The 71,092-nt window shown below is 36.4% G+C and overlaps 5 protein-coding genes across 10 annotated transcripts; 2 read left to right on the top strand and 3 right to left on the bottom strand.

Moving 5' to 3' along the window:
- The first annotated feature begins 1,926 nt into the window (after positions 1-1,926).
- Positions 1,927-7,197, top strand: LOC113305120 (protein RRP6-like 3). Of its 2 annotated transcripts, none has more exons than XM_026554225.1 (12): positions 1,927-2,292; positions 2,390-2,637; positions 2,743-2,841; positions 3,007-3,090; positions 3,232-3,318; positions 3,556-3,676; positions 3,798-3,973; positions 4,061-4,099; positions 4,288-4,796; positions 4,890-5,385; positions 5,576-6,204; positions 6,723-7,197. In XM_026554225.1, the coding sequence occupies exons 1-12, from the start codon at positions 2,067-2,069 to the stop codon at positions 6,766-6,768; spliced, it is 2,760 nt and encodes a 919-aa protein (XP_026410010.1). In that variant the 5' UTR covers positions 1,927-2,066; the 3' UTR covers positions 6,769-7,197. The 2 variants fall into 2 exon arrangements, with proteins under 2 accessions (XP_026410010.1, XP_026410012.1); XM_026554227.1 differs by having other exon boundaries at positions 1,929-2,292; positions 6,696-7,195.
- A 661-nt stretch (positions 7,198-7,858) lies between these two features.
- On the bottom strand, positions 7,859-12,681 carry LOC113305099 (NEDD8-activating enzyme E1 regulatory subunit AXR1-like). Of its 3 annotated transcripts, none has more exons than XM_026554212.1 (15): positions 12,507-12,681; positions 11,969-12,141; positions 11,690-11,853; positions 10,902-11,012; positions 10,437-10,516; positions 10,198-10,348; positions 10,017-10,110; positions 9,765-9,853; positions 9,497-9,570; positions 9,237-9,399; positions 9,040-9,125; positions 8,684-8,767; positions 8,412-8,592; positions 8,258-8,348; positions 7,859-8,178 (listed from the first exon to the last, which is right to left on the bottom strand). In XM_026554212.1, the coding sequence occupies exons 1-14, from the start codon at positions 12,542-12,544 to the stop codon at positions 8,265-8,267; spliced, it is 1,572 nt and encodes a 523-aa protein (XP_026409997.1). In that variant the 5' UTR covers positions 12,545-12,681; the 3' UTR covers positions 7,859-8,178; positions 8,258-8,264. The 3 variants fall into 3 exon arrangements, with proteins under 3 accessions (XP_026409997.1, XP_026409990.1, XP_026410002.1); XM_026554205.1 differs by having other exon boundaries at positions 7,859-8,143; XM_026554217.1 differs by having other exon boundaries at positions 7,859-8,143; positions 8,726-8,767.
- A 31,414-nt stretch (positions 12,682-44,095) lies between these two features.
- Positions 44,096-49,596, top strand: LOC113305073 (heat shock 70 kDa protein 16-like). Of its 3 annotated transcripts, none has more exons than XM_026554187.1 (10): positions 44,096-44,346; positions 44,772-45,943; positions 46,151-46,363; positions 46,670-46,765; positions 46,879-47,040; positions 47,671-47,871; positions 48,176-48,322; positions 48,418-48,546; positions 48,629-48,759; positions 49,224-49,596. In XM_026554187.1, exons 2-10 carry the CDS (start codon positions 44,774-44,776, stop codon positions 49,324-49,326), a joined length of 2,352 nt encoding a protein of 783 aa, XP_026409972.1. In that variant the 5' UTR covers positions 44,096-44,346; positions 44,772-44,773; the 3' UTR covers positions 49,327-49,596. The 3 variants fall into 3 exon arrangements, with proteins under 3 accessions (XP_026409972.1, XP_026409977.1, XP_026409967.1); XM_026554192.1 differs by having other exon boundaries at positions 44,112-44,346; positions 44,636-45,943; positions 48,418-48,543; XM_026554182.1 differs by having other exon boundaries at positions 44,121-44,346; positions 44,636-45,943.
- A 234-nt stretch (positions 49,597-49,830) lies between these two features.
- On the bottom strand, positions 49,831-54,623 carry LOC113305090 (protein DETOXIFICATION 40-like). Its single transcript, XM_026554201.1, has 7 exons — positions 54,131-54,623; positions 53,366-53,997; positions 52,881-52,937; positions 52,538-52,776; positions 52,060-52,178; positions 51,515-51,601; positions 49,831-50,246 (listed from the first exon to the last, which is right to left on the bottom strand). The coding sequence occupies exons 1-7, from the start codon at positions 54,563-54,565 to the stop codon at positions 50,142-50,144; spliced, it is 1,674 nt and encodes a 557-aa protein (XP_026409986.1). The 5' UTR covers positions 54,566-54,623; the 3' UTR covers positions 49,831-50,141.
- An 873-nt stretch (positions 54,624-55,496) lies between these two features.
- On the bottom strand, positions 55,497-58,637 carry LOC113333572. The gene is made up of 5 exons (XM_026580005.1): positions 58,224-58,637; positions 57,011-57,695; positions 56,671-56,917; positions 55,893-55,955; positions 55,497-55,660 (listed from the first exon to the last, which is right to left on the bottom strand). The coding sequence occupies exons 2-5, from the start codon at positions 57,607-57,609 to the stop codon at positions 55,598-55,600; spliced, it is 972 nt and encodes a 323-aa protein (XP_026435790.1). The 5' UTR covers positions 57,610-57,695; positions 58,224-58,637; the 3' UTR covers positions 55,497-55,597.
- Between the last annotated feature and the right edge of the window lie 12,455 nt (positions 58,638-71,092).

Genomic DNA, 71,092 nt, shown 5'->3' with positions numbered 1-71,092 from the left:
CATCGAGCTCATCATATATTTCCAAATTGGTTGATTTAATGTTGAGCTTTAAAAAGTCATCAATGTTGAACAAAAAAATTTACCACCTTTCAACTTTTTAAGGTCTCGTATCTCGGCATCAACAAAACAATAAAAAGCAGTTTTTCATTTTTCATTTGACACCCATTCATTTTGGTTAAATTGCACTACCACTCCCGTAACAATTATTATTCCATAATTGAACCGTAAATCATGGGTAGTAATTCCTATAATAAGTTTTTATCCTTCAATTTACAAAAATATAATGTTCTTCAAATCAATGAAGTTGTAAAATTAAACTTACCAATCTCACAATCTAGGAAATGGAACGTGTGAGTCGCATGTCACCACTTTTCCGACCAAAGGGTCACACAGATGGTGTTGTACTCTTTATGATCTATGAAATAGCATTTATCCCAAGGATATTTATCCACTCTTTTGGTCGGAACCCCTAGGCACTGGTAGACAAGGTGCAATTTTGACAAACCACCTCTCAATCTGTGATATCATGGCAATCGTTCTTGAACATTGGCACATGATGCAGAAGTACATTCGGACCCTGACATTAGCCTAGGATTTTCAAACTCATATGAACGATCTTGTTCAACATTTTGTGTTGCAGGAACCGAAGTTGAATCTCCACCCTTTTGATTTACTTATTCTTTATATACTTATTCCAAGAGTTGTCATGACCATTTTGTAAACTAGATAAAGATTGAATATGGTTTGTGAGAAGAATTTTAGTAGGAAGTGAAGATAGGTGATATGAAATGTTGAAGATGAGTTGAATGGATTTGAAATTATAACAATTGGATTGGACGTTATATGGTGAGGTGCGAGGCTGAACTTTTATCGTTGTGGGACAACGACTGAGTCGCGGGGTGATGTAGGTTAAGTTCCGCATCCCGATATCTACCGTGCGACATAGTTAGGCTAAGTCTTATGGTTGCTAATCTAGCAGCTAGATTAGCAGTCCACGTCAGCTAGGACAACCTCCTAAGTCCTATGGGAGTGCTAATCTAACATATAGATAAGAAGCCCACGTCAGCTGAGACTACCGTCCAGCGTTGTTTGGTTCAGCGCAACCAATTTCAGCAGTCAGATCAAATTTTGTGATTTTTGTGATCCATGTGATTTTTGTGAGCGCTGAACCATTCAGCGTAAAGGTGATTTTTGTGGCGCTGAACAATTCAACGCTTCAATCTCGTTGCTACTTCACCTGCGAGCACATGCTAGGAGAGAGAACTAGTGTTAACAAATAGACCACATTTTTTTTTGAACTGCAACACTTTTCTGCTAATCTAGCAGCTCAATCTACCCCATAGGACTTAGCCTTAGGCTAACCCCTATGGTCTTCTAATCTAGCAGCTAGATTGACAATCCACGTCAGCTAGGGAAACCTCCTAAGTCCTATGAGATGGCTAATCTAGCAGCTAGATTAGCAGTCCACGTCATCTAGGACCATTGTCTAGCGATGTTTGGTTCAGCGCTTTAAATTTCAGCTGTCAGATCAACTTTTGTGATTTTGGTGATCCGTGTGATTTTTGTGATTTTTGCGAGCGCCGAACCATTCAGCGTTTTGGTCACTTTTTGAGTGCCGAACCATTCAGCGCTTCAATCTCGCTGCTAGTTGAACTGCGAGCAAATGGTAGGAGAGAGAACTAACAAGTGCAAGTGTTAACTTTTAAACCACACTTTTTCTTTGATTTGCAACATTTTTTGGCCAATCTAACAGCTCAATCTAGTCCATAGGGATTAGCCTTAGAGTCGATGACCGCCTTTCCCAGGGGCAAAGTCGGTTTGCCCATTCACCGGGCTGTTCAAAAAATTTCAGTTGAACATTCCCATTGGAATCGCCCTAAACCCTTGCAATCGCGGTCAAATAGGTTAAAGACTTCTAGTGCGGTAATACATTGCCGCCCAACTTCTTCAGCCTCCAGTGCAATCTTAATATCCCATTAGACAATCGCAACCAAATCAAAGACACTAGATCAAAATACAAGAAGAAAAAAAACGTTTAAGTTGCCGAAAAAACTTTCCAAATTATAATGGAAAACAGAGAAAAAATCAAGACTATTGTTTTCACCATTGCTTGTTTTTCAGCAATATTAGCTACTTCACATTACTTCTATCAAAAACGTCGAAAACAGAAAAAATCTTCTCAAAAGAATTTATGTTATTTAGTAACAGATAATTCAAAGCCTCAAAATTCATTCAAACATATTTTAGCTGATAACTCTTATACCCAGTTCAAACATTTAAAGCGTAATCAAGGTACATTTCCCTTTCTTTCCCTCTTATTTGCCTGTATATTGTTTGTGTCAAAAACCCTAGCTAATATAATTATTTCAAAATTTTGTGATTTTTATAGATAAATCCGCATCGAATTCACATCCATATGAAGAAGAAATTATGGGTTTGTTACAGAATCTTACTCCTCAAGTGGGGAGGTTTCTTAAAGGAGAAATGGATATGGAGATGAGTAGCTCTTACATCTGGGTTGACACAAAATCACAGTTATATGAACTTGTTAAGGTTTTGAGTAATGAAAGAGTATTTGCTGTTGATACTGAGCACCATAGCTTAAGATCCTTTTTAGGATTTATTGCATTGATGCAGGTGATTTTTTACTCAGAATATGCTTCTTTTTTTTTTTTTAATTTTTCATTATCAGAGTATTTTAATTTGTGGAATGTTCATGATCTTTTGTTTGAATTTTGGCAGATTTCTACTCAGAAGGAAGACTATCTTTTGGATACAATTGCGTTGCATGACGAAATAAGTGTGCTTTCTCCTGTATTTGCGGACCCTAATATCTGCAAGGTATTAGTTTAATCATCAAAATTATTATGGGTGCATTGTTCACTAACAAAACACCAAGACCTTTAGTATTAGGAAGAATTAGCAGGGTTATGAAAAGCTAATGTATATAGTTTCAGTTTAATTTTTATTGTAGTTCAAATCTTGATGAAATCATCTATGTTGTAGGTTTTTCATGGTGCCGATAATGATGTTCTCTGGCTTCAAAGAGGTTTTCATATATATGTTGTTAATTTATTTGACACTGCAAAGGTGAGTACTATAAAGCTGGTGAAGGATTTAATAAAATGATGCACTGTGTTCATCTAGTTTTAACCAAAGCTTATGTATTTCGTAAATTGGTTCGGTTGCTTTCATCTAAATCCAAATTTGTTATTATTTTGTTTTTTGCAGGCGTGTGAGGTGTTGTCAAAACCACAAAAATCCTTGGCTTATTTACTCGAAACATATTGTGGTGTGTTTTCAAACAAAACACTACAGGTAGGTCGTGTTTCAGCAGTTTGTATCAGTTCTGTGCTATCTTGTGCTCATTCTATTGTTAATAGATTTTGCTAATAGTAACAACACATCTTTTCGCATTAGTATTGCACTTGTGAAAATCTGGACCAAGACATGTTCTGCATTAGCTTGACACCTCACTTTTCTTCAAAGACCTTCTACATCCTAGTCTTTTTTTTTTTTTTTTTTTTTTTTTATTTATTTATTTCTGAATTACAGCGGGAAGATTGGAGACTGCGTCCACTATCTGAAGAAATGGTTGAGTATGCTCGTGCAGATGCGCATTATCTACTACACATTGCAGATTGTTTGATAACTGAACTCAAAGCACAAGACATTGGTATTGCTCTGATTTTTTTTTTTTTTAATATGTGCATCTCGGCTTAATTTGGTGTCATGGATCCACATAAATCTTCTTTGTATGACTCAATTTCTAAAGATATAATGTTGCATAAATTCAGCATGTCTTGATGACAAATCCCTCTCTTTTCTCGAGGCAAATCGGCGTTCAAACATGGTGTGCTTGCAACTATATACGAAAGAAATCGAAGCATTTCCTGGAGACTCTGCGGCATCATCGATATTGTCGCGGTATTTGGACGATCAAGGAGGTGTTCCATCTCACTCTGAGACCAAGGTTAACTATTTGACCTGCATCTGAGTTATCGTCTCTAGACCGCTATATCAGAACGTCTAATTCATGTTTTTTATTTTTCCTTTCCAGGATCTTGTAGGGCGATTATGCATGTGGAGAGATTTTATGGTTGGTTTTCATCTACTTGTTGCAGTTTGTGTAATCAAAATATTCTCCGCCTCGCTTCTTGTAAAAGGATGGAACTTTAGTCACCTTAAAAGAAAAAATTTGGTGTTTCTAACTAGTATTTTTTGCCTGAAAAGTGTATTTTCTCAGTCTCAAATGTTGCTGACTCGGTACCGTGTGTTTCTTTTCAGGCTCGTTTGCACGATGAAAGCTTGAGGTTTGTCTTATCAGATCAAGCTCTTGCTGCTCTTGCCTCTAAAGTTTCGAAGACAATAGTAGAAGTATATGATACCATCTCCGAAGCTGATTTAAATTTGGAATCGGCAGTTGGCTCCTCCCTCGTTTCTCCGTCCCCTGTTGTTTGTAGTCATATAGATGACTTGACCCATCTCCTCCAAGGAAAGGTGGAAAGTCATGATGGTATCTTTGGAACTATTCTTCAAAAGCATCTAGGTCCAGATGGAACTTGTCCACTTTCTGTTTATAACTACGCTTTATTAACCAAATTTAATTTGGAGCCAACAAATGGATTCTCGACGAGACAAAATGTGGGTAAAGGCTCCAAAAGAATTGGTCGTGAAGCTTCTCGAAAGTTGTTTGTACAAAAGTTCTCTTGCAAAAATCCAGTTTATCATAATTGTAGAATTTACGCAAATGATGGTCGATTGCTTTGTTATTGTGACCGCAGAAAGATCGATTGGTAAGTGAACAGTCACAATTTCGGGATCGTACCCCACCGCTATCCTCTTTGATACTTAATACAAACAATATTAACTTTTTTATACGTTTACAGGTATCTTCGTCGCGGTCTAGCAAAACTAGTCGAAGAGAACCCACCTGCTATAATGCTTCTTTTTGAGCCCAAGGGTCGTCCAGAAGATGAAGGAAATGAGTTTTATATTCAAAGTAAGAAGAATATATGTGTTGGTTGTGGTGAAGGGAAGCATTATTTACGATACCGAATAATTCCATCCTGCTATAGAGTGCACTTTCCTGAACATCTGAAAAGCCATAGGTCTCATGATATTGTCTTGGTTTGTGTGGACTGCCATGAAATTGCTCATTCTGCTGCAGAGAAGCACAAGAAAAAAATAGCTGCAGAATATGGAATTCCACTCTTTGTTAAAAACGTTGTTGATTCAGGGGAAAAAGAAGTTTCCACGGCATCCGGTTCCATGGAGAATCATGAGCAAGCCGGTGTGTCTCCATTGCAACTGCGAACTGCAGCGATGGCTCTTCTACGGTATGAATCTACGATGCCATCTAGTCGACGTGATGAGCTAACTCAGGTAAGGATGTATAGTCTCACAGTGTGTTTACATTTTCCCATATCCATATTACTTTAGATTGCAGTAACTTCCTTCTAAATTATTCTAAATTGAATATGTGACGGAACCTTCATTTATAAAGTTTGGTTTAATTGTTGGATCTGCTTGTTTAAGGATCCAATTGAGCTGTTTTACTGTTACACTTTTGCAGGTTGTAATGAAATATTTTGGGGGGAGGGATGTATCGAAGGCAGACCTTGAAAAAGCTTTATTAGTTGGTATGAGTCCTTATGAGAGAAAAAAGCTTCAGAAGAAAAAAGGGATCTCCTTGCAACGTATTTCAGAGGCTATCATCCCTGACAAGTCCAAGGAGAGTATGGCTGACAACACTAATAATGGTGAGCAAACTCTTGAAGAAGTGGAAAGTTGTCAAGAAAAAAATCATCCTACTACTCAAATGGACACTGGGGAAAAAGGTTCCAATCTAGGCATTAGTGAAGGGGCTCCCATTACTAAAAGTGCAGGTAGAAATTTTGATGAAAGCTGCCTTACTGAAAAGGAAAATTTGCATGCTCTGGATACCGATGAAGACTTAGAAAGTAAAAAGCCATCAGATGACAACAGTAATCCTAATTATTCTTATGGTACTGATGCTCCTCCAAACCACAATCATAAGTTGTCATTATTAGGACATGGACCACATGGAAAACAAGTTGTGGATCACCTACTAAAAGAATTTGGGGAAGATGGAGTTCGAGAATTTTGCCAAAGATGGAGGCAAGTGTTTGTGGAAGCTGTTCATCCTCGTTTTTTGCCTGGTGGTTGGGATGTAAAACATAGGTATGCTTCTTCTGTTCACCAAGTATTTTATTCATCTCGTTATATCCGTAAAACTAATAGAGAACAAAACATTAAAAGAGACTAGAGTATTACTAGGTCAGAGAAAATAGCTTACAAGATAGTAGTTTAAAAAGGTCATGTGGATGGCACTCATAAGCAAGCAGACAGAGAGGGCCGCCTCATAATTCTCAATTCAGTTCGCATTTTTGCTATCTTCTTAATTCTAGATAAAAAGACTGCTGGCAGCACTATCAGTTATGAGGTTACCTCACAATTCTCAATCTGGTTTGCATTTTTGCTATCTTATTCTAGATTAGAAGACTGCTGACAGCACTATCTGACTGTGTTGCTGATGTTAAAAAGCCATACTTATATGGTGAACACGATTGCATCCCATAGAGAAGACGCTCAAGATTATATACTTACATGGATGATTAGTACTGAATGTTGTTTACTTTGTGCCAAGGATTTGACTTTAATTTTATTGCCAGCGGAGTACGCTAATTTGGTGCTTACAGCGTGTACAATCCTGAAAAGAACGCGTCGGATACTTCCAAGGCTTAGATGGGGGTCTGCATATCTGAATGTACCGTAGGAAAGAGCTGACCTCGGTTAAGCCAGCTAAGCAATTTCCCGGCGTCTCGGCTTTTTTCCTTCTTATGTTTCATCTTAATACATGCACTGTGCATGCACAACAGCTGTGAGGAACTAACAGTCAGATTTTTGATCATGCGTCTCATCCGTGACAGACCATTATGTTACGTTTGTGAAGAAAGATTTTGGTTGTAACTAGTCCCGACTTCCCCACCAGTTGGGGCAAGAAAATTATGTTGATTAATTGGAGAGTTCTACAATGAGCACAGGAGTGTTCTGTTGTCTAAATATTTATCTCTGTGAGTCATTCTCTCAGTATACTCAGTATCAGTTTCCATTTCAATTATATAATTCTGCTGAGGATAAATGTTGAAAGGACGATAACTCTCTGTTTGTATTGCATCCATGATAAATGTTGCAGGGTTAGTTTCTTTGCTCAATATGAGGTACTATGTTGCCAAAGGGAAGCAATTTGCTCTAGTATTTGCCTAGGGTGGACGAGTCGCAACACCAAATTTCCTCGGGGTAAATCGTTGGCGCATGGATACTACAAAGAGTTGATCAGTTCAAGTAGTTTTTTCTAGATTCTTTCTCTGTTCAACTTTAAACCCTTTCAAGTAGCTTGGTTGCTTAGTGTTTACTCGTTTGAGTCAGAACAAGAGGAAGAGATTGAGTGTGCAAAAAATGGACCGTTTTTTTATTGAAGATCAAACAGACCCAAATAAACGAATTTTGCGGAGAAAAAACCCTAATCATGCTCAACAGAAAATTACATCTAATTCCCTCCCCAGAGAAATTTCTCTCTACTTATGGAGAGGATCAATGAATGACTCTGATGATTCACCATCTAATTGGCATCTTCACTAATTTCAAGACTCTGGAGGGCACCTATGTGCAATTTGTTGCCTTAGGCGCAAGTATCCAAATCAGGCCAGGCGCCTCTTGGATCATAAAACATAGATGTGTAATGTTAAATTCTCAGTACTATAGATACCAAGGATACTTCTGTACTTGCTGCCCAGCTTAAATTCATACCGAGGATTATACCATATATACAGTATACTGCATAAATACTCGCACCTTTTTTCTATTTCAGATTAAAGAACAGCAGAAAAGAAATTAACATCTAAATTACAGAAAGAAGACAAAATTTGCTACAATGTAAATTTTCTTTATACAAAACCTCGTTAATAGTTGGTGCCAAAAATGTCTTCTCCCTTGGTTCTTACAAATTTTAGGGACCAATCCCAGTATGAACTATATAAAGTCTTTGTTTCCAGAAACAAGGAAATAGACCATAGAGTTGTATTCAGAAGGAACAATGAGGTCAATCTCCAAGCATAATCTGCAAGTTACACAAGAACTGAACTGTAAACGAACCTGCAAGTTACACGAGAACTGAACTGTAAACAAACAATTGAAAGAGGAAAGTAGCTCTTTTGGAAGATGGAGAACCTACCAGTTTACTACAATCCCAACAGTTGAGACTTGTGATCAATGGCGTTAAAGATAAATGTCCCAGACATGGGAATAAACTGCTTCGTGATGAGCTGTAAATAACAAGGAATTAGCAGACACACACACACACACAGAGAGAGAGAGAGAGAGAGGACCTTAATAACTTCTTGTGAAGCAATTCCTCCTATCACGGCAGCTACAGTATGGAGCTCCGCACCACCAAATCGATGCATTTCATTGATCAAGTCGTCGGTCAAGGTCGATCCGTTGCAACCCAAGTCACTTAGTATGCCAACAGCTATAGTCTTCAGTCGAGATATATCCTCATCCACAGCACTGTAGCATTCATCACAATAGGATTAGAGGTATCTCTTGTCATCATTAAAAAAAACCACATATTGTGGTTGGAAACACTACAAGGAATTACCCATCAAAAAGACCAGGAAATCTGTTGTAGTTAGTAGCAAACCGGTCAACAGCTCGGAGCAGAATGTAGAACCCAACGGCAATACTGCAACACACGAAACCAATGATAAAAATATATTAAGATACCTCCAACAGAGTGAACCCAAAAAAATGCTTGCATAGCAAAAGGAAGAAAGTTTCTTCCAAAGCCCAGTTAATTTTACATTTTAAATGTATATTTATACATCAAGAAGATGGAATGTTAATGGATACAGATACTGAAAAACAATTACATGCAGAAGTGATAGAATTTATTTAGAGATAAATATCCTAGGCTTAGCTACGACCTACGAGTACCGGTAAGGAAGAAGAACACACCTGTAGTCTTCATCAGTCAAATACTTCTGCAACTCTGACAAGGTAGGAGAATTGAACTCATCTTCAATAGAACGATATCTGCATACCTGCAACATAAGATCATTCATTGTCAATCATGAGTGATATCAGTAGGACACTACAAAATTATATAACCAAGTAACAGAAAATAAAATCTGTATTAGAATGAAGGACGTAACCATAAGCTTTCTTGCGTTTCGACAGAAACTTTTGATGTTTCCTTTGGAAATGGAAGCGGGATCTCTGCCAACTCTTTTTAGAATATCTCGCACCCTTCTCTCAACTGCAAGAAAATCTTCCTCGGCTTTGGCCTGGTAGATCTTCTGCAAATTCACGTAGAATCTGCAAGATCATTGAGATAACAGTCTATCAGTAAAAATAGGCATAACTTCCTTGATATTTTAATTATTAAGTTTCATGAATGAATCCTGTCACTAACTCTGTTGAAGACGTCATATCTGGTATAGCTCCCTCAAGAGGTGCTTCACCATCACCTTCATTAAGAATGAATTCCTACAAGACATGAAATTAAATCATTGACCCATAAGATTTCTCCAAAGTGTCGATGCTGAAATAAATTAAAGGGAATAGACTACAGAATCAGTTCTGCCAAATATTCTTCTTTTTTGTATGTGTCAACGTTGGCACCTAAAGTTGGAACCATGGTCTCCAATGGTTATGAAATGTTAACTAAAACAAAACCCCACCTTCAGAGCTGCCACCATAACCCAGAAGTCTGATGATGCAGAATCAACTTCAGCTGAGCTGTCATCAATTATTTTACGCAAATTGGAACCTGGTGAATACATACAAGAACTTGGTAAACTTGGTAAATACAGTAGTCATACACATCATCCACCCTTTCTTGCTCAATAGTAAGAAAAAAGGGTCCTCCTAGTTGAACTTTGCACCACAAACAATAAAAGCAATAGTATGCTCGTGGGAACTCTAATACTTACTAATGCCTCGAGAAGCCGAAATTTTGAACGAGGCATCAATAGCTTCTTTGTAGTTATCCTCATCTAATGCAATCTTCTTGGATTTCAGCAGATCCTGAATTGTTACGAAAGTTAATCAAGTTATTGTACTGAAATGATTAAAGAGGATTCACGAACTGAAACAGAGTTTTAATGTGTTAACCTTAAACTCTCTTTTCTCCTCTCTGGTTGAAGGCAGAGAACCATTATGTGCATTTGCCCACTCTTCTGCCATCTTAACAAGAATAATAACATACGGAATGTGCTTATGGACAACAGGATCAGTGGTACTTAAGTCGATGCTTTCAGCAAACCTATTACAGTTGTATGTGAAATTAATTGTCAAATAGAATTAAAGAGTTTGGTCGAGCAATTATAGGAGATGGCGTGAAGAGATTGTACCGCTTGAGTTCAGGCCATGGATTATTTAATCGCAGATCATCCAAGAAATGATCAGGCTTCGATTCAATCACTGTGTGTTCCTGCCATACACACACGCACACAAGGAGTTAGCATTTGCCTTTTGTATCGTTCGTGTCATGCTAAGTTGCTAACTTAAACATAATTTGTGTCTGTGGTCAGACCAAACCAGGGAGAAGAATATAAGTTAAGAGAGGACAGTCAAATACATAGTTAAGACGTAGACATTGGCCATGGAAAATGGGAGGAGCAATTACAACAACACAGCTGCAAGTTGTGATCAATATGAAAATGACATTGAGACCAGGAGACTACAGGGTGAAATTCCTGTGTACTCTCTTGGGGCATGCAACAAAAAGCCTAAAAATTATTGATTTCATACTGTACTACCACTGAAAATCTCAGCTCATCGTGAACTTTGCCATCTATATGCTTACATGACATTACCTTCAAACTGATCCGCACAAGGCCAGTCAGACCATAAGAGCGTGCAACCACCAACATAACATCAGCCTGCCTACAGATTTTATCCAGCTTTAGCATGGACGGTTCCTTCAGCTGATAAAGCAGCATACCAACTTCGTTAACACTTTCACACATCGGAAATAAAGACAAATGCCGTTAAGAAGATTCTCCAGATAGAGAACATTAACCAAGGGCTTCAAAGTTCAAATAAAAAATTAATTTGATAAATGTGAACAAAAAAGCCAAACATAACCAACTCCAATGGCACAATTTTGTGTACAAATTTTGCTTTTATTTCCGCCAATAAAAGTGTATGTAAAAGGCAAGACAACCTGAGAAAAGAAAACATAGGTGACCTTAATTGGGAATCTACATTATATCAAACTCATGTAAGCCCTTGTGTATGTAAACTTGCTGTCAATTGATTGCTTTAGTAAGACAGAGTGTATCTTATGAAGGAAACTAAGGTGAACCAAATGTAAGTTTTGGCTGAGTCAGCAGACTAACATTCCTGGTTCACAGGCATCTATCATTCTTTTGCAGTGTTTTCTCCACCTTTTCTCCACCTCAAAAGGTTATAATACTGAAGGCTTGCAATTATCCTTTTGGAAATTTGGGCGAAGAAATATATTTTATGGAAGTATTCAAAGAATGAACTTAGTGAGGCTTGGTTTTGGTTTTTTACTGACAACTGTTTTTTTCTTTGATACACACTATCTTCAAATCAAAAATATCAGGAATTTCCTAAATTCGATCAGCTAAATTGATACCTGAGTGGCTATAACCAATGTGAACTGTGAAAAAAACGATGGATTCATCTCTATTAGTGCCTCCGGAGACTCCTCTACAAACTTGGCTTTCACAGCATCATTTAGCTCTTGCAAAAATGCGCAGACACATTTAGCCTTGGACTGCCCAATGCTTGACTCATCCACTGCTCAAACAACACGAAAGTGTAAGTACAAGATCATCTTGAGTAAGCTTTTGCAAATCAATACGAAACTTTTTGCAAAAGAACAAAAAACAAAACGATGGAGATATCAACATACCCATGAAGTTGTTGCCAAGGTCCCCTTCTTCAACTTTAGATCCATCAATGATAGTTATACTACCAACTCCACCAAGAACAAGATTCTTCAACGCTTCAGAACCAGTAGGGCCACAGTTGAGCAAGCAAATACTAGCTTTCTCAAGAGCTGTCTGTCCTTGTTCACCCCATATCCTACAATTGAAACCCAGAGACATTCAACACATCTTAGAAGTGGTAACCATAATTGCAAAGGCTGCCCTAATATTATAGCATAAATTGCTTAGTGGTTCTCAAATACATATCTAAACTCCTGATGTAAGCACCAATCTAATCAGTTTAACCAGTAAAATTCACAGATATTAGGTTTTCAAAGGTTACAAGCAAGAGTTAACAGTAATAAAATTTAAAGAGCACACTCCCGAACCATTGAAGTGAAATACCATACAATATACTTTATTCCTCTGTAGGTTATTGAAAAGCAAGGTTAATCGGTCGAAAAACAACCGTTTCCTGGCTAGGGCAACATGTTATTCGGTGAGAGAGGAAAGTAAATATACCTGATTTGACGATCGTATTTGGTTTTGGTCTCCGCCATAGTTACCTTAACCTAAGAAGCAAAACGAGGAAAACGAAAAGCTTAGGCAGCGAGGGTTTTAACTCTTTAATGGAGGAAATCGTGCTGCTTGTAGTACCAGTAGCTTGGTAACAACGCAAATACGGAAGAGATGGAGAGAGACTTTCAACAGCATAGGAAAGTATAAAATCTAGCGGTAAGGCCAATTTTGTAATTACGCGATGTGCTTATTCGCAGTTTTACTCCGGTAATTTTTATTTTCTTTCCGTTTGGCAGCTCATCATGTACCCTAGAATGAGTTCATTCCTTATGAATAGCTAAACGTACTTGGGGAAGATATCGTGGCCTATTACAAGGCTGCAAAAGGTATTGTGGCCTATGAATAGTTAAACGTATTTTCAATCTGCAGCCGAATGAATATATTGTGGCCTATTACAAGGCTGCAAAAGGTCGGAGCAAGATGATTATGGACATGTGGTTCGTTGCAAATCTTGCAATCACCACAGAATTATGGAAGATGCGTGATAAAGCTTTCTTTGAAGGTGCAACTATTAATTGGCTTGGATTTAAATGCAGAATTTATCAGGTATTTCGTGATAACTCTATTAGAATGAAGGGCCATATGCATAATACTCTTGATGATATACGTATTCTGAATTATTTCAAGATGTGATATAGATCGTCTAGGAATTCCACGCCTGTTGAGATTTGCTGGTCTCCTCCAGAACAGGGTGAAATTATGATTTGTTGTGATGGTGCCGCTCTTGGTAATCCAGGCCAAGCTGGTGCCGGTGTTAGTTTAAGATGCCAACTCTAGAGTACTTGGTGCTTTATGTGTTGGCTTTGGCTGGCAAACTATTTTTTACGTGGAAGTCTGTGCTATTATATGTGGCTTGATGCTGGCCAAGAGGTGGAATATTAAGAGGATTTCTGTAAGATCTGATTCGATGAGTTGCATTCAAGCTTTACAAAAGGGGGAGCTGTCGTGGCAACTAACTCAGAAGCGGAAGATGGCCTGTGATTTTTATAGTCAGATTCGCTATGTTCATGGTTATAGAGAGGCTAATTTTACTGCAGATGCCTTGGCCAAACAAGCATGTTCGTAGGCTGAGGATTCTTATAAATTTCATAAAGGTAGGCCATTGTTCATTCTAGTTAAGGAGTGGTCTGGTGAAGTTTATTATCGTTTCAAATAAGATGTGTTAGTCTAGATAGCCATTTTAGCTAGTTAGATTGGCAAAGCCTTAGCCTTTGTACATATTTTTGCTTTTTAATGAATATTTATTGATCGAGTAAAAACAAATCTTATGAATAGCTAGGAATGAACTAATCTATCAAGAGTTTCTTGGGGCCAAGGAAACCACACCTCCCGTGTTTCCTACAACCAGGAAACCCTGTCTCTAGTCCCCCTATAATTCATATTATATTGCACAATTAGCGCACCTAATACTTAGTATTTAGTTCACTAAGTCAAACATATTTCTAAAATTTTGTTTTAGCCCTCTTGGTATTAATCTCTAGCTCCGCCAGTACAGAAAATCCAACAAACAACACATGATCAACAACACCATCTCACTAGGTTGGATCAAACCTAACCAGGATTTGATAAAGATCAATACAAATGAGCAGCGAGAGGTCACCAGGGAGTAACTGGTGCATGATTCATATGCAGGAACTCAGAGGCAAGAGCTTCGATAGCAGTGGCACAAGCCTTTAGGTATCATCGCCGAGCTAACAGCTGAGACTTAGGCCATGTTGATAACGTCAAGAACAGCATAATTGAATTGGCCGAAAGTGCAATTCGAAATGGACTCAAAAAATCTTCTTTCGTTGCTAGAAACTAATTTAGAATCATATTGGTACATTTCATAAATGATTTCTGAAATCAAACAGATAATGCGCAAAATTCCGACATGCGCCATCCAACACAATCACATGGAAGGAAATCGGACGGAAGATGGTCTAGCAAACTACGCAGCGGATAGTCTTAACAACATTCTGGGACCATTCAGTCCCTTCTTTCTTTAACCAAATTGTAACCAATGACTCAGTATGTATGACATATAACTTCGTGTAATCATTCTCCAATTTCTTAATATATCATTTATGCTTCAAAAAAAATAAAATAAGTGTGAATGTGAAAAGCTTATTGGACGTTGGGAGTCTTGAGCACTTTTTTGACTTTGCCTTTAATTTTCCAATAATAATAACTTTTCCTACTAAACTTTTGTTCTCGACTACAAGGCAAAGAAACATTTGTCTCAGCGATAAAATAAATAAATAAAATCTCTATCAGCTTTGCAAAGTGAAGTTATTTTTCTTTAATTTTTTTTACAAAACTTCTTCATTTTCATTCATAGCTCTAAATCGATTACATTATGGTTGAGAACATCAAGATTGAGATTACAAATAATAAAAACTAATTTAAATATTTTGAAGGGAAAGGAAATGGAATACCGATAAAAAAAAGTTTAAATACATGTAGAGATCCGATTAAATCTTAAGGATATGGTTATTGAAGTAAAATCCCACCATTTGATAATAATCATTCTTGAGAAGAGATGACTCAGAAAACAGGAGAATGTGATGCTCATATTGGGTTCTCTACCTTCTTATCTATCTATCTCGAAGAAGTATTCACTTGCGGATCAATATCCATTACAGTAAATCATATTATGTACATGGGATCAAATTGAGTCTAGGTGTTAGTAGGTGTGACCTTGACCGTTAATTAAGTCAAAGTCTCTAAAGAACCAAGACATAACTTGGTACTAAAAAAATTCATGTTGGTTCCAAAATCAGTTCAGATTGATTCCGAAAATTAGATGTTAAGTTTTTTTCAACACACTTGTCAGATAACGGTCTTGGTTCTAGAACTAAAGTTCTTTTTGTTCTTAAACCTTACAAGAAAAGCCACGACCTAATGTATCTTAGGCATGATTCTCTAATTTTCATTTTTCAATTTAAGTCTTAGTTATGTGCATGTTTCTAAATCCTAATTAGAGTTAATTTGCCTGTGATAAATAAGTGTTTACTTGCTCACTAAGGCATGATCATTCTAATTTAAGCAACTACTAAGAAACTATAACTTCCGAAAGTAGATAGCTTAAAAATCAAGTTAAATGTGCAACGTTCCAGGCCAGGCTGCCCGACCCATTTTTTCAGGGCGGGCAAGCCAGGCCTGACCCTAAGGTGCTCATAAAGTTTATTGGGCATGGGAGACCAGGTAATGCTATTTATTTTGGACCCATTACATACCCAAGGTCCATCAAAATATTAGAGCATGACAGGCTAGCAGGTCATGCTAGGCCGGTCAGGCCACGAGCTTTGGATGTTTTTATTGGTCATTAATATTAATACATGAAAATCTAAATAATTATCTTCACCTTGAAATACCAATTAGTTAATAATGTTATTTGTATTTGTATCTTATAAGTAATAAAAAAATACATGTAAAAACATGATATTGTGTTTGAAAAAACTATAAACAAACTTAAATATGATATGGCGCAGGTCGGGCACTAGAATTTAAATACAATTTTGTCTCCGCCCACCTAAAATAATCGGGCAGGCCGGGCAACCCATGACAGACCATCGGACGCCCATGGGCTCCTTCGTGTCCAGGCGGCACATAGCTTACCTTGATAATAAAAGTAGTTGTTATCTTTAGAAGTGACTTAGCTTGAAATCTAAGCAGACCCTAGTCTCTACATCAATATCTAAGAAGGATTCCATGCAACTCTATAATACATTATTTACCTTTTGCTAGTAGATACGTTAATGTCGAGTTCGTCTTACCTAGTTCAGTTTGAACTGGTGTGAGGAAGAAATGCTTCTTTTGGGGATCGAGAAACACAAGTATTAATTGAAAATTAGTAAAAACTTACCTCAGGGAACGCCAATAATTTGATTGAACCTGAAGATGAAAAAGCTCTAAGGTAATTCTAGTTCACTAATGAGCCCTGAAGTGGTTATTGAGATTGCCATTATTGGGAAATTTGTGGTCACGATGACATCCGAGTTGAGCGAATGTACGTTTGGAGGCCAGAAACATCCTGGTCGAGTGAAAAGTCCAGTGGTAACTAAGTCTTCTCGATGGACAGGGGAACAACTTAATATGGATTCAAGTGGATTGGCTCACTTATCTAATCACTTTCAGAAACCAATATTTTGTTGATTCGAAACTGTTAATGGAGTTGCGTATTTAACAATTCTCTCGTATAACCTTGGATACTGTAATTGCATATTTGTCATTTTTCTATGCAACATATATTATCATTCTAACTGAGTGATTAAATCCATGCACAAACTAAAAGTATACCTTAGATCACCTTAAGTATATATCATTAAGATCCTTTGCCACCATTGATATAGTTTGGTGACGAGTGATGGTATTTTGGTAATAGTGTCTGGTCTTCTTCATTCTTTAATCCTGATTTGTAGTTGACTTAGTTCTTCGTATGTGTCTATCGCTTGTTCTTCAGTTTCATGTCTTACCACTTCGCATTATTATCTCACCAAAGACACCATATAAACTGAAAAAGCGGGGGTCTAACAACCTCACTTAATATTTCGTTTAGGCAATTTGTATGGACAAACTCCAATATAATTCCAAGAGAATCGACTAGACAGTCAGACTCAATCAATGGAAATATATCCAAGAATTGTATCTCTGTTTCACAATGTAATCAAAAAATCTAACATATAGAAATCCGCGAGCCTGATTATTATGTGAAACAACTTGAACGGTACCAAAGACCAATGTTCAAGTGTCAATCAATTTATATCAACAACCAAAGGTTGGATTATCTAATTGATTGAACTGCGCACAACCTGTGATATTTCAATTATATATATAAATATAATGCGGAAAATAAATAACACAGACACCATAAAAAAATTAACGAGGAAACAGTAAATGCAGAAAAACCCCGGGACCTAGTCCAGATTTGAACACCACACTGTATTAAGCCGCTACAGACACTAGCCTACTGCAAGTTAACTTCAGACTGGAATGTAGTTGAGCCTAAACCAATCTCATACTGATCAAGGTATACTCGCGTTCCTTACGCCTCTGAATCCCAGCATGACTTTGCGCACTTGGTTCCCTTAGCTGATCTCACCCACAACTAAGAGTTGCTACGATCCAAAGTCGAAGACTTGATAAACCAATCTGTCTCACACAGAAAAGTCTATTGAATAGATAAATTTGTCTCCCACATAAATACCTAGAAATTTTGTTCTGTCTTTTGATAAATCAAGGTGAACAAGAACCAATTGATACACTGGACCTATATTCCCAAAGAACAACATAGTAATATCAATCACCTCACAAATTTTGTTGTGGAATCACAAACGATGAGACGAAGATGTCTGTGACTACTTTTTATCTTGCCTACCGGAGGTTAAATCTCGATTAGATCTTAGAAAAGATAGTACTCAATCATGATAGAAAATAGCAAGATCATAACACGCAACTAAAAAGAAATAGTTAGGTCTAGCTTCACAATCCTAATGAAGTCTTCAAGTCGTTAACCTACAGGGTTTTCGAAAAACCTAAAGTTAAAGGAGAATCGACTCTAGTCGCAACTAGTATCACACATGAGGTGTGGGGATTAGGTTTTTCAGTAGCTAGATTTCTCCCTTATATAGTCTTCAAATTAGGGTTTGCAATCAATGTTACCTTGGTAACAAAGCATTCAATATTCACCGTTAGATGAAAACCTGATTAGACTCAAGCTAATATCTTTCAACCGTTAGATCGAACTTAGCTTGTTACACACAAATGAAAAGTGACTTCATTTAGATATGAGTAACTGTACCTAAACGTGTACACCTTGTTGGCTCAACAATAGGTAACCGAAGTTAGCCATATGAATACTTTCATATCAACCTTATTCATCTTAACCATAACTAGTTCAAATGACTCAAATGAAACTAGTTATAGAGTTGTTCAATTGTTTATATTCTCATAGAAGTATACAAGACACAATTATAGCAAAATCGATTTTAATTCACTCGAATCGATTCATGAACATTATAGCCGCGGTTTGCAAAAGGTTGCATTCCTTAATATATAAATGTATTAGTTCGTGAACAAACCGATTTTAGAACATAACATACCCAAGTATGCAAACAAATACGCATACCTAAGTGGCCGAACTAAGTTTGGGTTCGCCAGTATGCGAGCGGGTACGCATACCTTCCAAACTCAATTGAAATTTTCGGACATGAACTTTACGCCAGTACGCATACGGGTATGCGTACTAAGTTCCCGGACTTTCATTAAACCAACCAGTACGCATACGGGTATGCATACCATGGTTCCCATACTTGGAATAACTTGCAACAGTTAGCATACAAGTACATGTATTGTGTTATTTCCAATCATGGTTAATAGTTTTAAACTCCCATTTCAATCATTGAAACATTCTCGGAAGACGACAATAGTTTTCTAACACAAACTATTAGCTTCAAAGCAATTTTCAAGTGATCGAATGATCAATACGAAATATTCTGAGTCTACATCAAATGATTGTCTCACACAAATCATGTAAGATGTTACCAAGTGATTTTCACATGATCATCTTTTGACTTTCGTCAAGAATATAAGATGAATTTGGTTAAAGCGAAAGTTTACCAACACATATTTCGAGAAATATGTAAGCGAGTTAAACTCAGCTCGAAATATCAAATGTGTATAATCGAATTTTATATAGCTATACGACTTTTGTCTCAAATATGTGATAGAGTAGATAGACTTTTGAGTGATAGATGAGTTCAATTCTCCACATACCTTTTGTTCATGAAGTTCCACAAGCTCCCTTTAGTAGTTTTTCGTCTTCAATTGATGAACGTCGTGAAGTTTAATGCTCAACTACACTTTCTATCATAATCTGAGACTTAGCTATAAGTAGACTGGAAATCAAGACTTGTAGTTTTGACAACTAAATTTGACAAACAAGCTTGAGATAGCAACGCTTGCGAGTTCGACCGAGCAGTGCTCTAACAATCTCCTCATTGTCAATTTTAGCGACAAAACTATCAATACATATGGATTACAAAATACATAAACTTTGTAGCTTCTCATCCAAATGCTTGATTTCCTTGGTTCTTCAACATTACTCAAAATCTTCGTCACTTTCAAGTACTCCAGTGATTCTGAACGCGTTCAACTCAGCATCATAGTTGTTGAAGATCCGTAGCTATAACAATGAGAAAACAATAGCTCTTAATCATTGTTATACAGTGTCATAGTTTTATTACACAACATCAAAGTCCCAAAGTTGTAAAATTTGCTTATAAACATAAAGAAACAGAGCTGACCTCTCCTGTACCAAGGAATACGAATTTACGGTTAGGTAAACGCTGCAACGACCCCATAAAGAACCACAGATGTAGTCTCCTGCAACATTTCAACAAATGATTTCTGAATTACTCCATTACCTGCCGCCCTTCACTGTCTACTACACCAGCACAACTGAAATGCAAAATTAGAGATGGTAAGTGCCATTTAATACTTGAAATCTTTAACATTTAGTACAAAAAATAAAGTCAAATTAGCAACCATATGCAAGTGGAAGATGAAAACTTACGTGATTTTCATGTCTGCGGTTTCACCAAATCCCATCAATTTATAAAAATGGAAACCACTTCGTGCTTGAGCTGATTTTTGCCATAAGTTGAGGTCTTCCTTCCTGTTTAAATCACAAACATAAAAAATGGGTAAGCAGATGTCCATAAAAATCATAGAGAGTATGGAAATTCTGACCAATTTGACGACATTTTAGTAAAAGAAACTACAACTTACCAACTCTATTATCATTTGAAAACCACTAGACGCTTAGATGCTGAGACAATACGTGAAATAGATGGAAGGTTGTGTCATGATGCAGAAACGAACTGGAGCACTTATCCAGTGCGAGGCACTATGGACCTGGAATGAGTTGCTTTACATGAAGTTTAAAAATTGTGTTAGATTGAATAATGATTCAACAAAGGTAACTCGCTAAAAAAGCTTGAGTTTTAAAATAAACACAATTCCCAACAAAAGAAATGTTTCTATCAATTTGAAGCAATCTTTACAACTATGAAAAGAAAATACTTACCACACCATACAAGCAGTGACGGGTATTCGGATCGTAAAAGTTTCTTTGCAGATGAACATAAGACATAATTTTATGTTCCCCTTCTCATACCAAAAACAAGTTAATACCTTCTCACACATAACCATTACAACCTCCTAATTTTAGATAAGGAGGTTCAACAAAGCTTGGGGTTTTAAGAAAACACAGAGCTGACTTAGATCCGATCTTCTAAATTTTCTTTTAGAGAAAGTATAAAAAAAAAAAAACAGAGCTCAAAAACTAGTGATACAGGAAATTAAAGAAGGAACAAAATAAAAGTAGAAAATACTGAGAAAAAAACTTATCTCTTCTTCTAGATCGAGAGGGTTAAACACTGAATCAAGTGAAAACCCCATAAAACTAAGCAAATTATAGATTCACAAAGCATAAATCAAGCAATATCTCAACAATTAGGTTTCCGCAGTAGTAAAAAATCAACCAAATTTAGAAAAATAAACCTAACACGGACGAAAGTACATCATACGAACACAAATCCACCAAACCCCCAATCTAAATAGAACCCTAGATTCATGAGACAAGAATTACACAACAAATCATACAAATTACAAAATATGATTGCAAAACGAACTACCAGATTACAGAGACATGAATCAATGCCTTTAATTTCACCAAATATCAACAAATTTACAAGAAGAGAAAATCTGAAGATGAAACAAAAAATTTAATATTTAACGAATTAATCCACATGAAATTGTTACTTGTAACTTGATTTCAAGTAGAACGACAACACGAACTAGGATGTTTTACCCTAGCATTTCTTCACATCTGTGTGTAATCTCAGACCAAGAGAAAAAGAGAGAGTGATGGAGAGGCGGAGAAGCAGATGGATTTAGGTTTATTCTGATTTTTCTCTCTCTTATTCTTTATATAAGACATTTTTTTATAATGCATTTGAGCTGGACAACTATAGTACAACACCCTCCGTAACTGTTGTTTGGATTCAACAATGTTTTTTTAGAGTAAGTGTTGTGAAAACCTCACTTCTAGACAACGTTTCGTGAACCATTGTCGTATGTCCGTTGTCAATGGTGATTTTTCTTGTAGTAACAACAATACTATGGTGATATGTATCACTCACACTTAGTCAATACTTCATCTCACAATGAGAATCACTCCCCCTTACATAATGATCCGTAAACCATATGTATTTGTAGTGTGAACTACACATTAATTTTCCCTCTTTTTGTCAATATAAATTGGCAAAGGTACGAAAACTAGTTGGATCATAATAAAATTCTCATAGAGATACTTCATTACTAAAAGAGAACATATCAACTTTGTTTCGATGATTTCACATAGTCGAAACTTAATGTATTCATCAAGGAGTTTACAAAGATACAAGAAAACTCCTACAATATTGCACATCCGCACTCCCCACAAAGATTTGGCAATTAAGTACAAGTTTAATTAAGAACTCTCCCCCATATAATGTCATTCCCGAGAGAACAACAAGAGCGACCTTACTTTTGCAAGAAAAGAAGGATTTATTTGGACATTAACAAAATACATGAAACATGAATTTGTATCCAGAAAACTCAATTAAATTAACAACAAAAGAACCCATGATTAATTTAATCGGAAATGCTCAACATAAGAGAATTTACGGAACCGCACAATACTTTCACATAGAAGTGGATCAGGGAAAGATTAATACTGCGGAATATCCAAAGATTCATTTTATATTCATCAATGTATTTGCATAATGATATCATAGATTTAATCTTTGTTATCAAAAGTTCATTCTATTTTCCATGAATATTTGCATAAAGACATGTAATAGACTTAACTTTTGACATACATGGGACAATCATGGTTCACGGACGCAAACATACATACCCCATAACAATTTTTGCAATATATAAAACCAATAAAGATTAATACTGCAAAATCATCTTCCAAATAAACTTTAAAATTTAAATAAATAAATCTAAAAACATTGCAAGATGAAAATCGTTGGCAATAGCCATGTGTACTCACAATAATTGTTATTACAAACCCTAGTTATACTTCTTAAAACACAAGAATAAATTATAATAAGAAGTTTCCTAGATATTAAGACCTTTGAAGAATTCTTTATCGTCCCCGAACTCCTTGTCGTCAACAGCCATCGGAATATAAGGTTCATGAAGATAGGAGTCAATTCCAACAAACCTTCTTGACTGATGCCGAACCAGGGCCTTCTGAATTCAAAGAGTCCTAAAAACAATAGCCTTTATTTGTTGAATCACCTTTTTTTTTTCCTTCAACTCTTCAAGACACCAGAAAACTTCTGAAAATTTGAAGGGACAACCCTTGGTTTTCTCACATTCCTCCTTTTTCTTTTCAAGGAAGAGGGTACTGGAGATTTATCTTTTTCCTTCATGATTGATGGCTTAACAATCATATTAACCTCTTTTCCATTAGAAGTCATGATGCTTGGAGTCTCCATACTCGTATGGGTTTGTGAGAGAATTTCACAAAGCAAGCTCTACAAGCAAACTTGTGATAAAAAGAGTTTTTCAAGGAAGGAAAAAGGAATGTAGGGTTACAGAACCTTTATGCAAAGTAAGAAGATTCACGTACGCACAACTCACAACCCTAAAGAAGGCAGAATTATCGACTTTACCCCTCTTTTAATGAACAAACATGGAAACCTCTTTTCAATACCAATGTAGGATATGAAAAGATAAACCGAAACCAAAACAAAAAGAAACTAAAAAAAATTCTTTTTTTTCTTAATACCTGTAAGTGTTTTAACTCTTGTCTTTTTGGGAACGGGCACTTGAGACAAGATGCACAGCCAACACAACTAAATTGTGTTGGGGTACACAATAATTTGTCCACCATGAAATGTTTGAAAAGAGTTCCTAAGATCCTCTTTTACGGAATGTATAGACCGTGTTCTTTTCTGAAGTGGTCTAAATTTTTCTTTAGAAATTAACTTATTTGGAGAAGAGTTGAGTTTACATACCTCGGACGACTTCTGAACAAGTTTAAGCTTGTTTGCTAATCGATTTGCTATTCGTTGAAGTTTATTGACATATCTTATTTTATGTGTGTACTTGTAACACTTAGAGAGTTCATGACCCGTAAAAGTACAATAAGAACATGTCAATGTGGAGGATGGTTCAGACACCATAGCGGAGCAAGCTGCTAGACAAAGTGAGGTACCTGAAATATTAGAAACAAAATTTCCAGTAGACATAGAAAAATCCATTTTATCCTCCAAATTAGTTGAAGAAGTTTCTCCAGGAAAAATATCAAGATTGATGTGAGTATTGCTACAATTATCAAAATAAATATTTTCAGCAAAAAGCGCAACACTTGATTTTTCATCTTCATTTGAATCATAGTGATCATACATTTCATCAAGAGTTGCAGCAAGACCTTTGTTCCCAGTGTATTTTCTACGATTTGGACACTCATTGGCAAAATAACCAAAACCTTTACACTTGAAGCACTGAGGCATATCCTCATCATCATTATCGACTGTATCCATGTTTTTAGGAGGAACACGGTCATGAGGTTTAACTGATTATCTAGGATTATCTCTGATAAACCGTTTACTTCTCTTCAAAAGAAAATCTCTAAATTGTCTTTTGATCAGAAAAACTGAGTTATCAAGATCTTCATCTGATAAATCAGTCTCACTAGGATCATCCACAGAGTTTCCAACACATTTACTTTTGTCAAGTAATTTTGTGTTCTTTTATGCTTTGAAAGCAATATCCTTTCCAGATTTGGATGTATGCTCATGATCAAATATCTTTAACTTCCCAACCAGAGTATTTCTGGATAAAGTATTAAGGTTATTTCCTTCAACGATGGCATGTTTCTTAGGATCGTGTTTGGCTGGCAACGATCTGAGAATTTTCATCACAATGTCCTTTTCAGGAATAGTCTTACCCAATGCAAAAGATGCATTAACATTTTCAGACACTTTGTGATTAAACTCATTAAACGAATCTTTATCAGCTGTACGAAGTTTTTCCCAATCAGAATTTAGGTTTTGAAGCCTAGCTTCCTTTTCAGAGGTATTCCCTTCGAGTACAGTTTTTAAGATATCCCACGCATCTTTAGACCGAGTGCACGTAGTCTTATGGTGCTGAAGATCTGGGGTAATGGCATGAATAATAGCATTTAAACCGTCAGAATTTTGCTTTGCAGCTAGAATCTCGTTAGGTTCATATCTACCAATATCCCTTGCAATAGAAACACCGTCTACTGTAACCATTGGAGGATCATAGCTATTAACAACATAAACCCATGATTGAAAATCACGCGCTTGAAGAAAGGCATGCATATAAATTTTCCACCATAAGTAATTTGAGGTATCGAAGACTCGTGGTATGTTTATTGAGATAGCACTTCTGTCCCGAGAGTCGGATCGCTACAAACACAGACTTATAAGGTCTTAAATGTGTTTGCCTGCTCTGATACCAATTGAAAAAGCGGGGGTCTAACAACCTCACCCAATATTTCGTTTAGGAAATTTGTATGGACAAACTCCAATATAATTCCAAGAGAATCAACTAGACAGCCAGACTCAATCAATGGTAATATATCCAAAAGTTGTATCTCTGTTTCACAATGTAATCAACAAATCAAACAGATAGAAATCCGCGAGCTTGATTATTATATGAAACAACTTGAACGGTATCAAAGATCAATGTTCAAGTATCAATCAATTTATATCAACAACCAAAGGTTGGATTATCTAATTGATTGAACTACGCACAACCTGTGATATTTCAATTATATAAACAATATAATGTGGAAAAGAAATAACACAGACACCGAAAATTTTGTTAACGAGGAAACCGCAAATGTAGAAAAACCCCGGGACCTAATCCAGATTTGAACACCGCACTGTATTAAGCCGCTACAGACACTAGCCTACTGCAAGTTAACTTCGGACTGGAATGTAGTTGAGCCCTAACCAATCTCACACTGATCAAGGTACAGTCGCGTTCCTTACGCCTCTGAATCCCAACAGGACTCTGCGCACTTGATTCCCTTAGCTGATCTCACCCACAACTAAGAGTTGCTACGACCCAAAGTCGAAGACTTGATAAACCAATTTGTCTCACACAAAAAAGTCTATTGAATAGATAAATATGTCTCCCACATAAATACCTAGAAGTTTTGTTCCGTATTTTGATAATCAAGGTGAAAAGGAACCAATTGATACACCTGACTTATATTCCCGAAGAATAACCTAGTAATATCAATCACCTCACAATAATCTTAATCATATAGTAGCGAAACAAGATATTATGGAATAATAAACGATGAGACAAAGATGTTTGTGACTACTTTTTATCTTGCCTATCGGAGATTAAATCTCGAGCAAATCTTAGAGAAGATAGTACTCAATCACGATATAGAAAATAACAAGATCAGAACACGCAACTTCAGAGAAATAGTTGGGCCTGGCTTCACAATCCCAATGAAGTCTTCAAGTCGTTAACCTACAGGGTTTTGGAAAAACCTAAGGTTAAAGGAGAATCGACTCTAGTCGCAACTAGTATCACACATGAGGTGTGAGGATTAGGTTTCCCAGTTGCTAGAGTTCTCCCTTATATAGTCTTCAAATCAGGGTTTGCAATCAATGTTACCTTGGTAACAAAGCATTCAATATTCACCGCTAGATGAAAACATGATTAGACTCAAGCTAATATCTTTCAACCGTTAAATAGAACTTAGCTTGTTACACACAAATGAAAAGTGACTTCATTTAGATATGAGTAACCGTATCTAAACGTGTAAACCTTGTTGGCTCAACAATAGTTAACCGAAGTTAACCATATGAACACTTTCATATCAACCTTATTCATCTTAACCATAACTAGTTCAAATGACTCAAATGAAACTAGTTATAAAGTTGTTCAATTGTTTATATTCTTATATAAGTATACAAGACACAATTGAAGCAAAATTGATTTTGATTCACTCGAATCGATTCATAAACATTATAGCCACGGTTTTCATAAGATTGCATTCCTTAATATATAAATGTATTAGTTCATGAACAAACCGATTTTAAAACATAACCTACTCAAGTATGCAAACGGGTACCCATACCTAAGTGGTCGGACTAAGTTTGGGTTCGCCAGTATGCGAATGGGTACGCATACCTTCCAAACTCAGTTGAAATTTTCGGACATGAACTTTACGCCAGTACGCATACGGGTATGCATACTAAGTTCCCGGACTTTCATTAAACCAACCAGTACGCATACAGGTATGTGTACCATGGTTTCCCAGACTTGGAATAACTTGCAACAGTTAGTATACAAGTACGCATAATGTGATATATCCAATCATGGTTAATAGTTCTAAACTCCCATTTCAATCATTGAAACATTCTCGGAAGACGACAATAGCTGTCTCACACAAACTATTAGCTTCAAAGCAATTTTCAAGTGATCAAATGATCAATACGAAACATTCCGAGTCTACATCAAATGACTGTCTCACACAAATCATGTAAGATGTTACCAGACAATTTTTACATGATCATCTTTTGACTTTCGTCAAGAATATAAGATGAACTTGGTTAAAGCGAAAGCTTACCAACACATATTTCGAGAAATATGTAAGCGAGTTAAACTCAGCTCGAAATATCAAATGTGTATAATCGAAGTCTATATGGCTATACGACTTTTGTCTCAAATAGGAGATATAGTAGATAGACTTTTGAGTGATAGATGAGTTCAAGTCTTCACATACCTTTTGTTGATGAAGTTACACAAGCTCCCCTTAGTAGTTCTTCGTCTTCAATTGATGAACGCCGCGAAGTCTAATGCTCAATTACACTTTCTATCCTAATCTGAGACTTAGCTATAAGTGGACTAGAAATCAAGACTTATAGTTTTGGCAACTAAACTTGACAAACAAGCTTGAGATAGCAAAACTTGCGAGTTTGACCGAGCAGTGCTCTAACATAAACCCTAACTTTAAGAAGTGAACTTTACAATCTTGACAACTATACATCAAAAAATTGACAATCCAAATATGAAGGAAATGTATTTGTCTTTTCTTCGGCTTTCGATAACAATTCTACATGAATAACTCAAAGTATTCTATACACCTCTACAACCTAAGTCTAACCTAATATGAAGTTTACTTAGAATTACAAATCAAGTGTATAGTTTTGGAATCATAATTTGACAATTTCATTCTTGACATACCAACACATGTGGGTTCAACCGAGCAATGCTCTAATGAAAATGTATGTGTTCCAATCAACTTGCATTATAATAGAAAAAACTTATTGTATGGCTCTTGATTAGATCAATTCATATAATTTCCACGAATAGGAGGTCGTGAAGAAATTTAAGCTGGAGATTTTACCATATTCATATCCTTATCCATTCTCATGGATCAAGATGTAATTTACCCTTGCTTAATTTTCTTTTTTATCGATACAAAATATAAAGAGAAGTTTTGGTATAATGTTGTGAATATGGAGGCTTGCCTCCTGTTGTTGCGTCGTCCATGGGAATTTGATGGAAAGAGTAGTAGTGATACATTTTCTCTAAAGGAAAAGACCAAAACATGGTTTTACGGTTTGAGACCACAATCAATCAACACTTGGGACCAACTCACGGATCTATTTTTTCAGAAAATTCTTTCCACATCATAGGACCATCGCTACTCGTCAAAGTATCAATTGTTTTGTCCAATTGGATGAGGAAACTGTTTTTCACTATTTTGAACGTTTTAATGATTTGTTGATGGAATGTCCGCACCATGGATTTGAGAAGTGGAGACTTGTCGTCATCCTCTATGAGGGACTAGACTTTAAATCTCGAACCATGGTTGAGTCTATGTGTAATGGTAAATTTCTTGATAAATCTGTGGATGATGCATGGAAATTTTTAGCTGAGATTGCAGAGAAAACCCATCAATGGGAATCTGTTAGGGAAACAGGGACAACGCCACATGGTATGAGTCACCCCCATGAGTTAGAGTCTTATTCTTGTGATAGCTCCGACCTTAGGATTGAAAATTATCCTAGATTGCAAAATACCTATCATGATGATAATGATGAATCAAATTTTGAAAATGGTATTTTCAGTCCAACTCATACAAACGATGTTGAATATGAGCCTCATCTAGAGGAAAATGAGTTGACCGAGAACACCAGAGATGTTAATAGGGACGAGTATGCATATTACTCGGATGATGATATGATGTTAGAAGAGCTAGTTCTTCTTGAAGAGTCAATTTCGGAGTCTTGTGACTCCGAAATTCCAGACCATAGTGAAGAAACTTCCATGAATGATATTTCTCCTAATATTCATATTCATTGCAATTCAGATAATTTGGACACTGATATGAGGCTTGTACAATTGTGCTGTGAAGACGAGCATGACATAGGAAAGGTTGAATCTTTTGTAGACATTAATGTTATTATACATGAAAACGAATTTGATGTGTCTGATTCCCTGCCTAAGTCCCAATATGTTGTTTCTTCCGATGTTGATTTGAATACTACGGACAATCATGATACCGAGCTAGGTCTTGATATTTTGTTCGATGAATATGAGCATGATTTACCTGTTTCTGATTTAGGGAAAGTATGTACTAGTACTATTTATCATGAAAATAAATTATAAGTGCCTGCTTTCTTGCCTAAATCACAGATTGAGATTTTTCCACCCAACCTAGATTTGGTTTGTCACAAAATTTTTAAACCAACTAATCTGAGAGTCCCTAATCTAGGATTGGAACTGTGTGCTTCCCAAGTCCTCTTGGACTATTTTTCTGCTAAATATAACATCTTTAAAGAACCACAGTTGGAATTAATTTCTCTGACCATCCCAAACAAAGTCCATTTTGAGTTAGACCTTGTGAATCCTGCACCCCTAAAATGGAAAGATTTTGTGCTTAAAAGTAAACCTGCTGAAAATTACAGGTTTGGGGGTGATTCATCCGGTTTTTCACTCTCGCTCTCATTTCAGTCCAATTTTAGTTGTTTGAAACTGTCTATGTTTCAACACTTTGTCTTTTGGGTTGATCCTCAACTCTTTAGACTGTATGTATATAGTGAATTTTCTGTATATAATCTAGTAGGTAATGTTTAATGAATCTTTTATGTTTTCTTTTTTATATTGTGCTAATCCAATATCCTCTCAGTTGAAAAATGTTGGATCCTAGCCATTGAATAATGGAGTTCAAAACTTGCTTTCGCCAATATCCGGTAATGTCTTTCCTTTTCTCTACTTAGCATCGTTCTCATGGTATGTTGTTTTAATTTTGTTTATTTTTTGAAACATTGAGGACAATGTTTGGTTTAGGTTTGGGGGTGAAAAGTAGATATCCTGATAACATGCTATAATCGAAAAATAGAACTCCTTCCTTTTTGAAAAAAAAATCAAAAAAAAAAAAAAAAAAAAAAAAAAAAAAAACAACAACAACAACATAAAAATGGAGCTCATTTACCTTGAAATGTTGACTCTTGTGCATGTATGTAAACATAAGGATTCTTAGTCTAGATATTTAGGCATCCTGATTCTAGCACAATTCACATAGTGATAAGAAACTTGCACGCGCACGATCTACCAATACATGTATAGCCTCATCCTTGAGGTGTTCTATCGGAAGTCACGATTTCCAATCACTTTAGAATACTGAACGAAACTTGACTAGCTTGTTCTTTGGTTGGTTGGGATAGAAGGTGGAGGTTACATTAAGAAAGACAACCATCGAATTTAACTGGGTGCATCAAAAAGGGCTGCCTCTTGCAAAGTGTCATGTAATTTTTTATTTCTTTTTGCTTATGTATCAAAGGAGTTACCATGTTGTAAATATTTTTTTTCTCAAAAAAAAAAAACAAAAAAAAAACGATGTATATATTCAGAAAAATATCAGAAAAAAATCAAAAAAAAATAATTCAAGTATTTATCAATTCCATCCTCTCTTGTTCCAAAAATAAAAGAGAGTAGTCAATGTAAATAAGAGTCATCTTTTGTGTTTTTGTGTTATAAGCAAGGAAGGGTGTATGTCATTGATGTACAACGCGAGTAATTATGAAATACCTCCAACTCATTCACAATTCTCGTAAATTCCGGACAGCTAGCTAGATTTCGACCTCGGTTCTTAGCCTGAGAAACTATCTCTTGGTGATTAGTAGTCATAACGTCCGATCTTTCTTTACACATGTGTAGATACACTTTACACTCTTATCACATGTCTTTATTTGTTATCAGTGCTAGGATTGTGCCTTTGATAGCTAGATTGACATCTCCATTTTGATGTGAGCTTCTACTGTCTTACACATGTCACATTTCATGGAATCTGAGCTTATATTTTGTCCTAGAACTTTGTAGGTACGTTCTAAGCAAACCTTCACGAGACTTCAACTCGTCCACTAGGGACACTTAGTGGTTTAAAAGGCTTATTGCATTCGCTAAATGCAATCGAGAGACCAGCGACAGTGGTATAGGTAGGATTTCCTTAGTTTTGTTTTACTTGAGGACAAGTAAAATTCAGGTTTGGGGGTATTTGATGAGTGCCAAATATTGTATATATTTGCACCTTTTTATTGGCATTTAACTCATCATTTGTGCACTAACGCTCCATTTTATCCCATATTTTGTGTTTTCGTTGTTTTCAAGAATAAATACTTTTCTCAATTAATTTTGCATTTTTAGGTACTAAATAAAGCCTGGTTAACTCACGGAGCGAAAAGAACAAAGACACGGGAAAAATCCGAAGGAAACTCTAGCGGAAAAGAAGTGAAGAATGCGGTATGGAAGACTCAAGGATGAAAATGGGCTTAACAAGGAAGAAATTGTTCTTAAAGAAGAAGTGGGCTCAAGATTACCTAAGCCCAAATCCATTTCCTAAACCCAAACTTATCTCCCAAACCAAAACCAAAATCCATAGCCCACTTCTCCTGTAGCCGTCAGATTGGATCCTCAGCTGAATCCAACGGTCGCTTCATCGCCGATACATCAAATTTGCTACAACCGCTTCACACCACAGCACCTAACTCCATCTTGAGCCGTTAGCTTCGTTGTATCTCACAATCCAACGGTCGCTTAATCCTGTGTCCTGGGCGCCGTCTGATTCCATCTAGTTTGATGATCCATCGCCTTTCAGCCGCTGACATCAAACCTCGATACCTTTGCCTCACACCCTATCACCCATACCCATCGACCTTAACCAAATCTTCTTCTCCCCAAATTTTCTTTCCCCCAAATTCCCCTTCTTCCCAAAAATGCAGAACTGCCTGCAACTCCATCACCAACACCATTCCATCACTGCCGCCATCTCCATCTCACCCCAGACCTCGAGCGTCACCACCACTACCTTCCCCCGACAGAAACCCATCTCCCTAGTTTCCATCTCTCTCATTCCTAGCATCATTCCTATACGCTATGAATTCGGCAGTGAGAAGCTAGGGTTCACTAGGAGTGCATAGAAGACCAAGAAGGCATGGGTTCGTATCAGAAAAAGCATGGGTCGAAGTGATAGAGCAGTTATCTAGCATGGGTGGTACGAATTGGTTAGGTAATTTTCGAAACCCTAGTTTTGGAAATTAGGGATTTTTTTTTAGAACTCATTGTAACTATAAATTGAGTGTGTGGGTGTGAGTAGGGGGGTATGCCCGGGCTAGCCGGAGCACCAAGCTCTTAGTGTTCTGTAATTTTATTTCATCTGTTTCATCCAGTAGTATAATATGATCATGTTTTAGTTCACTAAGCTAAGGTTGAGATGAAACCATAGCTTTGTACTATGTTATTTATGTTGTTTGTGTGATTCTTGAATGCTTAAAATGTTGTATGATAGATTTAATCTCAGTGCATCAATACTCTGCTCTCACAATGTATGTCAAGCATCCATTGTAGTTAGGATAATATTGTGTTGATTGAACTGCAACTCATGCCTTAGAGACTGTTATGAACCCTCTGACTAGTTGTGCTTTAGTTAGACAATTAGTGCTTAGGATTGATATTTTAGTTGTGATTGAATCATCCATTGGTGAAACACCTTAGGTAAGTAATAGACTTGACACCTCTACCTTATCTGTTAAAAGGACAAGAGTATCATAATCAGTTGAATACATAGTATGAGTTAATGGTGGATTCGATAACCTTAGTTCCCTCATTCTCACTGTTTACACCCTTAGTTCATTCATGCTCTTGTTTATTAAACATTGCACATTTCTTCCACTGTCTTATCTGTGCTCATTTACACACTGCTTTGCACTGCTGTGCTTTTTGCTTTCAATCACTTCCCAAAATTCTCTGAAATCAGTTAAGCAAAAGCCTAGATTCAACTACACACACCAAGTCCCTGAGGATAAACCCCTTCTTACCTCACTCACTACAACTGACCCTGTATACTTGCAGGTCTAAGTTGTAGGTTCTTTTAAAACCACACCAGTGAACAAGACCGTTTAACTAATGTCCGCCATCAAAAAACTCAAGGACCCTCAAAGTGAGATGTTATTACTTCGTAATTGCACCGGTGTGTCAAGATTATATTTTGCAATGCGAACTACCAATCCAGCATCCCTACAACAAGCTACTGATCTTTATGATGACCATTTATTCCAGTACTTGAGACTTTTAATCACAGGGGATGAAGCTGGTTTTGGGCCATTACAACAGAGATTAGCTACCCTGCCTATCAAGGATGCTGGTCTTGGTATTTACACTACGGCGCACACGTGCTCTTACTGCTATCTTGCCTCACAGAGTCAAACTACTTCTGTGTATAATGTTATTCTTGGTAGCTTGTTCTTAACGGTTAAAGGTTTTGCTTATCAGTCAACTCTTCAGAACTTTATTTAGGTATGTGGATTACCTTCTAATTATTGCCTCGATAATACTGCCCCCTCTTCGATGCATTCCTTGCCAGTCACTTATTTTGATTCAGTTAAGAAGCAAATCCCTAGCCAATTTTTATTATCTGCAAGAGATTCCGTTTTGTGGCAATGTAACCGGGTTAAACATGCACAAGATTATGTTTTAGCCGTACTCATCAGCGGGTTGGACCAATGCCTTGGTCCCAGACAGTTCAGAGCAGTAGTTTGTTATCGGCTTGGTATTCCCTTGTTTGTAGAAGACGGGTTATGCTCAAGTTGTTATAAACCTATGTATATTTTTGGTGATCACGCATTGCATTGTGCTAATGATGTTGGGCTCAAGTTTCGACATGACTTGGTACGAGATGTGATTGCAGATATTTGCTACAAAGCTGGTGTCCCTGCACGAAAAGAAGTTTCTCTGGGGTTTTTATCTGATGATAACAAGGATTTACGTCCTGCGGACATACTTGTTCATAATTGGGAAAACGACCGAGAAGTGTGTATGGATGTCACAGTTGTCTCGCCTTTCACTGGTGAAGGTGTTCACGCTTTCGTCCCAGGCCAAGCAATTTCAAAAGCCGTATCGTGCAAACGTACTAAATATCTGGATGAATGTGCTTCACATGGCTATGGTTTAGGCGTTTTAGCCTTCTCCACTTAGGTAGCTTAGTGAAGATACTTTGTGTTTTTTTGAGCGTTTGAAGAATTGTCTAGTTAGTAACGATGCTAGCAGTGGTCTAGGCAATTTTATTTTCCATAGAGTAGGAGTTGCTATTCAAAAAGGTGTTAGGACCCAGCTTGTTGTTAGGCTACCAACCAAAACTCTGTATGATTGATTATTTTTATCTTAAAATTTTGTAAATATACAACATTGTTTTTTTTTTTAATATAATGAATTATTATTATATAAAATATTTTAACAAATACACGTATTCCACCGTATCCCGTAACTCTATTTTTAGAAATTTGACAAGTCCCAGTATCAATATCCCCATATCGGTGTCCCTATATCAATATCCATACTTCATAGGTCATAATTAAAATGTTTGGTAACATTTTAAAATTAATCATTTATAATCATATAATCATATATATATATATATATGGTTAATTCTATCTAGAAACATATAAATAAATAAATTATAATAACAAATTAATTACTTTGTTAGATGATTTTAATATTTTTTCAACGAGTGTATGTTTTTTTTATTATCGACTAACACCAACCTATTGTGATAAATTATAAATAATATATAAAATAAATAAAATTTTAAGAGTGTATTGAAATCATAGTGAACTACTGCTTTAAAGTTCTTATCTCATCCCCACAAAAACCTCTAGTTTTCTCTCCCAAATTCAAGTTGTTTTTCAAGATAGTGCACCAATTCCACTCAGATTTGATATGTTTTTTTGGGTAGATTTGGGTAACGAGGTGTGATCTTTTAACGAAGTATAATCTACAGTATCCATGGACAACTCTGGTAGTTGGATCTCGTCAAAAACATATCTATGGTTATCTAGATTGCATTAACTTTATTTGACCGAACCATAAGGATTATTTCTAAAATAAAATAAAATAATTCCCATCTCAATTGAGTTCCCGATTTTCCTTCCCGACTCCCTCACAGTTTCAACTATTACCTTTCTCTCTCTTGAACAACTAAACTTATAAAAAAATTATTCGACGCAAAATCTTAAAATCTTTATTAAATTGATTTATCCTCTTTGCTTATATAATTGGGTTTGGTCGGAACAGATTTTCTATTCTTCCAATCGATTGATTTGTATTTGAAAAGGATAACTACATACAAAGATGATTTCATTCTTAATTATGGACTGGTACACCGAGTTGAACGTGTGATTTGAGATGTAAAACGGAAAAAAACTAATGTCTTCCATTTCAGTTTTTAGTTTGAGGAATATGTAAAGTTGTTAAAGTTTAATTCAGAATCAGGATTAAGAAAATGTCTATTGTTACATATTTGGTTATCGAATTATCTTCGATGAATGTAAGAAGAACATATTATTATTTTTTCATAACACTACGAAGATATGCTAAAGAGTGAAAACAATCCCTATGAGTCGCGGTCACCCGGTTTACATTTGATAAAGTTAATATTTCATTGTCGTTCTTCTGACACGAACAAAAGACCAAAGTAGCATGTTTAATATTGTAAAATTATCCTGGATCCCACATATTGGATAATAATATATGACAATAGTCATCTAAAGCAAAAAGTAATCCATATTTTTGGAGATTAGAGGGTTCTTTTTTATGTTTTTTTTTTTAATTTTAAATATCTAATGGCTTATTTCAGTCAATTAGATTTCTTATTGCTTGTGTGTAAAACAATTTCATATAACCCTCAAGGGGTTTCCAAATGATTGATGCAACATTTTAAGTATATATTAATTCGATAGAATACTACATTGGCTTGACATAGACATCCATTTTTACGAAGATCCATGAATACTGGGTGTGATTGTGATTAGGATATACTGCGGAAATTACTCATCTCTATTAGGAGCTTTTATTCTTAATGAAGAAAAAAAGTTTGTTCTCACTGAAGAATTCAAACAATGAAAGCAGAATCTTCACACCATTTCTTAAATATTATCAATTTTCTCAATGAACTATATGTATTTAATTGGCCGACTGTAGGGAGGCCTTCTATACGATAAGTCCAATGTAATCTGTCAGTAACGAAATGTGTTTCAATTGTGTTTCCAATTTGTTCATAAATCAATCAAATTCACCAAATGTCTTCCAAATAGCTTCAATTTATAACAATTGAGTCAATCAGAGATGACAAAGTAGTCGTAATAACCTTCAATTTGTTTGATCATATCAATTCATAAATTCAATTTTTTTTTAAAATCAGATTTCAATTTTGATCAGAATCATTAAGTTGAACCAAACCATATTTCAATTTCCTTAAAGAAAAACAAATAAGATATCTCAACAGAATGATAAAATGTTTTGATTGTTTATATTTTAATAGATTGGTGCTCAACTTGTTGCTCGGCTGCCAACCAAAGGTTATGTAATTTGATGTTAAGTTTAATCTTCCAAAATTTACGTTGCATCTCAGTTATTTTAATAGATTGAATTGGATTTAAAAAAAAAAAAAAAACTGAAAACTGATATTTAAGAACAAAGCACCTTCAACAATTTCGGGTTGATCGCGCATGTAAAAGAGGGGAGTAACGGATCGAATAAGTCTGTGCATGGTCTATTAGCCCAGAAGAAACTTCCGCCCAACCTAATGCGCGCCCACCATTTCAGCCCACTTCATTGAGCTCGGTTAAAATCAGTGTATCAACTTAGTACACCCCTCTCTTTTCAAACCTACTGAACTCTCAAATCTCAATCAAGAATCAACTGTATACCATGACTGTGATGACGAACCATTATGCTACTCCGTGAATGCACCAATCACTACTATCTAATTTTATTTTTATTTTCCGATGGCTAGTAATGGATTCATTTTCTTTTTCTTGTCTCTTTTCTTCTAATCTCATAACAGCGTGGATATACCAATTACTACTGCCTAATTTTTAAAGTCTTTCATTCAATCAATCGAATTAGATACATTTGCTCAACTAACTAGATACTTTTAAGTTTATCTGTTCGATCAAACCAATGGGTGTTGAATGTTCATCAAATTTTTCTGGAGAGAAAAACTGAGAGATGGAATTAGAGAGGAGGAAGAAAAGTGAATTGGCTAATGGAGCAGGTAGCGGAGAAAGATGGGTTTTTCTATTAACCAACTGAAAATGACAAGCTCACCCTGCTATTTTAAGGGATCAACCAGATGCCCTATACATGTTTTAGGCCTTTGAACACGGTCTTAATACATTCTTACGCGTACAAAACTCACTGGTTGCCCTATAAAAAAACTTCTAAATTTGTTAATGCACAATTGAATTTATTTTTTTTAAACGTCAATTGTGGTATTGCACGTAATATAAAAAAAAATCATGGGGTTTTTCGTGCAAATGAAAGAATCTCTTAAAAGTTCTTTTAGATTCTAAATGAAATAAAACTTCACTTCGATAGTGCATTGTTGTCGGCCTCCACAGTGGCAACGGTCATCTAGTACTATTGTTGTATCTCATAGTACATTGTATTTTTTCGTGTATTATAAGTATTCTTGTGTAATATATGAAATTGGAAGCATTTGTTCATGTTCATTCAAAATATTAAAAAAAATCATAGCTGATTTTATAAATATTAGAACCGTATAACAACATATATTGTAAAACTAATTCTCTTATTTACATTTATAGGAAATCAGAAAAATATAGACAAACATAAATTTGCCAAAACAGGTCCATAATTCATAATTGGGACCGAAAAACATATTAATTATTGGAGTTTAATTATCAAATAGTATTCGACAAGCTGAGCACTAATGACATCAAATACTCCAATAATTTTATGGAGACTTATTTTTATTCGGTTTCTATAGCAACACATTGAGTTGGCTTTCAAAAGTATGAAAACTATTTATTTTCCTTTTTAATTGTTATGCAACGTAAAAAATTTCTTCTGGATTTTTATTTTTCTAAATTAAAGCTAAAACCTAACTCGAAAAAAAAAATGCTCAATTATCTTCGATTTTTTTATGCCAATTTCCACTGAGCAAATGGATATATACAACTGTTAGAGCACTGCTCGGTCGAACTCGCATGCGTTGCTATTTCAAGCATGTTTGTCAATGTTAGTGATCAAAATTATAAGTCTTGATTTCTAGCTTATTTATAGATGTCTCGGACTAGGATATAGATAGTGTGGTTGAGCTTAGATTTCACAGAGTTCATCATTTGAAGACGAAGAACTACTAAGAGGAGCTTGCGGATCTTCTTCGACAAAAGGTATGTGGAGACTTGAACTCATCTATCACTTGGAAAGTTTATTTCTACTATCTCCTATATTGAGACATAAGTCGTGTAAAGATATAGTTTTCTCTATACACATTTGAGATTTCGAGCTGAGTATATCTCGCTTACATATTTCTCGAAGTATGTGTTGGTAAGCTTTCGCTTCGACTAAGTTCATCTTATATCATGAGAAAATTGCCGAGTAACATCTTACATGGTTTGTGTGATACAATCATTTGATGTAGGCTTGGAATGTTTCGATAATGATTATTTCAATATCTTGAAAATTGCTTTGATGCTGATAGTGTGTGAAAACAGCTATTGTCATTATAGAAGAATGTTTCAATGATTGAAATAAAGAGTTCAGAATGTGACCATGTTTGGATATAAGCATATATAGTGTGTTCGCACATTAGTGTATAAATCCATAAACTGGGAGACAAGTGTATGCATATGTGTGTATACGAAATTGGTGAAGGAGACAGGTTAAGTATGCGTACACATGCGTATACTGGCGGAATTTTTCGAACCGAAATTTCTGCTGAGTTTGGTTTTGACAAACTCTTAACTAGTCACCTTAAGTATGCGTACCCGTACGCATACTGGCGGAAGTTTTCGAACCAAAAATTTCTGCTGAGTTTGGAAACTAAACAAACTCAAATCCGGTTGCTTAAGTACGCATACCCGTACGCATACTTAAGCTGGTTACTTTGTCAAGTCGGTCAGTTCATGAACTTAAACATTTAAATGATAAGGAATGCAATCTTTGCAAACCGTGGATATAATTTTCATGACTGATTCAAGTGAATCAAACCGATTTGGTTTCAATTGTGTTTTCTATAGCAATTGAACAACTCTTTAACTAGTTATGGTTGAGATGAATAACGTTGATATGAGAGTAATCATATGGCTAACCTCGGTTAACTATTTGTGAACCAACATAATATACACGTTTATGTACGGTTACATAAACCTAAATGAGGGTACATTTCATTTGTGTGTAACAAGCTAAGTTCGATCTAACGGTTGAAAGATATTAGCTTGGTTAAATCAGGTTTTTCATCTAACGATGAATATTGAATGCTTTGTTACCAAGGTAACTTGGATTGCAAACCCTGATTTGAAAACTATATAAAGGAGAAACTCTAGCAACTGGGAAACCTAATCCCCACACCTGTTGTGTGTTACTAGTTGCATAACTAGAGTCGATTCTCCTTTAACCTTAGGTTTCTTCTCGAGACCCTGTAGGTTAACGACTTGAAGACTTCATTGGGATTGTGAAGCCACACCCAACTATTATCTTTGTAGTTGCGTGATCTGATCTTGCTGTTTTTATCGTGTTGAGTACAACTGAAATAATTGGCTCGAGATTTTATATCTCCGATAGGCAAGATAGAAAAATAATCACAAACACCTTCGTCTCATCGTTTGTGATTCCACAATAACTTGTTTCGCTAGTCGATTAAGTTTATTGTGAGGTGATTAATAATTCTAGGTTGTTCTTCGGGAATACAAGTCTGGGTTATCAATTGGTTCCTGTTCACCTTGATTTATCAAAATACGGAACAAAAAATCTTGGGTATTTCTGTGGGAGACAGATTTATTCAATCCTATATACTTTTCTGTGTGAGACAGATTTGTCTATCAAGTCTTCAACTTTGGGTCGTAGCAACTATTGGTTGTGGGTGAGATCAACTAAGGGAATCAAGTGCGTAGTATCCTGCTGGGATCAGAGACGTAAGGAGCGCAACTGTACCTTGAATCAGTGTGAGATTGATTAGGGTTCAACTACAGTCCAGTCCGAAGTTAATTGGTAGTAGGATAGTGTCTGTAGCGGCTTAATACAATGTGGTGTTCAATCTGGACTAGGTCCCGAGGTTTTTCTGCATTTGCGGTTTCCTCGCTAACAAATTTCTGGTGTCTGTGTTATTTCTTTTCCGCATTATATTTTGTTATATAATTGAAATATCACAGGTTGTGCGTTAAGATCAATCAATTAGAATATACAACATTGGGTTGTTGATTTACATTGATTGACACTTGAACATTGGTCTTTGGTACCGGTTTAGTTACTCCTCTTATTCAATCGGGCTCACAGATTTATATTTGCTGATTGCGGATTGAATTAAGAGTTAGAGATATTAAACTCTTTGATATACTTTACTCTAGTCTGACTGTCTAGTTGATTCTCTAAAAAGTATATTGGAGTAAGTCCTCTCAGATTGCCAAACGAATTGTTGGGTGTGGTTGTTAGACCCCCGCATTTTCAACAACCTTAGACCTTGGTGTTGTGTTGTAAGATCTAGTTGGCGTTATGTTGTTAATTGAGCGGAATGATAATGCAGTACAAGTAGAATCAGAAGATTCATCCATTGAAGTCTAGAAATGGGTTTTGAGAAAAATCGCAATAAATGTAGCATGTCAAGATCTAGATCCAAAAATGTTAAATTTACTTAATCAAGAGTTGTTGTTTGTTATAAGTAGTTATCTTATTTGTGATTATATTCTGAACTAGCACTAAAGTTTTAAGGGGAGAGTTACAGAGATCCTGTTAGGGATGTTTATCTTGTTGGAGTTTTATTTAAACTCAAACTGTATTAAGTTACAAAGTCTTAGACTTGGTTGTGTGAATAATATCCATGCATTTCGTAATGTGTCAGTGGTTCTTAGTCTTTAAAATTGTTTAACATGTTATATTAGTTATGGTTGTAATGTCCTATTAATTAAGAGTTCTTTTAAGCACGTTAGGATATTGGAGTTAGTGTATGTAAATTTTGTTGTCTACCATAGCGTATAAAGGTATCTTATATTTTTAATAAAATTAAAGAAATATTTTACAATGTAACTCTCATATTGTTCACAGTTAGTTCCTCTCTGGTATCTATTTATACCTTGATTTTCATCATGATATCAAATCTAGGATATAAAGAGAGTAGTTATAACTAGAGAGAAAGAGAGGGTAAAAAACTATAGAGATTGTTTGGTTGGTTTCATTGTGGTAATTGATTCTTCTGTGAAGAAAAAGAAGCCGAAATCCCAATCCTATATTTTCACTGCTTTTACAAGAGGAATGCCTTTGTATACTTTGTTGTGTTGCCAAGGTTAATTGGTAATACTCATAGTTCCACCAAGATGTGAGTTTATTGATTGAGAAAACTTCTCTTCATGTTTTTAGTTCTCCATAGAAGTAGTTATCATGGGTTTTACAGATGATGAATGATAATGTTGGTATAAGCAAAGATGTTGGTTACAATCGATGTATATAACATGCCTGAGAAATTCATAAAAAAGGCTTTGTGTATTTTCTTGTTTCTTTCTAACTGTTCAGGAAGTCTAAGTGTTTGATATTTTTGTGAAAAAGTTCATGGTGTGACGTATGTTTGGGAATAATAGTTACATATAGGTGAAGTACATGGTGATTATATAAGATTAAAGTAGGATGTTTTGTTTCATGTCGTGGAGCAAGTAAGTGTAAAGTTAAGCAACTCCTACTTGTTGAGGATGATGGTAAATGCTAAAGTATCAGGGGATGATGATAAGTAGAGACTAGTGAATCCATGTTGTGAAGTTGATACTCCACCCGTGAAACTAAATGAACCGTTAAGCATGCTATCCAAATGGAGGACAAACGAGTTGTTAATATTTTGAAAAATAATTTCTTATATGTATCGGTTGTAACTCGAGGTGTTCAAGTTCGCTTAAGAAACTATTAGGAATCTATAGGATATATTCGGTTTTCGCGGCATACAGTTTGATTCTGAAGTATCAGCGTGTCTCACTGGATTTTATATCTCAGGATGAAGCCAAGAGTGATAGTAAAAAAAATTCATCTCGATGCTTTAAGTGTCACAGTTTTATAAATAAAACCAAAATTTTGCATATTTAGTTGACGAGATGGTGCACGAAGTTGTGTTATCATAGTTTGAGCTCAAGGGAGAATGCTGGATTTTTAATTAGTTGAGTTGTTATTGAATTGTTCACGACTAGTCTGTTACGAGGATATATATATATATATATATATATTTATCTAGTGTGTCCTAGTAATTATGAGTTAGATGTGAAACATGCATGTAGGTGGAGTTAGTGTAATTTAATTGTGTTGCCTATTGTATCCTATAAAGGCATCTTTTTATTGTTAATGAAATTAAGCAAATACAAATTCATCTTTGCCTGGGCTAGGAAAAGCAATCGTGACATATTTTCGACCTCCTCTCTATTGTTTTTAGCCCTTTGAAAGATGATATAGGTGTTCATGAGATCAATCCAATATATTTTCCAATAATATTAAAAGAATCTCTCCATAATTTTATCGAAAGAGCCTGAAAAAGAAAGACTCATCATGTTGATCTTTATTTTCTATGAGTAATATCATACAATTACATAGAAATCAAATGCATCAAGAGATAAAATGTAACAAGAAAAACAAATTTGATATAGTACATATTTGAATAAACTGAAAAAGAAAAAAGAAGAAAAAATAAAAGAACTACCTAAACAAGCATGATATAATCGATTAAATTAAGGGATAACCCGACCATGTGATTAATTTTCTTTTTTATTGAAAGTTGTTCCATAAAAACAAGAGTAGTTTGCTCAACATCTTAAATTTTAAAATTTCGGTAAACGTATATTTTCGTCGTCCTTGAAAAACTCATTAACCCAAAATAACTAGATGATCGTTGCCATGGTGGGACGGCCGACGCGGAAGTATCATTTTTCCTGACATAGCGGGAAAATATCATTTTTCCTGATACGATGAGAAAGTATCATTTTTCCTGACACGGGGTGAAAGTATCACTTTTCGTGAATCAGAAAATTACCCGATGCATAAACCAAAATATGGTTGCATAATGTGTTATGCATCCTTTGTGGTGGTTTGCATAATGGCTAGGTATTCAATTTTCGGAAATTGTGCCTAATGTGAAAGTATCACTTTTTTTGAAACAGAGGGAGTACATTGTTTTATTAGTTGCAACGGAAAATAAGTTGATGCATACACCAAAATATGGCTACATAAAGTATTATGTATCCTTTGTGGTGGTTTGCATAATGGATATACATTTAATTTTCGAAAATTGTGCCTAAAATGATAAACACCTCCGAATTTTTCGTAAAAAATCTAAATTTGATATTGTTGTTTGCACTCATTGCGTAGATTTTTTTAAAACTATTCCAACAAGATAAAATTTGTAAAATTCCAAAGCACGGATTTTTAAATATGTTTAAAGTTTGCAAAGCACGGATTTTTAGAAATGTTTAAAGTTTGGTTGCTAATTATACCTCTAAAAAATAGGATACACAAGGAGTTATAGTAATTGGAGTAAAAGGGAGGGACAATTTGGAAATTTCCACGATTTGGTGTACCAAATCCAATCTTTTTGTGTCAAATTCGAAAAAAAAGTCATATCCCATATTAACACAAAATCACCGTATATAGAGTCCTGACTGGCTTCGCCCTGATTAACATAAAATAGGATTACCATTAAAATAGAGACGAAATTCAACACTAACGTTGAAGGTTTTAAACATTCCATGATAGGCAATGAATAATGATGCACTGACCAAAGGTTAAGTCCATGGCGTTTTTTATACTGTTCCATTGACCTTGACAAAGTTGTGGTCACCAGAGTGCCGGAGAGGTATATCCTCGCAAGAGCATGGCAATGGGCCAATGGCATCGGCTTGCACCGTGCTGATGTGGAAGAAGTTGAAACGATGAGTGAGGAGGTGGAGGCAGTGTTATGATTTGATTCTTTCATAACAACAGCACCTAATTTTAAAGACCTTCTCTTCCTCAGTTCCTCTCAAAACAGACATAATTCGTGTTTTTTCCAATTCAGTCCTTCCCATCCCCATTTACGAAGAAACCCACAGACCTGGTCCAGAGATCATCACAACATCGCTCTTCTCCAAAAATCCAATCAGCCTCTCCGCCCCCCCTCTCTCTCAATTTATAGGGTTTTCTTCATTATCTCCACCTGAATCAGGTACATATTTCGACTCTCTCTTTGTATATGGTATATAAGAATCTCTTCGAAATTTAAGACAAATTCTCTTTATATAACTTGATCGGTATCTTTCTGTCTGTACGGTAATTAATTTAGACACCTTTCGGTGATTTTAAATTGTAATTCTGATGCGTATTAGAGAAGAAATATTCTGGGGATGTACTGTTCCTATGGCTTTGGTAATTTTGTAATTTAGGGCTCTTTTGGTCAAAAATTTTGATTGCATTTGTTGAGTAATGTATTGTGGATTTGTTTGTTGTTTACGCAGAAAATTTTCCAGTGTGTTGTGATTGTTTGAGTTTTCGTGGGAACTTTGGACATTATTCAAACGAATGAGTCTTCTTTGGAAGTAGTTTTGAATTTGATTTTGAGATAAGTAAAGTAAGTTTGTGTTTTTATTGTAGAGATGAGTGTGGTTGGATTTGATATTGGTAACGTGAATTGTGTGATTTCTGCTGCAAAACATCGGGGAATTGACGTTTTATTGAATGAAGAATCCAATCGTGAAACACCAGCTGTGGTGTCGTTTGGTGAGAAACAACGGTTCATGGGCGCAGCTGGGGTTGCTTCAGCTATGATGCACCCTAAATCTACAATATCTCAAGTTAAGAGATTGATTGGTTTGAATTTCAGTCAGCCAGATATTCAAAATGAACTCCGGGTTTTCCCTTTCAAGACTTCAGAAGGTCCGGATGGTGGGATTTTGATTCATTTACAATATTTGGGTGAGAGCCTGACACTAACTCCGATTCAAATATTGGCAATGCTCTTCTCGCATTTGAAAGAGATAGCAGAGAAAAATCTGGAAACAGCTGTTTCAGACTCTGTGATTGGTATTCCGTCGTATTTCTCAGATTTGCAGAGACGAGCTTACTTGAATGCTGCAGAGATAGCTGGATTGAAAACATTAAGATTGATGCATGATGGTACTGCCACGGCTCTTGGGTACGGGATTTACAGGACGGATTCATCTGAATCTGGTCCTACTCATGTTGTTTTCATTGACATAGGTCATTGTGACACTCAAGTTACAGTTGCATCCTTTGAGGCTGGCCAGATGAAGGTTTTATCTCATGCGTTTGACAAAAGCTTGGGTGGTAGAGACTTTGATGAGGTTTTGTTCAATTATTTCGTTGTACAGTTTAAGGAGCAGTACCACATCGATGTCTACTCTAATGCGAGGGCTTGTATTAGACTTAGGACAGCATGTGAGAAGCTGAAGAAGGTCCTAAGTGCAAATGCTGAGGCTCCTCTGAATATTGAGTGCTTAATGGATGAGAAGGATGTGAAAGGTTTTATTAAGAGAGAAGAGTTTGAAAAGCTGTCGATGGGTTTGTTGGAGAGGATGAGGCTTCCTTGTAATAAAGCTTTGGTGGATGCTGGTCTGACGCTAGACATGATCAATTCGGTTGAGCTTGTTGGATCTGGGTCTCGGGTACCAGCTATTACGCGCATGCTGACTTCTTTCTTTAGCAGAGAGCCTCGCAGAACGCTGAATGCAAGCGAATGTGTTGCGCGTGGATGTGCTCTTCAGTGTGCTATGCTTAGTCCAACTTTCAGAGTTAGAGATTATGAGGTCCGATTTTGATATAGTTTATAAGTTTTCACTTCTGCCATCCGTAGATTATCATCGGTTTACGTATGAAACTACTGACAGACCTCTATCTTTTAGTCATTTGTTGTGTCAATGTAGTGTTTATTATTTCGATTCATTTTCAGTTAGTCCATGGCACTCCCGTCTTGTTATTTCATGCTATAAATTAACATCCATTTACATTTGCAGGTTCAAGATTCATTTCCTTTTTCCATTGGATTCTCAACGGAGGAAGGTCCTATTTGCACTCTGTCAAATGGGATGCTGTTCCCCAAAGGTCAACCAGTTCCAAGTATGAAAGTTTTAGCTGTTCATAGATCTAGCACATTTCGACTGGAAGCATTCTATGCTGATCAAAATGAATTGCCTTCTGGTGTTTCTCCTCAAATTAGCTGTTTCACGGTATCGTTCTCTCATATGTACTTCGTTGAGTCGCTGCTGTACACTGAACTGTTGTTGATCAAGTGTTTTACCATATATTTCTTGCGATGTATGGGATGATGTGTCACGTTTTGATTTATTTTCACATCTCAATAGCAGTGTTGACAGTATATCATATCATTTATTTTTCTTGCATGCATTTCTTTGTCAGGTGCTTGAAATTAAGTAGTATGTTTTTCTCCTTTACGACCTTCTAAGCTGACGAGTGGAATATCTTCTTAGTTCGTCTTCCACCACTTTAACACAATTAATTTCCGTTGTATGCAGATTGGCCCTTTCCAAGTTTCCCATGCCGAAAAAGCTAAAGTTAAAGTCAGGGTTCAGTTAAATATTCATGGGATTGTTTCTTTGGAATCAGCATGCGTGAGTAGACTTTCTTTCTACATTGTATCTAAGCAATTAGTTTTTTATCTTTTTGAATTTCTTTACCATTTTCTTACCTTTGCAACTCCAACCCAATTATCCTTCTTCTTCAGTTGGTAGAGGATCAGGTAGATGATTCTGCCACCAGAGGCAACAGGCATTCGAGCGTAGACAAGGTGGAACCTGGTAATACTTCTCGAGTTTCTTCTGATGCTGTACATAGTCATACTGAAGATGGTAGCTCGCTGCAGCCTGAATCTTCACCTATGTCTTCTGTAAGTTCCAAAGACAGACATCATTCATACCTCATTCAGCTGCCAGTTATTTCATGGAACCAAGTTTGATCTTCATTATCCTTGCTCACTGATTTGACTAATGTGGTATCCGTACAATCCAAGCATGTAAAATTTAATCATATCAGAGTTGAAATGAGAAGAGAGAGACACATCCTCTATCACCTTATAAGAATAGGTTTACATGGTAATGCTATATGATAAGTGTATAGTCCACAATTGACATGTCATTTGGCACTCAGTCCATTTTGGAGATTCAGGTTGTTAGATATACTACTCCATCATGCAAGTTAACCATCTTCCTAGGTATCTGATATATATACGTCAAGTACTGTCGTCATGGTTGTCACGGATCTCCTCAAGTTCTCCTTGTGTATTGTGTGTATGTGTGTTTCCTGAAACCATATACAAATGACAATATATGGGTACACACAAATTATTTAACATTCAATGTAGGACATGCTTTTTCAGCTGACCTCAAGTATCTGGCTTAGGTTTATACTAGTATCATGATTATGATTTAGAAACCAGAAACTCTTGCATTGCCGAATTTAATGTAATAAATGTACATTTAGTGTAGGGAAAAACTTACAGTACCAACATTGTTTTCAGGGTGACGGGACTAGGAAAAAAAGGTATTCTAGACGGCTTGAGATACCAGTTAGTGAGAACGTATATGGTGGGATGACCAAGGCTGATGTATTGAAAGCTCAAGAAAGAGAAGTTCAACTGACACAACAGGATAGAATCATGGAACAAACGAAAGACAGGAAAAACGCCCTGGAATCTTATGTTTATGACACCCGTAATAAGGTACAACTTTTTCTCTGTGCCTTCGTGTCTTCCTCCATATCATGATTTACATTGGGATTTGGGTGCTATTAAGCTAAACTTTTGAATTTGAGTACTAGAAGTTTAATGCAAAAGTGTTAAGTTAAATCTCTCTCCAGATTCCATACTGAGTGAAACCAGTTTGTGTTAAATGTGCTTATGACTGAGTTTCTCTTCTAAACTCTCATCACCAGCTGAGAAGGGTTTGTCTCAGCCAAGTCATGTAGTCTACTTCGTCTTTGTTTGTCTAAAGCTTTTGAAACTAACACTATTACTTTTTCTGTAGCTTTTCAATACATATAAGAGCTTTGCAACAGATTCAGAGCGAGAAGGGATCTCTACAAACTTACAGCAGACAGAGGAATGGCTGTATGAGGATGGGGATGATGAGTCTGAAAGAGTATACACTGGAAAGCTGGAGGATCTTAAAAAGGTAAAGCTTCTACCATTTGCAAAATTTGTTTTTTCAACTGTTTGCTTCTTTTATCCTTCTCCTGAGTTCAAAATATTTTGTTTGGTTGACTATAGTTGGTGGATCCTATTGAAAGTCGATACAAGGATGAAGAAGCTAGAGCCCAGGCTACAAGGGATTTGTTGAAGTGCATTGTGGAGTACAGGATGGCTGTCAAGTCACTTCCTACTTGTGATAGAGATGTGGTAGCCAACCTTATTTGATTGATTAACATATTTATTTATTGAGATTACCGGGTTGTCATTTATGTTCTCCTCGTGTTTGCAGGTCATTAATGAGTGCAACAAAGCAGAGCAGTGGCTCAGGGATAGAACTCAACAGCAGGATTCGTTACCCAAGAACACCGATCCGCTACTATGGTCAAATGAAATCAAGGCAAAGGCAGAGGCTCTAGACATGTAATGCTCTCACTGCTCACATCACTGAATGGACTTTGCGTAATCTATGGTTCTACCTGTCTAATAGAATGTCCATTTCCATAGGTTTTGTTGTACATCTAGGACAAAAAAGAGCAGACCGAGCATATGCACTGCCTGATCTAGTTCTATGGCACTTTAAGCGGTTGCATGATTCTAAGATTCTTCCGAAACTCAGTCCAAAAAGAAGTTTTCTTGTCAATTACTGAAATTGATTTTGTTGACCTGCTTGGTCACCTGTAAGGTCAATTAAACCCCACAATGCAAACAGTGAAAGCTGCAATAAGTAACCATGCTGGCATGAAGCTGACCTACATCATGCACGGGTTAACTAAATCGCACACACGCACAGACACACTGGTTTATTCTGATAGCCCTCCCCATTAGGTTGATTTTCCACCTGCATCATTGCTGGCTAATGCCTTCTTGTTTTTGTCTATTATCAGGACGTGTAAACACATTCTGAGATCAAAGGCTTCTCCTCCAAGGCCAGAAGACAACCAAGGCCCGGATGTACCACATACAGCTGATAACATGCACACGGATTAAGGTGGTGGTGCCACCACTCTTCCCTTAGTAAATTCTCTTGCCCTTTTTCGTTGACATAAATACTAGTGATTGTTACATTCATATTTTTGTAAACGCTGTTGAGATAAAACACTAACCAGTTGATATTGATATTTCACCTGCGGATAGCTTGTTTGAAATCAAGATTTTGGCCTTGTTATGGCTCTTTATATGATACAGGAAATGTACATGCCTGTTGTTAGAATCATATCACTGAGGGCAATATTAATAATTTTCTCTTTTTTGGGGCAAGTATAATATTCCTAACATTAGGTAAGAAAAGGTAGAATCAGATTTTTTTCTAACGTTATGATATATTGTTTTATCAGAATAGGCACACGCATTTATTAAATTGTCTTCATTCCTCGTATTTTGTGCCAGTGGGTTTTATACACAAATTTAGACACCACAGTGGATTTTTTTCTAACGTTATGATATATTGTTGTATCAGACTGCCACTAGTATTGTAATATTAGACACCAAAAATTTCCCAGCGGTCTAGCCAGGGTCTCTTAAACTGGACCACAGCACTGTCTTGAAAGATTTGAAACTGATGCATACAGAGATTTGAGAAAGTTGACCGACTGGTGGTATAAATTAAGCTAGTTCAAGAGATCTTAATATAGCTCAAAACATCATTATTTATTGTTCTACATGATCCTGGTGGCAGCATCGCCTAGAATTTATACATGTCTTGGCTCCAGTGGCGTCTGCAGCATCGCCACTGATTAGTCTTGATTTGAAATGCCTCGAGTTTGGGTCTTAAACTGAGGCGAGTCCCAACTGGCGTCCGTTGGTCAACATGGGGGTGCTTGGGCAGCCTCTTCTTCGGAACCGTTTGCCTTCAAGAGGTGCTCCACTTTACCTTCCCACTTGTCCAATCGCTTCATGGCTTCCACCACCTGCGGAAAGAAAGTAAAGCAAAGTCGATGTCACGGTAATCTTAAAAGGCAGTTGCAAACCACAATCCTGTTACGAGAGCTAAAAGACAGCTCTGAGACCCAAAGGTGGCTTGTGTTTGCCTGGCACCCTTGGATGAGATTTGTAAGCAGGCGTGGACATGATAAAGTATTGGCTGCTCGACATGGAGACTGAACATTAAGAAAGTGCAACATCAGGTGTCACCCTCACTATTAAATCAGAGATCAAAATTGTGCAATTGTGTCCGTCAAAAAAGAATAAGTTCTTATTAAATGAATGGATACGGTCATCCCCCATCCTACTTCTCAGGATTTGACATTAAGAATCTTTGAGAAGTTCCGTAAAAAAGTTTTAACTAAATACCACTCATTCTTTTCCTAAATACCACCCACAATCTAAATACAATAGAGATATAGACCCAATCTAGAGCGGGTAACGAAAACTCACCATTCTTCTAACACACAACCGCCACTGCCTCCACCAACGTCCTCTTCTTCATAATACTGCATATGCAGTGTCCATGGATTTCTCATCTTTCGTCTTTTTCTTTTGTTGGGTTAAAGATTGCATCCACGAATCTTATTACACATTTTCCAAGTACCAAGTTATATATAATTGGGAAATCCATTCCTATATTGGAATCGAGCAAGTTTTATGGACATAAGAGATTCCCGATATCGAACATGTGATCGAGAGTCGTGACTATGATTAAAATCGAAACTTAATTTGTTTCTCTCAAAAACCTAAAACCTAGTCGATCAAATAATATAAAATCGAGGCCTAACTTTAATTCAAAAATTAAAATTGTGATTAAGATAAAAAAATAAACTTCCATCTTGATAATAGATTATTAAGATCTTCATGTCGTACATGGTTATGTTATGTGTAGTAAATTGATGGTGGTGGGGGCGGCGGCCTCGGCTAGATTGGTTGTGGTCGTATTAGTCTAACTTTCTAAGGTGATAGTTAGAGAAGTGTGGTCGTATTAGTCTTTCTAAGGTGATAGTTAGAGAAGAACGCGAGGTTTTATTACCCACTTTAATTTGGATAGAAAATTATTTTATTTTTAGTCGTGGGTGGTGTTTAGAAAAAGTATGGGTGGTATTTAGGTAAAACCATAAAAAAAGAAGAGAAATTTGTAGAGAAGGTAGAAAAATATTGAAAAGGAAAATACTCCATTATCAACTAAATTGATAATGATACTCCATTATGCGTCGAGTAATCGAAACAAGTGGTACATTATTGTTACCTCTTTGCTCCAGTCGGTTCGATATGTGATCCATAGGAGAATGGCGGTTTGCATCGCTGTCCCGCATATCATCCCTGACCATATTCCCTGGTGAACCCAAAATCAAAAAAATCAACCGTTATGCTGCTAATTCTTACTTGTATTCTTCCGTGTGTTTGGTTCAGCATAATATTAAAAGGTTCTGTGATATTTTTTGAATAATCATCATACGTATGGACCATGAGACCTAATCTTCCCCCCTTTGTTTGTTTTCATCTCAAATGGCAATTGCTCCCGTCTTACTAACAGTTGGATGATGATATCACTCTAAAAAGATAAGGCGATGATTCTATTTATTTGGCTAATAGGCTTCTAGCAAATTGCTCAAAATGGAAAACATATTACGTAATCAATAGCGTATTTTTGAAATGGGCATCTCCCTATATATTCCCAAAACATGATTGCTCTGGCCAAAAGTGAAACGGATTTATGCCTGTTTCATCGACAACTATAATTACCACGAAAAAGAGAAGAACACAAGCACTGCCTGCATGAGAAAATTTTACCTTAGCACCAAGCTTGAAGGTAAAGCCGAGAAGAGCACCTAAAGGTACCCCAACTACGTAATAACATCCCACATTAATATACGCAACCAACGTTTGCCATCCACACCCAACCGCGACACCTTCACATTTCAGTTCAGAACAAACAATCATAAGAAACAAAGTATCAATGAGAAATACGTAGAGTCCTGGTCACGGCATTTATGAGAAGAAACTTATAATGTGGGCCGGTACCCAGCATAAAAGATAGCTGCAGTGTAACTACCACTGTACTTGACGACTACAGACTACTCATGATAAAAGGAGGAGATATCTTTAACATGCGCTAACCAACTTGTGAGTTTATGAAAACACATGGTACATTTGTCTGTAAGATGGTTCTTAAAGAACAGTCCCAGTAGCTAACAAAGTTTGTTATTATAGCTTTACTGCGAGTCTGGTCAACAAAGAAAGATACACCATTTTGACAAGTCTACATTACCAGAAAGAACGGGTTGAATGCCGTTGAGGATGAGGGTGAGGGAAAGGAGTGGACAGAGGTCCGAGACAGCAGCAGCAACAGTTTCACCGTCAGTAAATGCATAGCTGATGACATGGCGCAATGACAAAACAATGACAGCGGCTATAGTAGATATAATGAAGGAGATTGCTGTCACTACCACCACTGAAAACCCTGCTGATTTCGGATTACCATAACCAAGCTCATTGCTTACTCTCACACTGTCAAAAAAAATAAATAGTAAATCAGTGATAAAGTAAAAACTGTCAAAGAGACAACAAACAGAAAAAAGATGCACTGGTTTAAATGGGTAAAATGTGCTCACCTTGCAGCTGCATTGAACCCAACAGAAATCATGAATACCCAGCCTGATATTGTCGTGCTGCACATATATAATTATACCACCATATTAGTTCATTAAATATAATTCCTAGTACATGAAGAAAATAACAAATTAACCAACTTGTTTATAACGCTTATATATTTATATTTTAAACTTGTACTGAGAAAATACCAAAAGGTGTAGATCCATATGCAATTATCAAAATACAGAATCGTAATCTAGACAAAATACTGATTTTCTTGATTAAGAATGATAATCACTTTTAGCAAGACGATTATAAGTTTAGCACACAAGTAAAGAAATCCCAATAATGCAGTAGAATACAGTATGTTTTATCGCGGCTCTACTAAGGTCCCACAAAGGACGTGTTTTTTGTTGTTTTTCAGTGTACTTCAAAAGTTGCATCGAGGAAAAACAAAATGGCGTTTTTATGAATTGAACAATCTCCTCAAGTTGTTCCTACTTACCAGATAGAGAGAGAATCCAACGCATTTTCAGGGTTTGGGAGCAAACCAGCAATTAAAACCAGTATCTGATAATACCAAGTCTCCAAACACAACATCACAGCTGATGCAGTAGACAATTTCAAGAACTCTGGCAATCCAGAAAAGGCTCGTACACTGAACCCTGTCCAAGTATGTCTACATCTCTCACTCTTCATAATGTACAAAAATTGAGCACCCACTACAATCCACCAAGATAAACTCAACACCAGTGAGGCACCCAGCAAACCGAGTCCGATCTTGTATACCACGAGCCAACTTAAGAAAAGATGTACAATTAAGGTAGCTGCTGATATATATGCACTGGGAGCTACAATGCTCTGAGCCTGGAGGAACTTTTGTATAGGGAAGTTAGCTGCGTAAGCAAATATCTGGGGGATTAGCCCATAAACGAAAACTGCTGCAGCTGATGCTATCGCAGTTGATTCACCGAGAAATATCAAAATGGGTTCTGAGAATATGTAAGTTATGGTGAGTGGGATTCCGGTTGCCATCAAAAGGATCATCGATCTTTGAAGATAAACGCCCAACATTTCATATTTTCCAGCTCCGTATGCTTGGCCGCATAGAGTCTCAACTGCACTTCCCATTCCAAGCTGACAATATGTTTCAAAATGGAAACAAGTTATACAATACCTTGCTCTTGCAAGCTCAAATTTCAATCTGAGAGAGAGAGAGAGAGAGTATATGCAGTGAAAGAAAATCAATGGAGAGAGAGAAAGAGAGTACCATAAGACCATAGGCAAAAAGTTGAATACCGGTATTCCCAAGTGATGCAGCAGCCAGTTCAAGATTACCAAGATGACCGGAAAAGATTTGAGTGGACATGGACATAATATAATTGATCATGTAAACCATAACAGTGGGTGCAGCAAGGAAGAATAAGAGCTTAAGTTCAATACAAGTAGCCGAGAAGAAGCGATCAAATCCTTTCTGCTCAGTATTTGATAATATTTTTTCTAGTTCGCCGGTCACTTTATGTGTTCCCATTAGTGAAGGCCGACTGCTGTTCAGTATGTCTTGTTGTTCGGATTGCTGACCTTGATGATTATCTTGAGTGCCAGGAAGCTGTTTAGATTTGATCAATGGTGGTAGTGGTGACTTAGAAACTTGAGGATTTAGGAGAGCTTGATGGAGCTCTTCTCCAGGTTGTGAACTCTTCATTTTGTTTTATGTTTTTGGTGGTGGAGAAGGGATAGGGAATATGAAGGAAATATTGATTTCCAAGCTTGCATATATATACGGTAGAAAAGTGAGATGAGTGGCGGAACACTGGAACTGTACACTTAAAAGACAATTTTTTTGTTTTGTTTTGTTTTGTTCTCTTAATGGTCATGCATCAGCTGGGGTAGTAAAGAAAACAATTAGATCCGGTGTGAGTTTACAGATTTTTCCCAGTAAAAAATAGACCGAGTACAGAATCTGTAAGAAGTAATGGTGTCACGTCAGTTCTCATCTCACATGGATTTAGATAGAGAGGTAAGAATCTAACCTATGTTGTTGTTTACGTGAGACAATTTAACATTATACCACGCCGGTAGTTTGGTACCTCTACATATTAACAGCAAAAATAAATAAAAAAACACTAATGATTAGATAATGGCTACAGATGAGCGAGTGATTCCCAGATGTGTCTGTAGTTAGTGGGTATTCTTTCAAGGAATCCACTAACAATTTAAGGAACCAAATCCAAATGATTTGCTTTTCTAACCGAACAAAAGAACAATCTAAAAGCATTCAGGTTATCACTTGTAACAATGATGATGTTAGAAATAACTTAGCTCTCCATTTAGAAGTAAATGATTGCCACAGAGATCTTTCTTGGGTTTACTGTAACATATTCAGACACGAATTCAGTTACAGTACCATTTTTATATTTTCTATATAAACCACTCTATTATTTCGAACTTTCTGGCTTAGAACACTTCTTCATGATGGTACTAGTTAGTTTTCATAGCTAGACTCTTGGTTTAGAATCTAGATAACTATTATTGTTAACCTTAAAAGCAGAGAGAACTGTCTGAAATTTGGGGTGGTGGAAACATGAAGCAACATAAATATAAGAAAACAGAAATGACAAGACGAAACAAAAATATGACTAAGAAAAAGTTTATTATGACATTACAATTTAACATATCAACATGACATGGCCAAATAAAGCAGAACATCATATGATTACATGCCTGAGTTTAATCTTCAGCGTTTCGATTTCTTCTTTGGACTAGTTTTCTTTCTTGACTTTTTAAACCCAGAATTCTCCTGTTAGCAGAATAGAGGACTATGAGATGCACTAATCCAATTCAGATTAAACAACGATTACTGAAAAAGTGGACATGAGCAAATGAATTCGAGCCTGGTCTTTCATATGGTATTAAGGTTTACTGGTGGGACAGATAACTACAGGCACGCCACTTGTTCATTAAACAAGAAAAGGAAACCATTCCGGATTGAGCGAGTAAAAAAGTGAAGAATCAAGTTCCACTAGAAGTACCTTTTTGTGATGCCTATAAGCAATCTGACCAGATAATTCTTGCCCATTTTTATTGACATAAATCTGAAGAAAGATTGGCAAAGAATGTGAGAACAAATACACAATTATCGATAAAGACAGACTAAACATAATTCAACTACTACCATACCTGGTTCAAGCATTTCAGCAAAATAACATCACAAACAAGCGAATGAAAAGCAGAGATAAACAGGGATATACACCAAAGGATTTAACTGAGATTTATTTATAGGACCGTGTTCGTTTCTCTAAGAGAGTATTGCAGCATTGCATAATCTATATTCAGCCAGAGACGCTCCTGTTTAAGGGGCGAGGTACTGTAATGTAACAGGTGAGTCTGTCATTTCGGCTACCATAATAATGTAGTCCATTGCCCCACATTCCTGGAAACTAGTCACTACCTGAGCTACAGAAGATGCTTTTTGACCAGTAGCAGCATAAACACATACTACATTTCACCCTTTTTGAATAGAACAGTATCCGTGGCTACTGCTGTTTTACTGTACATTCTACACAATTTATGAAACTGTCATAGGCTCCTAACAGAGAGAAGCTATCTGATTTCGAATCACTAATGAATATCAACAGCCAATCAGTAGAAACAAATTTCTTCAGTTATTTGTTTGAATCCAATGTATAAAACAAGATGTCCTTGGTCGTGACTGACAGGTAAAACAAGTGAGGTACCCAAGTGTGTGAGAAGTTACCAGAAGAATAGAAAAGGTTCAAGTTTCTGAATAATATAATTGCTTCCAGTTACCTTTTTTCCATCTGCATTTGTATACCAGTGACCAGTAGCATGATTATTCGCCTGAACTCTCCTCTTTCCAGCATCCTCTGGGATATTAGCAGAGCTTTTAGGATTCACCCAGTTTGCAGAATCTTGTACTGCCTCTTTAGCATTTGATTTTTTCACATTCTTCCTGCTTCTTTTTGGTGTCTTCTCAAGGATTTTCTTACCCTTTCCAGAAATTTGAGTGGCAGCTTCTTTGTGGCCAAATTGACTCCTGAAGTGAGATAGACAAAACGTTATAACAACCACACCATTAATTCTTCTAAACTGGAAAAAAAAATCACAACAAATAGTGAGATGAGTTTACATGTAGTCAATGGCTGCTGCTTCAGATTCCTTGTCAACGTGGTTCTCCTTTGCAGCAAGGGGAGAAAAGTAAGGTAACCGTTCACGAACTAATCTCTGGATTCTCGGGTCATCATTGTAAAAGTACAGGTAAGCAGGAGGTTGCCCATCTTTATTGAAGGTTTCTCTAATGGCCACTTTCTGAAAAAAAGGTCTGGAGGTGCCGAGATGTACACCTTTGTCCTTTGCCTGATTTACATTACTATTCTCCGCAGACTTGAAGTACTCTTCACAGAACTCATCAAGAGCAGGTGTAGAGATTTTGGTAGTAAAATCTTTCCACAAATCCTCAATGTTACCTGATTTTGCCATCTTTTGCGGCCCTGCCACAGGTTGGGTGGAACTAAATTGTCTCTTTCTACTAGATGAATCAACCACAGGAGCATCTTCATGTTGATCTTCTCCACTAGACACATCATCTGAATCAAAATCAGAATCAAGTATTGGGAATCTTCTGACAGGACTGAGTGGAAACTTTACTTTTTTCTCGCTTGCATCCAAACTCTTAGAAGTTGAAGCCTTCGAACTTGGTATTTCTTTGTTGGCTTTGGGATTAGTCATCCATTGTCTGGGTAACGGTCTGCGAGCAGGTAATGCGAGCTTCGAAGTGCTTGCCACAGAATGATTTTGTACAGCTGAACGTGTATCTGTCATTCACCAAGAAACGCAACAGAGAAACATCAAGGCATTAATATATAGATTCATACAAGACAACCCATAAAAAGGGAGAGATAATATTATCAGCAGTTTCACAAATGAAATCCAAAGTTAACCATAAAGCAGCTGCAATTTCCAGTGATGAACAACAAAAGTAGTCAAGGTAATAACCCGCAGTTTTACAAATGAGAAACCACTGTTTACCATAAGCGGCTGCTAAAATAATCAAAAAGACATGAATAAACCTAAGTTCGTAGTTAATTTAACCTAATGTGAATTTATTAGAAACTAATACCATTTTCCTAGGTTCATTTTACCCAAAATACTATAATCCCTAGTTCAATGCTCCTATTAAACCCTAAAAAAAATGAAAAAAAATAATAAAAAAAAAATCAAATCTTCAACTATCCAGAAAACTTTCATGAGAAGCTTTTACCTCAGAGAAAAAATCCCTAATTTTTATTCGAATTCTTGATATTTTAATTAGAACCACAAAAAATGAAATGATTTTTTTATACCTCTGGGGATATCTTCTTGCGAAGAGAAATCCTCGATATCATCATCAACAGTTGAAGATATAAACACAGATTCTTGTTTATGCTGATTATTAGACGAAGATCCTCCTCGTCTAAGGCGCTTCAGAACAGGACGAGACTCTTCACAATCAGGAATTGGGGTTTGCTGTTGGATATTTACTTCTTCCTCTTGGGAGCTCAATTCGATTGAATCAGGAGGTGGAGGTTCGTACGGAGCTTCTACTTTATTGTCTTGAGGAGGTATCTCAGAATCGAAATCTAGATCTAACCCTAAAGAGAAAGTTGGAGCTCAAAAATCCGCCATGAGAGAAATTTCGTTTGAATTTTTTTGAGAAATGGAGGGAATCGGAAGAAATTTGGCGTATTTAGACACGGATTTTTTTCTTCTGCAGGAGAATTTTTTGGGTCGTTTCGGCTGGACGCGAGAGAGAATTTCGGGGTATAGTCGAAATGGGCCCATGGCCGCCTAGCATCAATGGACACTAAAGATCAGCCTGTTTCTCCTTTGTCTCTTGGTTGTGCAGAGGGGTGAGCATGGACCGGTATGGACCGGTTTTTACCTCATCCACATCCAATCCAATTCACTACAAATTTCAAATTTGGCATCCGCATCCAATCTAACATCCAACGGATTTGCATCCAATGGATACACGGATAAACGGATTGGGTGCGGATAATCCAATGGATTTGTGTAAGTTCAAATTTATAATGGAAAAATAAAGCATATATGGATGACTTCTTATATAACCTACACATTTTATATATGTATATAAATATAGAAGTTCCATGGACAACACTCCAATCAAACACCTTAAAAATTCCAAAACTATCTATATATTTTCTAGAAACTATATAAATGCCCTTAATCTAACGGATATGGATGTCCAACGGATTTTCAAGGTTGCATCCGACCCAATCCATAATCCGTTGGATTTCAAAATTTTCATCAATATCCAACCCATTAGCGAACGGCCCGGGCATCCATCCGCAAATATACGGTTGGTCCCGGTTAAATCCGCGGATTACGGGTAAAATGCTCACCCCTACTTATGCTAATTCTTTAGCTCAGTACGTCTGCAGTAGCTTATATGCAGTGTCATCAGTGGGAATGTTATTTATACGTATGAGTGGGATTTACAATATTGCCCTTCAGGGGCATTTGTTTAGTGGGCTGAATGTCCATTAAGAAGTTGATTTTCGTTTTTAACCTCAATTAAATGTGATATTTCTGAACGTTATAGGATTAATTTATTCTGTTTTCTCGGGAGAAATTTTGAGAGAGAGAAAGAAATCTCAGAGCTGGGAGCAGAGACGAGAGCTGAGATCAGAGTCATCAATTTCTCTCGGTTAATTCTGGTTTTTTAAACACGCAATTTTGAATCTCGTTGAAGATTGTTCGTTCTTCTTTCATTGATCGAAATCGTTGAAGCAGTTCTAGTAAGATTTGTTTATTCTTCATCGAAATTGGAAAACGATTTTTTCAAAGTAATTGTTCTTCAACTGAGTAGTTGTTTCGAAATCGTTTTTCAATTCAACTGAAATCAGAAGTTTTTGTATATTCGACTCATTGAATCTGAAGATCTACTTCAGTTTTTGTAGTTTACGAAGCTTGATTCATTATTTGATTTTGATTGAATCATCGACTGTATAGATCTTACGAAGCTTGATTTATTATTTTCAGAGATCAAACGATTTGATTTCTTCTCATTAGGTAATAACATGTACAATTTACTTTTTTGCTTTAATTTTTGTTTAGTTTTTACATTTTTTTCTTCTGAATAATGTAATGTATAAATTATTTATTGTTGTTCATATCGTTTGTGATTAACCATGAATTTGACATGTTTATACCTTTTGAATAAGTCGTTTTTTCAATTTTTTGATGATTATCATTTTGAAATACAGTGACATTGTTTCTCATTTTTATGTTTTTCATATCGAACGTCGTTGTTGCTTCATGTTCTTTTAAGGATTACTTGTCAACTGGATATTTTACTTCAACTGGCTTATACATTACAATGGACTTCATATTATGGAGATTACTTGTCGCAAACATACCAAGTTGTTTCTACAATAGACTTCATAATATGGAGATTACTTGTCGCAAACTTACATTTTTTGTTTATGTTTCCGTGTTTACGATGATGTTGATGTAGGTTACATTTCTTTTCGATTTCCAAATTTGCAAACAACTAGAACTAGTTGTTGTCATCATTGGAGACAATTTGTTCTAGTTGCTTCTAATTCTGAAAATAACTTGTGGTGGTTGCTTCCAATTTTTTGGAGATAAACATAAACTTGTCCTAGTTGTTTTCAATTCTAGAAACAACGTTGTGGTGGTTGCTTCCAATTTCTGGAGACAACTTTTTTCAGTTTGTTCTTGTATTGACTTTCAGTTTTATTTTATTTACTAATTTGTTTTTTTGTCAGGTAAATATGGTTGTTGCAGAGATTAGCTTTTGCAACTTGAGCATGTCTCGTGCTATTTCTGACTCAACTTCCGTTTGGGAGTTGAAAAGTGTTGTGTTACGTTCGTGGAGTTTTATTTTTGAAGCTCCTTTTGTATTTCTTTCTGATGTTAATGGTATACTTCAAATCCTTCGGTCTGATTTGGATTTGCATTGTCTTATTATATACTTTCAATCAAAGAGAATGGATGTTTTGGAGTTCAATGTTCAATTCGAAACTCCTCCTTCTTCATCATCATCTTATGCTTGTTCTTCGGCTTATTCAAGTTGTGTTTCAAGTGACAGTTTGGCTCTTGTAGAAGACACGACCGATTATGTTTCAATGAATGAACTCTCTAAAATCGAGCCAAGAAAGTGTGATACTTGGGCTGGTATCCTAACCGGTGTTGGACAGATGTTTGAGGGAGGGACTGAGGAAGTACGTAGTGTCATGATGAAGAATCAAGTGCAGAGTGGGTACAAAGTGAAACCTTTGAATGGTAATCAGAAACGTTATACCATCGAATTTTTTTACAAAGGAAAAAGATGTAAATGGAGGTTTCAGTCATCTTTGACAGTTCCAAATGGTCGTGCTTTTCAGTGCAAGTCCTTTATATCGGAGCATTCTTGTGGGTTGGCATGATCTGATCCTTCAAAGCTTCGAATGACGAAGACTTTTATCAATGACATCATAATAGATGATCTTAGAGTTTCAAGCAAGCAGAAATCAGCTGCTGACATTCAAGATTTATTCTTCAGAGAGTATTAGTTGACCTCACGTACCATCAAGCACACTGTGGCTTGAATTATTGCAAAATATGCGTTTGAGGCGATGATGTTAAGTCGTATTCCAACTTCATGTGGTATGTTGATGCTGTGAAGCGTCATAAACCTGGAAGCGTCATCGACTTTGAGTTTGATGTTGAAACCCGGCAGCTCAAGAGGTTTTTTATTGCTTTTGAAGCTTTCATCACAGGAAGGGGTGTACATCGGGCCGGTCAGGCCGACCCTAGTCCGATTATACCACAGGCCGGGATGGACGGGCTTAGCAACCTAACTACCCATTAAGTTTCACAGGCCGGGCAGCAGCAGAAATTTACTGCCCATGGCCTGTCCAAGCCTGTGAAACAAAACGGGCCAGGCCAGGCCGGGCGGGTATCAGGCCTAGACAACAGTAAATGAGAAAATAATAACTAGTGTAGTAGTCTGTTTAGCGAAAATCAGTAAATTGCATAAAATTATAGATTGTTCAAATCAAACTTCAACAAAAATTCATAACACCACTACTAGGCTACTAGCAAACAAATTCATAACACTACTGCTACTCCAAAACTTTATTCACTCTTACTAATAAAAACAATGAAATGAATTAACCCATATGTCGATAACCCTCTTTGTCTAGCTCTTCCCCACATGACTTCAGATTCTCTACCGTCTACCTACACAAATCAAGAAGAGTAAAAATTTAATCAACAACTCAAGTAACATAAATTAACACAAACAATAATATCGATGAACATATTGTAAATTCAGTGTGCATCAAGTAATAGCCTGCTGTATCTAAAGAGTTGACAAGAAGTAAATTCAGTGTGCATCAAGTTATAGCCTGCTGTATCTAAAGAGTTGATAAGAAAATAGAACAGTTAGACACAAACATGAAAATTAAAAAAAATGCATAAATTTTACCTTAAAGAGACACATGATGATTCAGAGACATCATTCTCATCTTCAAATGGAGTAATATCGTCATTTAGTGGATCTAGTGTCATCATACGATTTTTAAGTTCAGCTTTCCACCAATCTTTTAAAATCACACAGCATTCCAACATTTGCGGTGTTAAGCTACTGCGATAATCACTCAACACACGCTTGCCGAGAGAAGATGCAGATTCAGAAGCAACTGTGAAAACAGGGACTGCCAATACATCTCGTGCAATGCAAGAGAGGACTGGATATCGTTTTTCATTAGCTTTCCACCAACCCAATATGTCAAAATTCTTCATATATTCAAAAGTTGCTGGTTCTGGCTCTGCGAAATATCTCGTCAGTTCTTCTGATGCTGTAGAAAGGGGATCCCTCCTATTCTAACTTCGGTATTGCCAAAAGGAGTCGTCTTCGTCGTCAGAGATCGTGTCTTCTTGCATCTGAACATTCTGTAAAGGTGGTTGATCACTAGTAGAATTTGAGTTATTACCAGAACCATTATGCATTTGCTCATTTAACATAATAGTATACTATGCAAATAAAACTTTAAGTTTAGATACTATCAAAGATTTTTGCTCGGCATGACATCGAATGACGTATGTAGAGGTACTAAAACAACTCTCTATATCAGCTAATGTAGTTTCCAATCCTCTGAGATTAAGACGGGGATCAAGAATGCATCCAATACCGAATAAAATAGGAGTCTCGCCCCAATATTTGACAAACTTCTTTTCCATAACAACAATAATCTCCTTGAGCTGATTCATATGCATGTGTTTCTGTAAGACCCTCTTAATTCTAAATAAGTAATTAAGAACAGAGTTACTTGTCACATAATCGACACCAAAAAAATGTTTGGTTGCATCATAGAAAGGCTTCAAGAACTTGCATAATAGTTCAGCAATATTCCAATCATAATCAGTTAAATCAGAACACGTCCTATCAGCGAGAAAGATTGAAATTGCATCACGATAAGGAAGTGCATCTTTTAGCATGAAATTAGTGGTGTTCCACCTGTGCTTGACATCTAGTTGAAGCTTTTTTGGTTTCAAACTCATTGATGTGCACAATGCTCGAAACTGGTCATATATTACAGATGAAGCAAAAATGAATTATATGCTAGATTTAACATGAGAAATCATTTCTTGAAAATCCTTAACTTTCTTCCTGCTATCATCTATGAATAAATGCAAGATATGACAACAACATCTTACGTGAAACAAATCTCCTTTCGATGGCAAGTCGGGCAGCATCACTTATAACCGATCAACCGAAACAGTATTTGCTCTAGCGTTTTCCAAGGATAATGAGAAAATCTTCTTAGAAATCCCCCAGTCATTGGCAAGTTTCTGAATAAGTAACTCAACAATATGTTCTCAAGTGTGGGACTTGTCAAGTAAAGTATAAGAAATTATCCTTTTATGCAAGACCCAATTTTTGTCTAAAAAGTGAGCAGTGATAGACATGTAACTTAACTTCTGACACGACAACTACAAATCTGACGTCAAAGATATTTTCCAGGTGCCTCTAACAAAGTTCTCATTAAAACTTGTTTTTCCATTTCAAATTTTTTTAAAATATCACGCCTAACAGAGGTTCGAGAAAATTTCACAAATCCAGGGTGAAAACTATCGTTTATAAACCACTGGAAAAATGGATCTTCTACGAACTGAAATGGCAACTCCCTCAAAATAATCAACTTTATGATTATTTCTAGCTCTTGCTTGACAGAATCGAAATGCAGTAAAAGTACCTGACCCAGTTTGAGCTATTAATGTCTGTGTTTCATCAGCAAATTGGTTCTTTTTCAAACAACTGTCCATGTGCCTTTTGAGATGAGAAGTGCCTTGTTTTGGATCCCCCGAAAACTTTCGGTCACATATCTTGTACTGTGCAACCTTCAACCTCTTTATATTTTGTGGATCATCTGGATCCACTTCTTCAATTTGATCAAAATCTTTCCATACTATTGACGTTAGTTTTCTTTTTTTAGTTCCACCGGTAGTAGGGGATGGTGATTGTGAATTTGTAACATTTGAAGTGGGTGTTGTTTCAACAAAATCAGAAACATCCATTCTTCAAATTAGAGAAAAATTACAAACCTGGTCAACCAAAAAAAATTAGTAAACTTATGTTCAGTAAGTGTCACAAAACTATCAAAAAACATCAATTAAAATTAAATTTTTGATCACATTGATAAAGAAACAGACAACTAACAAATCTTAATTATAAACTGACTTTTAATTATCAAATGTAAATCTATCAGGACCATAAACCAAAATACCAAATGAACCAATACCTAAAGTATTATGCTTTCAACACCATCCAAAATAGAAGCATAGAAAACTGGTAATCAAGGTATTATGAGTTTTGTCACTAAAATTGACAAAGGGGGAGATTGTTAGAGCATAGCTCGGTTGAACCCACCAAGCGTTGGTATGTCAAGTTTGGTTGTCATATTTTAGTGAATCAAAACTCATTTTAAGAGTCGCTTGATTATGTATTAGAGTCAACTTTGTATAGGTTAGCTTGAAAGTATTAGGATATGAGACATTACAAGTATTGCGAAGACTTGAAAAAGTGAAGAAGTAAGAAGCTACAACGACAACATCATCCTTCCACTTAAGGTTAGTGATATTTTACTTGAACTGTTTCATTCCCTAACGTATCTTTCAAGTCTTGCATATTGAAAACAAAACTGCGAAGCATGAACACTCTAGATAGACATAGTATTAAGGAATACAATACGAGGTTTATTGCTTAACCATTAAACTTTGTAGATAAGACATCGACATAACCGTTTAAATGCTATTGTGATTATGTATGGGTATGAGGTGAGGATTTCATCCTAGGAAACAATGTTTTACATGTGTTTTAAGGAAGTAAGTTCAGAAACTTGTTTATGAATCGAAAAGGAAATCGCCAAGCGTTATTGGTATTGTTATTCATTGCATATCTTGTAAACAACCAATATGTGTGATTTAGTTTAACCGCTCATGACTTGTTTGTTTCTTGGTAAAACTATTCACAAAGGCCTGACTTATGTGTTGGTATGTCATGAGTGCCAAATATTGTATATATTTGCACCTTTTTATTGGCATTTAACTCATCATTTGTGCACTAACGCTCCATTTTATCCCATATTCTGTGTTTTCGTTGTTTTCAAGAATTAATACTTTTCTCAATTAATTTTGCATTTTTAGGTACTAAATAAATCCTGGTTAACTCACGGAGCGAAAAGAGCAAAGAAACGGCAAAGACTCCCGCAGAAAGGCAGCGAAGAATGATGTTTGCAAGAGCCAGATGAACTAGAAGTGGGATTGAAGAGGAAGAATTGTCCTTAAAGAAGATATGGGCTTGGCATACCCAAGGCCCAAAACCCTTACCCAAATCCATTTCCAATATCCATACCCATTTCCATGAGAGCCTTCAGATTGGATCCATCACATCATCCAACGTTCGCCTCATCACCGAGCATCAAATCTTGAAGCTCCTGTCAAACATCATAGTACCTAACTCCAATCTAAGCCGTCAGAATTGTTGTATCACGCATCCAATGGTCGCTGCAAGCTTGTTCCATCTTAGCCGTTCGATTCAATACAGATGTGATCATCCAATGTATCATCTTCGCTGGACATCGAATTTGCTACACCCGCTCAACACCCTAGCACCAAATATCTTCTCCCAAAACCATCGACTTCTCCTCTTCTTCCCAAATTCCTCCTTCTTCCCCGACCAACAGACCTGCAACACCATTCTTCCCCTTCTTATCGAGATTCACCATCACTACCTTCACCCGACACCACAGCAGACTAACCCTAAAACCTATATTCTCTCTAGCTTAGTTTTAGCTCCTCGCAAAGACGCTACAACCAAGAAAGAGAGAACTAGGGTTTGTAGCAGAGGCGATGTAAGAGACAATTGGAGCAGGAGGAGTAGCAGAGAAGGAAGACAATACATGGGTCGAGGGGGAGACAACAAAAGCAGAGACGGGTGAGCTTTAATTTTAATTTTCAATGTAAACCCTAATTTAGGAATTTTGGGGGAAACTGTTAAGAACCCTAATTTTGGGTGTAAATAGAACATGGTATTGTGTGTGTGGGTATGCCCGGATTAGCCGGTGCACCAAGCTGTAGTAATTTATGTTTGTTTTCAGTAGTGTTATTATGTTCTAATTCAATAACTAGGGTTTAGATGAAACCTTAGCTTTCTGCTGTGTTATTCATACTAATTGTGTTGCTCTTGAATGCTTAAACTGTTAGGATAGTTTCAATCTTAGTACGTCAATGCTTTGCTTTCACAGTGTATGCCATGTATCCATTGTAGTCAGGATAAAACTGTGTTGATTATGCTGCAGCTCATGCTTTAGAGACTATTGTAACCCTTGACTAATTGTGCTTAATTAGACAGTTAGTGCTCCGGATTAATATTTTAGTTGTGATTGAATCATCCATTGGTGAAACACCTTAGGTAAGTAATAGACTTGACACCTCTACCTTATCTGTTAAAAGGACAAGAGTATCATAATCAGTTGAATACATAGTATGAGTTAACGGTGGATTCGACAATCCTAGTACCTTCATTCTCAGTGTTTACTCCCTGTGTTATTTGCATCTTTTACTTTTATTTATTTTCTGTTGTAATCCTCACCAACACCTTGTCGTATCGACACATCAAAAAACCCCCATTTTGGTTACTCTTTCTTGTTTATAATCAGTTTAAGTGAGACAATAGTTTCAGCTTTACACCCACCTTGTCCCTGAGGATCGACCTGTGCTTGCCCTGTGTTGCATATCGACATTGTGCACTTGCAGTTAGACATAGTCGTAGGCTTCTTTCAAGTCCTACCAAGTTTTTGGCGCCGTTGCCGGGGACTCGGTAGAAGTGTGATTGTTTCTTTTCTTCCACTTTACTGATTTTTAATATACTGCTTGTATATATGTGTTACATTTTTGGTTTTTCTGTTGTTAATAGTGTTAGATGTAACTAGTTTATTTGATCTGCCATTTTGTAATAGTTTAATAACATCATCATTCCACTTCATCTTAGCTGTAGTTTATCTGCCATTTTGTAGTTGTTAACTTAGCATCACTGCATTTTCATTTTCATTGCACTTTCATTTTCCCTGCATTCCACTTCATCTTGGCTTACTGTTTGTATATATATGTTAGCTTAGCCTGCCATGTGTTAGCTTAGTCTTCCATGTAACATAGTCTGCCTCATTTGCATACTTAGCAAACAGTAACCTTGTGTATATATGTGTTAGCTTTCTCTTTGTTCTGTCACCTGCATACCTTCAAAGCATCACTGCATCTGTGGCTTTGCCCATTATCTGTGGCTTTGCTCATTTTGTCATCGTCTGTAGCTTTTCCCTGCCCTGTAACTGTCTGCTTCCCAGTCTTGGCCTTGCCATAACTGCATCTGTTACTGCATTTGCTTGGAGTACTTGAGCATTAAGTCTTCATATTGACCATTGGGTCATTTTTGGTTTTATAACAAGTGCAACTGTGAAGTTTAACATACTGTGAATGCTTGAATGTGCTGCTGTCATCTTGAATGCCTGAAATCTGTTGCTGTGAATATGGTGTGGTGCTGTAAACTGTGAAATTTGCTGAAATTTAATGCTGTGAATGCCTGAGTTGTATGCTGAGTTAGCAGTGTCATCTTGAATGCATGAAATTTGTTGATGTGGGCTGTGAGCTAGCTTACTGCCACTGAAGAGGTGATCCTGCTACTGTTGGAGTTGAAAGATTGAACAAGGCCAACCTGGGAAGTGCAACAAAAGAAAAGGGGATAAAAGCCCAACTGGGCTTCCCTCCAAAAACAAGTAAGCCTGAACCCATTAGCAAAGCCCAACTGGTCCTTATTTATTGTCTGTTGGGTTTATATTTTTTCTGGGCTTGTAATATTATTTTAAACCCAACAGTGGGCTTGTGTTTTTGGACTTTTGGGTTTGTAATTTTAATTGGACTATGGGCTTATAACTTTGAACATTAACTGGGCCTTGTACTCAAAACATCAACTTTGGAACTTTGAGAACAGTGGGCTTAAAATCTTTGAAAATCTATCAAGTTTTCCAATTTCAAAAACTCATGTTGGGCTCCTCACTTTCCAAATAACCTGCTGGGCCTCCTGAAGACTACCGGGCTATGCTTTGGGACCTGTTAAAATACCAACTGGGCATGTTCAAAACTTCTTTTTGGGCTGCACAATTCTCCCACCAATGTGGGCTTGCTCCTAACAACAAAACGAAATTTTTCTCCCAACTCAAAACCAAATTCTTGCTCCACCAATGTGGGCTTGCTCCCAATTTTAAAACCAAAGTTTTTCTCCCAATATTAAAAACCAAAATTTTCTTTTTATCTCCCAATTAAAACCAAAAGTTTTCTCCCATTCAAAAACCAAAAATTTTCTCCCTCTTTTTAACCAAAAATCCCAAATAGGCTTTACTTTTAAAGCCTAAAAACCAAATTTTTGAAACCCATAACTGAAAAGTGTGGGCCTTATTTCTCTTTTTGAATTGTGTGATTATTTGATAAACATAACATGTCTGGATTTTGGTCTGCCACTGGGAATAAATATATTAGAGAAGCTTACGGGCAAGACCTTATGAGCCTCCCACAGACCATGATGTCAATAGTTATTGGGATTATTATTATGGACCTTATGTAGGTCATGAACCTCAATATGCAAACCCTAATGACTATTCACACATGTATCATCCACCATTGAGTGAAAATAAACATCTAGACAATATCCAACTCACACATTCGTCACTTGTGAATCAGTTAGAGGCTCGGATCACTACTTTAGAAATGTAAACACATGAGAAATCTGTAGCATCTAGTTCACATAGACGACCTGAAATCTATGCATGTACCTTATGTGGTGGTTTAGACCACCCTGATAAATATTGCTATATTTTGCATGATTATAGGCAATTTAGAGAATCCCATGAAAATCCAAATTATGAAATGCCCACAAATTGTGAGGCTGGTAGTCATTGGGACCATAATCAATCCTTTGAGGGTTGCGATCAATCTTTTATAAACCCTAATGACCATGCACACATGTACCATTCACCACAATTTGAACATGAAGAATTTTGTACTCCCATGAATTTAGACTCCACCACAGAAGCTTTCAGTCTCAGTGAGCAAAACCTTGCTAGATATACATCACGAATTCAGGCATATTTAGATCAGATTTTGCTTCACCTACAAAAGGAGGAAATTCATGAGGAAATGTATGTTGTTCTTAATGAAGTGTCTAGTCCCATTCATGTAAATGATGTTGAATATGAACCTAATTTAGAGGAACATGAATCGACAAATGACACCACCAGTGTTAATGAGGACCAATATGCATGTTACCATGATGATGATTATGAAGATTATGATGATAATGATGTTATGTTAGAAGAACATGAAAATATTGTGGAACCTTTTGGTTCAATAACATATGGCTTCTCGCCCTCGACCTTCATGAATGTTGTTTCTTCTAATACTCATAGAAAATCATATGATTTTGATATTGATATGGTACTTGTACAATTGTTCTTCGAAGATGAGCATGACATAGGAATAGTTGAATCTTCTGTTGACACTAATGTTAATATGCATGAAATTTTTTTTGATGTGTCTGATTCCTTGCCTAAGTCACAAAACGTTATTTATTCCGATGTTCATTTGAGTACTACGGACAATCATGATACCGATTTAGGTCTTGATGTTTTGTTCGATGAATGTGAGCATGATTTACCAATTTCTGATTTAGGGGAAGTATGTGTTGGTACTATTGATCTTATCCATGAAAATAACTTAGAAGTACCAACTTTCTTACCTAAATCGCATATTGAGATTATTCCACCCAACCTAGATTTGGTTTGTAACAATATTGTAAAACCAACTCTTCTGAGAATACCTAATCTAGGCCTGGAACTGTGTGCCTCCCAAGTCCTCTTGGACTATTTTGCATATAAATACAACACCTTTAAGGAGCCACAGTTGGAATATGCATGTTTGCCCGTCCCTAGCAAAGTCCATTTCGAGTTAGACCTTGTGCATGATGAACCCCCAAAACTGCGAGATTTTGTATCCATAGTATATCTAGTGTAAAATCCAGGTTTAGGGGTAGATCATTTGGTTTTTCACTCTCACTCGCATTTCAGTCCAACTATAGTTGTTTGAAACTGTCTATGTTTCAACACTTTGTCTTTTGGGTTGATCCTCAACTCTTTAGACTGTATGTATATAGTGAATTGTTTGTATATAATCTGGTAGGTAATGTTTAGTGGAATCATATGTTTCTTGTATATTTTGTGCAAACCCAATGTGAATTCAATTGAGTTACTGTTGGGTTTTGCCTTGAATAATGGAGTTCAAAACTTGCTTTCGCCAATATCCGGTAATCTCTTTCCTTTTTCTACACTTAGCATCGTTCTCATGGTATGTGTCATAATCATGTTTATCTTTTGAAACATTGAGGACAATGTTTAGTTTAGGTTTGGGGGTGAAAAGTAGATACTTTGATAACATGCTATAATTGAAAACAGAACTCTTTCTTTTTGGATAAAAAAAATATGAAAAAATCAAAATTAAAAAAATTCGAAAAAAAAAACATAAAAATGGAGCTCATTTACCTTGAAATGTTGACTCTTGTGAATGTATGTAAACATAAGGATTCTTAGTCTAGATATTT

Source organism: Papaver somniferum, chromosome 1 (genome assembly GCF_003573695.1).
Source record: "Papaver somniferum cultivar HN1 chromosome 1, ASM357369v1, whole genome shotgun sequence".
Lineage (NCBI taxonomy): Eukaryota > Viridiplantae > Streptophyta > Magnoliopsida > Ranunculales > Papaveraceae > Papaver > Papaver somniferum.
This window is presented reverse-complemented; position numbering and strand designations above follow the sequence as displayed.

Bases quoted from the DNA above. Each gene is read 5' to 3' on its own strand.
- LOC113305099 (XM_026554212.1), bottom strand. From the start codon at position 12,544: ATGGCGGAGACCAAAACCAAATACGATCGTCAAATCAG. The intron at 10,349-10,436 runs GTACAATCTCTT...CAACTGTAATAG, and splicing joins CCATGGCCTGAACTCAAGCG to GTTTGCTGAAAGCATCGACT. The intron at 8,349-8,411 runs GTCCTCTCTCTC...TGTTATTTACAG, and splicing joins CTTCACAAGAAGTTATTAAG to CTCATCACGAAGCAGTTTAT.
- LOC113333572 (XM_026580005.1), bottom strand. From the start codon at position 57,609: ATGACTAATCCCAAAGCCAACAAAGAAATACCAAGTTCGAAGGCTTCA. The intron at 55,956-56,670 runs GTAACTGGAAGC...ATCTTTCTTCAG, and splicing joins CAAATGCAGATGGAAAAAAG to ATTTATGTCAATAAAAATGG. The intron at 55,661-55,892 runs GTACTTCTAGTG...TTCTGCTAACAG, and splicing joins CTTATAGGCATCACAAAAAG to GAGAATTCTGGGTTTAAAAA.
- LOC113305120 (XM_026554225.1), top strand. From the start codon at position 2,067: ATGGAAAACAGAGAAAAAATCAAGACTATTGTTTTCACCATTGCTTGT. The intron at 4,100-4,287 runs GTTGGTTTTCAT...GTTTCTTTTCAG, and splicing joins GCATGTGGAGAGATTTTATG to GCTCGTTTGCACGATGAAAG. The intron at 5,386-5,575 runs GTAAGGATGTAT...ACACTTTTGCAG, and splicing joins GACGTGATGAGCTAACTCAG to GTTGTAATGAAATATTTTGG.
- LOC113305073 (XM_026554187.1), top strand. From the start codon at position 44,774: ATGAGTGTGGTTGGATTTGATATTGGTAACGTGAATTGTGTGATTTCT. The intron at 46,364-46,669 runs GTATCGTTCTCT...CGTTGTATGCAG, and splicing joins CTCAAATTAGCTGTTTCACG to ATTGGCCCTTTCCAAGTTTC. The intron at 48,760-49,223 runs GTAATGCTCTCA...GTCTATTATCAG, and splicing joins AAGGCAGAGGCTCTAGACAT to GACGTGTAAACACATTCTGA.
- LOC113305090 (XM_026554201.1), bottom strand. From the start codon at position 54,565: ATGAAGAGTTCACAACCTGGAGAAGAGCTCCATCAAGCTCTCCTAAAT. The intron at 52,938-53,365 runs GTAAGTAGGAAC...ATATATGTGCAG, and splicing joins TTGGATTCTCTCTCTATCTG to CACGACAATATCAGGCTGGG. The intron at 51,602-52,059 runs GTAAAATTTTCT...TGGGTTCACCAG, and splicing joins CCTTCAAGCTTGGTGCTAAG to GGAATATGGTCAGGGATGAT.